Source organism: Empidonax traillii, unplaced genomic scaffold (assembly GCF_003031625.1).
Source record: "Empidonax traillii isolate 1590-97213 ecotype Southwest subspecies unplaced genomic scaffold, ASM303162v1 scaffold212:size762246, whole genome shotgun sequence".
Classification (NCBI taxonomy): domain Eukaryota; kingdom Metazoa; phylum Chordata; class Aves; order Passeriformes; family Tyrannidae; genus Empidonax; species Empidonax traillii.
This window is the reverse complement of record NW_020955405.1, coordinates 472,152-544,240: the sequence shown is the minus strand read 5'-3', so window position 1 is coordinate 544,240 and position 72,089 is coordinate 472,152. Positions and strand designations below refer to the sequence as shown.

The 72,089-nt window shown below is 39.5% G+C and overlaps 1 long non-coding RNA gene across 1 annotated transcript; it reads left to right on the top strand.

Moving 5' to 3' along the window:
• The first annotated feature begins 20,687 nt into the window (after positions 1-20,687).
• Positions 20,688-57,954, top strand: LOC114059261. Its single transcript, XR_003571629.1, has 3 exons — positions 20,688-20,899; positions 52,615-52,725; positions 57,944-57,954. It is a non-coding gene; the product is annotated as an uncharacterized LOC114059261 (long non-coding RNA).
• Positions 57,955-72,089: the final 14,135 nt, after the last annotated feature.

Genomic DNA, 72,089 nt, shown 5'->3' with positions numbered 1-72,089 from the left:
AGAGATTAGTCAGCTTAATCTAATTTAACATTTTTATTCCTTTTTGTTCCTGCTTTGTATAAGTGAGGATACTTACAAGGCCATACAAGGTGGAGGCATGTATCATTTAATAACATGATTTGGAAAAGCATTTAATCCCCTTGGTTAGTGTAAGAAAATTTTCTAGATCACAAAGACAGTGAATGATGGTAAGCATGCTGGAAGGTTAAGTTAATGAGGCATGAATAAGCGTTGTCTATCCACCAAGAAATGAATAAAGTGATTGTATTTACTGTGGCTGAATAATGTATTTAAGAATATCTAGACTGCTATTCAAAATGCTCTTTTAATAACCTTTTTGTGCAGATAACTGTAGGCCCATGTGACTGTCACAGTGAAAAGTAAGGAATCCTTTCTGCATAGACTTGCCTGGTTTTAGAGCTGAGTTTGAAACTGCAAGTCTTCTCCAACAGAAATGGAAAGATAATGGTTCTTTTGTCAGGAAGAGTGAAAACTGTAGGCCTTGAAACATGGAATGAGATCTAGTGGGTTGTGCTACAACAATTTTACTGACCTACATGGTCAGTTGAAAAGACTAAATGGATTTTGGGATAGATACCTATCTTAAAAATGTATGTTTTCATACTTGTGTTCCAGAAATGTCCTTATTCTGGGCTAAAAAATGTTTTAAAAAGTTGAAACCTGTTACAATTTTCTGTCAAAGCTAAATATTGGCAGGTTTCCCTCTAGGGAAATCAAGGCCTATTGATATGTAAACATTTAAATTTAGTAAAAGTTTTTGAAGCAGACTCTATCTCAAACCTCACACATGGCCTCATATAAGATGGCAAGAAACGGTGGTATAATTGTGCTCTAGAGTCTGCTTTTCAAAAAATTATTTGAAGTACTCTCATAGCAAAACAATGCTGTCTTTCTTATTGATTGTACTCTGGGGCATTATTGGTTCTTTGCATCTTAGAGACTAAGATGAATATTCAGCAAGGATAAGAAGTAAAACCCAGATAAGGCGTAAAACCTTGACCAAACTGAAGTCAGCGATTTCAAGCTGAGGTCGTATATACAGTCTAGAATTTTTTGGTTGATTGTTTGTTTGGTTTGGTTTGGGGTTTTTTTGGTGTCATAAAGAGTTGTTACAGTCCTTCCCAGGTGGTTTAAGTTGAACTGAGCTGGAAGAGAATTTGTTGGCATAGAATGAATATTTTTGAAGATGTTTCTCCCATCTAAACTTCCTGGCCAAACTGTAAGGATCTGGCAGGGCAGGGAGAGGGCTGAGGCATGCCACGAGCCACTGTAAGCTGTTGGAGGCAAACGCTGTGCTTCCTGTGGTGCTCAAGTACTGCAAGTTTTGCAGCCATGGGATATACGGAATGACTTGTGAAATCTTCCTGATACTGGAAGAGTTCAACATTATGTGGGTCAGATTTGCATGAGACCATGGTTTATGCATAGGGCCTGTTTGTTTTAAAGAGGGGTGTAATGACTTACCCATTGCCTGCCTGAGCACTTCTTTTTAATGTTAAACACCCATGGAACTACTGTGGAAGCAGCCTCAGTTGGCCACATTTCTGAGAAGTGCATCACAATAGCACATTAGTCATCCTCACTTGATAAAAACAAGAAGGATGAATGGAAAAGCATAGCACAATGTAGAGATCTCAAGAGCGGCTTGTATAGAAAGAACTAGGGGTTTTTTTGTTGTTTTTGAAGTATGTGTGAAGACACTGCTGCTCCTTGAAAGCCTCTGGGTTTTAGGTTTGAAAAACTACAGAATCCTTGGGATTGCAGGACCTTTACCAGTGGTTGATTCAACCCTTTTACCCTTTGGAAGAAGAGAAACAAAATTCTGGCTTCTGCCGTGGCATGAGGCCATCTGACGTGTCCTTGGAAACAACCAAGTAGAAAGGTCTGCCCGCTCTGTGTAAACATTCAAGAGCACACAGCATTTTCTGGGTGAGCTGGGGTTTTGTCCTGAGTCACTACATTCTTTCTCCACAACTGTGCAGTTAGCTGCTGCCTTTCAGCATGTTGCACAGTGCGGTTGCATTGCATGTGAACAGTGTTTGGGGAACATGAAAGTCTCTTTAAATAAGTAGTAGTGACCAATTGCACGATATTGAATAAACACTGATAGTCTTTCCCTATTCCAGTGTGCAGTAAAGGGCAATTTTCCAGGACTGATTAAATGTTGCAGGGCCAGATGTGAGGATCTGGTGAGCTGTATGTAGATCTCAGGGGAAAAAAAAACAAACCAGTTTTGATGACTTATGGAAAGACTTTTGCTTGTAGAAGAGAAGCATAGAAATGGTCTCTTAGTTGCCAGCAGAAAATAATAGAAGGAACTCTAGATGCAAAAGAATGACTTGAGCAGGGGTTATGTTAGCAATCTCTCAGGATGAGAATTACTTAGATATCTCCTTGTAAAATAACATATCAGTCAGATATTAGTAATCATTGCAGGAGAGTGGCAAAAATGCAGCAAAGAGACCCCAATATATCTACCAGATGATGCCCAAACTGCCCAGAGCACCAAGCTCTCATCTGTAAGTTCAAAGACTTAACAACTTGATCCTTTCTTCCCACATTTATTCATCCAGCTGCTGCGGTTCTGTGAGCAAAATTTCATTGTCACTTAAAACTGGCTTATGAGTTCACTGGCATATGAGGAATACTTTAAAAATATGAAGCATTTTGACATGTAATGTGATTTATAAGTTTGGTTCTTTCTGTATGACTGATTTCATTGTAATTTCAAGCTGTGATGTTACACAACAGAGAGAATCACCCTCTGCTGTTATAGTCCCTTTTATTCTTTGCCTCTTATTTGGTTTGCCATTGAAACATTGGGACAAATGCCTCAAGAAATGGTGCAACAGTCTCTCCAAGGCTTTGAAGGCCTGGAAAAAGCAATGGAAGGAACATGCAATGTACAAGTTATGCACTAGGGAATCATGAAGACATTCAGTTATTGTTTTTTGTTCTCTGAGTAAAATTACATTTGTAATTTCATTAAAATACAAAATTCAGGCTTGCAAGGTGTTCAGTGTCCTCTGCTCATTCTGACAACAGTAGGTCTGAAGAGTGACAGATTTTTTTTTTCTCCATTCCTATGGCTCTATACCTACAGTGACATTTGTTCCAATCCTGAAATTAATCATTAGATTAAACATTTGGAATCTAAGTTTCTGACTTAGCTTAAAAAACTAACTCCAAGGCAGATAATAATACTATGAGGATAAGCTGCTACTTCAGATGAGTGGAAATAATGTTTAAAATATGTTTAAGTGTGTATTTGTCATAGGAATCCAAGACTAGATTTGGGGATTTTCTAAACTTCCTTTTAATAATGTTGGGTTATTATTGGACATAGCCTATGTTTGTGTTAAACTAAAATATAATTGACTATAAACCAGTCTTGACACGTTGTGCTTTTTAGAAGGTCACTAGTCATTGAATAAAGATTTTCTTTAAAAAGTTACAAGTGATGTGTCCTAAAATATAAATTTCCAAATATGGATTAGATGTTACAATATAAAATAACTTTGCCCAAGCAAATAATAAGCTCACTTGTCTGGTATTAGGCCTTAAAGTAGGATTAACTGAAAGTTTCTTAAAAAATAAGAAAAAAGAAAGCAAGAGTCCTTGAATACAATTTTAGAAGGGCAAAGCGTTCTACTTTGTGTCCACTTCCTATAGATTTGACTTGGGACAGAATGCCAGTGCAAGATTGGATTTTGAGAATGTAAAGGGGAAAACACCAAAATTCCGTTAAGATTTAGGAGATGTGAATCTCAGCTGCATGTCTTCAGTATGTCAAAGTTAAAATGCAGTTGGCTCTGGAATGAAGTTGGCAACAAAGAGAGCCATTAGGCAGTGTCAGTGACCAATTATTTATGCATCTCACCTTAAAAGTCTACAAGTTCTAATACTGTCCTCACCAAGAGTCTGGGCTGAACCACCACTTACAAGAAATGCCATCAGTACAATTTGTCTTTCAGAGGAGTGGAAGGTGAGATAAAATCTGTTGGTAACCGCATAGTTCCGTAGGTGTGTATATCCTACATTGCTTTCAGTGTCACTGGACAAATCTTATTGCTGCTTTTTATGCCTCTATCATTGAAAGCAAAAAAGGAGAGAGTGGATCAGGGAGGAAATAAAGGTTCGTCTTCACTGCTTGCACTGCTCTTTAAATTCTGATGCCCAGGCAGTTTCAGAGTAACAATATTTCTCAAAACTACAACTACTATTCCTTCTCCTAAAAATTAGTAAAATTGAGTTAATTGTGGATGTAGGCAAAACTACAGAAATACTTAATGGAATGCATATGAGTTTCCACATCTTGTGCCAAAGTGAGTAACCAAGAAAAAAATGTCGATGTCAAGTTAAAGTGATCTGAATGTTGGAAATTCATTTCAGAGAATGAATGAAGAGACTGGCATTTTTGAGGAGGGAAGATTTTTATTGCCTTTTTTTTTCTTCTTTTAATCTGAATTAAATATGAGTACGCTCACAAAGTGAGCTTAAATGTAATGAAACAAAATGTGAGGCCAAAATGTGATAGTCAGCAATGAAAATAAAAATAACTTGTGACACAAACACTTTCCATTAAAAACCTCAGGGTAGTAAATGGATCTTCTCATGTTTGAAAATGTAAGGTCTTGTATGTCTCTGCAAAATGCACAAAATCTGGCATCTAGAATTTCACTACTTTGACAAAGCCTTAAAAAGAGATGAAAATGAGGGAGTCCTCACTCTAAACGTCAGCGACTTGGCAAGGCTATGGACAGTTGGCATTAACATCAATGCTAGTATTCAGCTGACATCCTTGTTCAATGTATCTTTCTTACTGCAACTGGCAAGGGACAAGAGCTATTGTGACTGCAACTTTGAAAGCAATATTTAATTAAGTAAATTGATGTGCTCATTGGGAAACTGCAAATCATTTTTATGTGGCCTCTTTTCCCTTTATTAAAGGCTCTTGAAGGGATGCTCTTTGCATTCAATAAAGCTTTATCTTTACAATAAGTACTTAGTGGTTTGCATTCTTCAGCTCACTGCTCAGTGAGTTTCAGAGCTGGAGTTTTTCCTGTAAATATCTGCATTCAGGAAAAAATACAACATTTGACTTGTGCTGACATTAAAAATCATCCTTTTTATTTAAGTATGAAATGTTGTTCAGTTCTGCTAAAGGAGAGGGATAAGGAAAAAAACTAACATTTCAGTGAGTTACTTCCCCCTGCTTCCAAAAATAATTTTACATAGACTGTACTCACAGAAGTGAAAAGGAGAAATATGCTTATGTTTTGGAGGTTGTGCAGGAGATGTAATCATTATTCTCTGCTTGGGCCTCCCGAAGAAGTAGGAAAAACCAAAATGTGAACACTAAAGGGTTAACCACAACATTCAGAGCAATTTGTCTATTGTTTCTCTATTAATATCTTTCACCAGCTTACCACTCATCACCTTTTCCAAGTAGTCTCCCTATAGCAAGAAGTGGCGCCATAGACAGACCAGATGCAATCTTGTCTCTGTTTTCTTTTCATAAGCATTTGCAAATTTGTTAAAACAAAAAGTAAGGGAAGTGGGAGAAAAATGTTTATTTTGTAGAAGCTGCCCCAAGGAGTGTTGAGAACAGGGGACTCTTTTTGCTGTAACCTCCTGTGCTGCCTGATGGGCCTCCACAGTTCTGTGGTGTGATTTGACTTCCTTAAAGGAGTGGTTCTATGTCATTGAAATGAACCTAGGTTCCCTTCACAGCAGTCTTCATAATCCTGAGCTTGTATTTTGAATATTTAGAACCTGTTGTCAGAACTCTGGGTCCAAAACTAGATTCTGTTACACCCCACCTTTAGTTTGCTGTTAATTTTCATCTCTCTGCTTAATTCCGTAAAACAATTTTCCTCAATGACATATCTGCACATAATTGCTACATGCATGTTTTTCTGTCTGCAGCATGATGGCATGAATACACAGACTGAGGTTTTTTTCCAGCAATGTTGCTCAAAGTCCTTAAATTTAAAACTGTCCTTTACTAGGTAAGTCCATCACTTTTCCTTAAAAAGAAATCTATTGCTTTTCTTTTTTTTTGGTCTCTAAGCTTCTTTCAGTTGCAGCTGACTTTAAAAGATGGAAAGCATGTATCTTACTTCATATGGAAAACAACCATATGCTTTATTAGAGTACAGCTTATTTCGGTTTTAAAAAAGCCCATCCCAAAACCCAAACTCATGAAAACAAAAAGTCTCTGCGAAAGTAGATAGTTTGTATATCTTTTCTTGCAGTTGAAGGTAAGATAAACATAAAATTCCAACTGTCATTGTAATAGCAGATTTATATGTTTTTACAAGCATAATCAATCGTTATATTTATAAGAGTTACATTTCTTTAATGCATCTCTTTTATAACTTTTCAATGAGATGCACAAAGTAGGCTCTCATATTGTGGCTGAGTGCTTGTCAGCAGCCCAGGTAGAACCTCTGGAGACTGGTCACATGAAGAGGTCATCCTCCATCTTTCAACTTCTGAACAGTAGGAAAGGCTAACCAAAATGGATTTATAACAACTGTTCTTTTGCAGCAGCAATTATTTAGTTGTTACAGGGAAGTTAGATGATCCCAAATGGGAGGAAGATCAGTTCAAAAATTGTAAATCCTTGCTGCCACTCATTTCTGAGTATTGAATGAATGAAGTCAACTTCTACTTCTTTAGAAAATACAGCTGATGTAGAGTTTTACATTTGCCATCCTGATGCAGAAAATCTTGTTGGTAACAAGAAAATCAACCTTAATTCCTTCCTGTCAATTGCACAATTATATTCCAAGTTTTTCCCATTTCATTTGAGAATTTGCATATATGTATGTGTGTACAAGCTGGTTGGCCTATTTAAACAGTAATGGCAAGACCTGGAAAGTTTATTGCCTTATATGTAAGATTTTTTGAGAAATTCTGCTACCTCTTTGGCCAGCAGTGAGCTTTGCCATGTGATGGTAGTGGTCCAAGACTTTGCTCAGTGTTGCTAGCCCCTAACATAGGAAATATGCTGCAAAAAGCCAGCCTGAATTTCTGCCTGAAGTTACGTTTTTGGTATCTGTGGCTCTTGGTGTTGAACAGGAGAAAAAAACCTTGCACTCAGATAGACTTTCCTGCCTTTTGAAGAGCATCTTGTCTCCTTATCTTTTGCAGCCTGTGCTGTAAACACTTCTTTAACTACTTCCAGAGCTCATTTCCACAAGCACAACATTTGGCTATGCCATTCGATTACCACCAGAACAGAGGAAAGCAGTCTTATAGGGTCACTTTGTTGCCTGTGTTATACTCTATCATCGTCCAGCCAGTGTTTACAGAATGCCACAGTTAACGTTGCCCAGATGCTCTATCTGTGGGAAACCTAGAAACCAGGCAGCACGGACCGCCAGTGTTTTCCAAATTCGACCGTCTTATCCGAGGTCTGGGCTGTTTGTGTGAGGGGGGTCACGCCGTGGCCTGGGTGTGCTGTCAGTTAGCCCTGACAGGAGATAGCACCCATGAAGATGTTGAAGTTTGTGTTGTTTAGGCCACTTATGGCTTTTCAGCAGACATTTTAGAACAAAGTGATGTGGTTTCTCTGGCAGCCTGTGGACCTGAAAGCATTTTTTAACGTGAGACTACAGCAGAAATACTGCCTCTAACTACAAGAACATTTTATGTAGTAGCTAGCAAAGCACATGGACGTTGCAGGAGTTGCATGGTTTCTAGAAGCTAGAGTATAACTGCTATTTAGCCTGTATTTTGCTTTGGTCATCACTTTTTTGGGTGTACATTTTTTCCATTTTTTCGCTTCCCACACATGCTGATGATTACTCAAGTCAGTTATTTCAGCTTATAGACAATCAGCTTTCTTAGAGTAGCTTGCTCTTAATGGAACACATGAAATAAGATTTTTTTTTTGGTGGCAGATTTTTTTGAGTGTGTATGTCACACACATATACCAACTAATCCTAAGAACTGAAGAAGTAAGACTATTTTCAGCCATGCTGAGGGGATATTTGAAGTAAAATATACAATCTAACTGCATAGTGTCATTATTGAATCATGCCAATAATATTTTACTGAAAAGAGCTAATATTTTTCATAAAATAAACACTTCAGAAATGGTCACATTCCACCATGCACACACTTGGAATGTATAAAAAAATATTAATAGTTTGTAGCAGCTCTATCTGTTTTCTACAAACCATGTAAAAGGCACAGAATCGTCTGGCCTACACAGCCTTTAAAATTATATATCTATTTTTATGAGGTTTTAAAAAGTATTTAAATTTCCTAATCTCTTTCTTGAAACTTTACTTTTAAATGGGAAATGGGTCCTTTGATGTGCATTACTATTTAAGAATATTTTTTGTTGGCTGTTTCTTTCTTGAGGAATTAATATATTGTTTCCTGTATATTTTGACCTTCTTATACAAAAAACTTTCTTGTGTAACACACAAATAACCCTGTTATTAACCTGAAGTTCTATGCTTTTAAATGTTTTAGGTTTTTTCCTTTAAGGGCTGGAGGTAGGGTTCTTTTAACTGCTTCATATCCACATTCCAAAACCTATTTAAAAACCTGAGTCTAAAGTCCAGCTGACAATGAACTCTATTTTCAGCTAAAACTCCCTCCTCCCCCACTTAGCCACACACTGTTTCTGCTGCTGGTCCACTTGTGATAAAGACCAAAACTGTTGTTTGGCTGACATGCAGAAGGAGTTGTTTATCAAAAGGAGGCTATTCTAGGAGGATATGCTCTTTAAACAGAACAATGGGGATTTTGAAGATAACCAAATCAGTACTACATAGGTGTTAGATCTGTTTTAAATTGTTTCTGTGTTGGAAAGTGTGTGTGTGGGGGGCTGGTATTTGGCTTTGAATCCCTGACTTGCAAGTGTGAAATGGCTAAATCCAAATTAGCTGCAACTGTGCTTTGTACTGCTGTTTATGCTTATCTGTCGGGCCTGAGCACAGCACCTGAGGAGCACAGACTGGGGGTGCAGGGAATGGGGCCCCAGAAAATCCAATTTCATTTTGTGACTCAGATGTACTTTGCACTTTACCCACGATATCTTTCTTTCTTTCTTTCTTTTTTTTTTTTTTTTTTTTTTTTTTTTTTTTTTTTTTTTTTTTTTTCCTTTTCTTTTTAAAATTCATCCTTGGTGCTGCCTAGTTAAAGCAGCAGTACATAAAAGCAAATGTACAGGCAGAGTCGTCTTTGACCAGTTAGGTCGGGTTATAGACACGTCCCTGTTCTGCTGATATAAATTAACTGGTTTCTGGACATGCAGAGAAGTATCAATAGCTGATAAACGAGAGGAGAAACCAAGGAACCTCGTGGGAAACTTAAAAGATCAGCAGATGCGTGTGAGGTGTTTTTGTTTGTTAATGCCTTCTGCAGAGAGAGAATCTCACCAAGAATAAAAGTGATCTTCAAAGACAAGGGAGAGGAACATTACATGTTCTGTCAAGCTCTTAGATGACTGTTTATGTTCTTTCCGAGCTATGACAATCCCTAATTTTCTTTAATGAAAGCTTTTTGTCAAATATTTTCTCAGAAATTTGTGTTAGTTTGCAATATACCTATACACCTGTCACCACGTTCAGCTGAAAATTCCTCTCTCTCCATTACTTGCTGAGCTCTTTTGTGGTACATCTAAAAATTTCTTTTCAAAACTAAGAAAGTGAAAATTCCCTATAAATAAAGCAGCAGCGATTCACTTCCCCCACTCTGCACTTCCCCCTGCAAGGCTAACAGCCAATAATGCCTCTCTAGATGAGAAGGAGCAGAAAAATTTCTTCTTCTCTAGTGCTGATCATATGTAAGTGATTTATTTAAGGCCACACGGTGAATTGTTTGCAAGAGGGGGATGATTATTTCTGCTGGCCATTTGATTAAAGCTTAGCCTAAATATATTTGGAAAATTGCAGGTGGTTTAGGAGAACATCTGGAGGTACTCTCTTTTCCTGAAATGTCTGTTTTGATTGATTATGGAAGGGGAGAGGTCTTTTTGTTGACCTGGTAGACATCTCCTGGCCCCAAAATTCAGGAAAAAACTCTTTTTTCAGCTGTAAGCTTCCTATCTTCTCCCTCCTTCAATACAAATGCAAGCTCAAATTCTTTTAAGTGTGGAAAGGGCACTTCGGTGACCCCTGCCTAATATCATTGACGCTGTTCTGCATCCTCACCTGAAGCCTGGATTTATTTTCTTAACGAGTCCCACTAGGTAAACCCCATGGAAAAACTAACCCTTGACAGCTCTTGCTGTTTTAACCATCACCTTTCAGAGCCAAGTGTGATGATGTGGAGATGAGGAAGAGCAGTTTGTTTATGCGAAGAACAGCCTTGCTGTTTGTTTTTTATTCTGTCCTGAAGTGATGCATTTTCAGAAGCTCTATCACAACCAGGAAGAAAAAGTCACTCAGTGGTTGTTCAGACAGATGTGGGGATGTGCTTTGTGCAGCAAGGTAAGCGGTAGCCTTATTATTGCAGTAAGTTTTGCCAGAGACAGAGCCCTCCAGCGTGGCAAATAATGAAGCTTTTTCTGTACTGAGTAACTGTTCAGAGTAACTGCATCAAAAGGGGACACAAGAACATCTCAGCCAACAGTGACAACCCAGTAGTTTCTTCTGTTGGACAGTCCCAGCACAATTTGCAGTGCTCTGCTGTTAAGTTTGAAGAGTGCTTCATAGGAATGTTGCCTGGGATTTAACCAAACTGGGGCTTATTAAACCAAAATGGTCCTCTTTAACTGAAATATATTCCTACAGAGGCTTGGAGTTTTACTTAGTCCAGATTTAGGGACCTACTGTTTACCCTTATGTTTGAAAATGCTGCCCTTGACTTTTTTTTTTTTTTTTTAAATCTTATCTAAGTCAAGAAACCATACTTCCATTTGGCTGTGTGGTTTTTTTTTTTGCTTCATTCTAATAACTCTTGACCTACCCATGTAGATTTGACTGACTGGGAATAAGGGTTGTCCTTAGTTATCGCAGTAGCTCAAATATGTTGACAGAGGTGTTGGAAATCAGGTTTTATGGCAATGTAAAGGCTAGAAACCCTACTTAAAGGGAAATACATTCCCATATTTCAAATACCAAACAATTTAGTGGAGGAAACGATTATAACTTGCAGTGCTCCTGGAGTCCAGCGAACAATTCTCTGCTTTGCATGTACCCACACCTGAAAGTTTGTTAGTGTTGAGCTCGGCGCATTGATTGCTGCTGCTTGAACTCTGGACTTGGTGTAATGATTGGTTCTTTGCTCTCACCGCTGTGCTGGATGGAGCCTTTGGAGACTGTCACAATGTAAATAAATACAGTCTGTTTGTTTCTGGAGCATTAAAAAAAAAAGTAAGTTGTATGTGTCAAAGAAGGGGTAAAAGCTGTGAAGGATTCATTTGCATGCCTTTGAGATGCAGGAGGTACAGGAAGCAACGGGTTTGGGGGAGGGCTAGCAAAGTCATTCCATACGGGTATAACAATAGGGAAACATGGAGAGTGGTTAGATGCTGTTAGATTAGATTAGCGCAGATTTATTTGGCAAGTGGTGTTTATTTTGCTGTTAATCATACAGAGGTACTTAAAGCTTTCAGAAAAAGTCTTATTCCCTGAATCATCATGAAGAATGGTTAGTTTCATGGGTGGGTGGTGTGTTTTTATTTTTGTTGTTGTTGGGTTTTTTAAGAAGAAGTTCAAATTTTTTTTTCTATAGAAATGCTGAACTACAACTAGAAAATGAAAGGTGGCAGTAAGATAGTTCAGGTTTACTGAATTTCTCTGCTGCCATGATTGTCCCTAGGCTGGCTTTTTGTTCCTCTTTTGCATTAGTGATATTATTTTCATGCCTTTGCCCTTGTTATAATTTTAAATGTGGGAAAATATGCTGACTAGTACTAAGTTTTATGTTTCAGTAAAGCAGAGACTGCAAAAAGAAAGAACAAACGAATTCACAGTTGGCTAGAGCTAATTTTGTGTAGTTACCAGCTTACATCATGGATTTCTCTGCCAGTTAGCTGTTTGAAAGTAAACTAGGTGGCATAGCATTGCCTGAAATCCAGGAAAAGGTTGGAGTTTCAAAGGAACGGCCTCTTCACACCGTTGCCAAATCACCTTTTATTTACTTTGCATTTGTAGGTAAAAAATAGGACACAGGTCTGATGGCTGCTGACAACCCTCCTCACTAGCTGTGGTTTCCCTTCAAAAGCTGTATTTGCTGTGAGCATTTTCTCCTTGAAATTTGCTGTGAGGGAGAAAGCTGGTGTAAGACATGGCTGTGGAGCATCACGGAGTTGGACAAAAGGGCCTGTGATGAGGCTCCCCACCTCTGCAGTGCACCTACCACTGCTCCTGCTTGCAGGGCACCCCAGAAGAGCCTGCCTCAAAGGAACCACCCTGCCTGTACACAGATGGCAATGCTCGCAGCCAGAGGCACGTTCCTGGACTAGGCAACCCCTGCTCCACATCCTTGGCCCTCTTCCCCTACTCCCTTCTGGTACCATCTTACCCTTCTTTTCTTCTGGTTTAGCTCCTTTTTTTTTTTTCTCTGAAGACTATGCAGATGCACAATTCCCTCTTGTTTACAATCTCTGTTAATCCTGCTGTGAGGGAGGCTTCTTCCATTGCTTTTCTCCCTTGTAATGCAACTAAGTCACCATCAGCCTTATCTAAAGGAGGGAGATGGTTTATCGCTGAAACTTCTCCTGACCTCCAGCCCCCTCCTGCCCTTATTCTCTGTCAGCTACCGTTCTTAACATGCACCTTTAGTGGATAAACAGTTAGCATGTTCCTATATTTCTCAAATTTCAGGGAAAGGGACATGTATGATTTGTGGCAAGTACGTGTGTTTGCCACTGTATTATTAGCACAGCCTTTTCCTGAGTCCCAAATGCTGGCCTATTTGCCCTTATTGGGCTACTGTTCTACTTTCTCTTTAATTTCTAAAGCAAATTTGAACTATACTTTAATTTCTACAATAACTGTTGTACACTAGTGCTTTCTGACTTCAGTGAAACTGTAGAACGGATTTGTATTTTTCAGCATTTCCTTTGACCCACTTTGCTGAATTAGTTTCCAGTTTCCCTGAAAAAGACTGTCTTGCCTCCCTTCTGGTTTTGCTATTTCCTTTTGTTTGCTGTAATATTTAATAAAAAGTTGCAGCAAGTAAAAACCATGGACAAAAGCGTAAGTGGAGGAAATTTCATTGGCTGAACAATACAGAAGATCAGATTTGGTGACCTTCATTTTTAGACATATTTTCCTTAATTCTTAACTGAAGGCAATTGTCAAGATGTTTTTTTCTTTGCTTGATTGAACTATTTACTTTAGGCTAGCTGAAGATAAATCCTTCTCTTTTTCAGTTTTTAGTTTCTTGATGCTTGTGATTTATGTCATCATATTTCTTTTTTTCGTCATTCACAGAGTGTTCCATAATAGAAGTGTTGCCTGGTAATAAAACTAGTGGACTCCTTCTCTCTGTATTGATTTTTTGAGAGCGGAGATGGCATCTTTCACATCTTCATGGTGTTATTTTAAATAAAGTTATTTTAAACAAAGAAGAAAGGAAAATGAGATTAATGCTCTCCCTATCCCTTCATAATCATCTCTTAAACATGCGGTACAGTGTTGGAAATAGTGAGTAATTCTCACCTTCGCAGCTCCACCAGCCAGAGTGTTTCATGTGAGAAATGTTGTTTTGCTGATGCAGGGCCCTGCTTACTCCATTGGGTTTCTCTTTGTGCCTTTTGAGATGCCAGAAAATCTAGTGCATAGGTCATGCAGAGGGAAATTAATTCGGTGCCATCTCGTTTCAGCTCCTGCTTATCCTTATCATGTGCCTGTGCCCTCCTCCAGGGGCTGGCAGGGGCTCTGCAGAGTGGTCTGTGACAGGAATAGCCTGGAAAGTTGCTTCAGGCGCAAGCAGGGCTGCCTCCCCTACCCTTAGGAGCTGGCTGGCTCCATGCCTGCCCTTGCCACGTGTGCCCAAGCCAGCCGTGTCATACTCCCTCTTCTCGTACTCACAGTGTTCCTGGATCATTCAAATAACAGCCTTGAAAATGCAGCATGGAAGTTTTAGAGGATGACTTCGGGCAGAGTTTACATGTTAGACACCAGAACCTGCTTGCCTCTGTACCTGCTCTGAGTTTACCTTAGCTTCAGGGAAGTGCCTGCAAGTACAAATGTGACCAAGAGGAACAGGGCTGGCTTGTATTGTTTGGAAGACTGGCATGAGAAGGGTGCACAGGATGGTTGTGTCAGGGTTGGAAGTCTTGGGGTAGCTGGAGCCATGTCAGTGCAAACCATATGTAGGAGGTTGGGACAAGTGTGGTGAAAGCCACAATAGAAGATCCTCTCGTCTCAGCACAATGCACCTATACCAGGACTTTGTGGTATTGCAGCTACGTAAGTGTGGTTCAAGCATTGTAAAACAAACCCCTTCCAGATAGCACAAATCATTCTCCTTTTGAAAGTTCTTCATTGTTTCAGTCTTCCCACACCTCCCAGCCTCAAATGCTTTGCCTCACACTCTAGTCTAAGCATAATAAATCTTGCCCTCATTTTTTCAATCTTCTCTTGCACTCAATCCCTGCACTATGGAGACCATGGCCAGCCTTTTGTATTATTTTCCTGCTTTCAAGGTATGCTTACTGTTTAGCACTCTCCTCATTCACACTGTTACTCAAAACCGACATCTTTCTTCATTTTGTGTGAATTTGACAGTGTGAAATCTGTGCACCAGAAACTGAACTGTAACTGCCGGCTGTTTTCTCTACAGTTACCAGTAAGCAAGTCCTCTCTAAGTATGCATGTCTCCACTTTGAATGCCAAAAAGACATTGATAGCTTCTAAGCCAATCATCTCTTGGTCTGGCGTGAAAAAAAACACCCTCACTTGTGTAGAAACCTTGTCCTTCTCTTCTCTGTCTACTGTTTGAGATTTCATGCCGTATCTGTGGTAGTTTGGATATTGCAACAGTGTTGGGGCCATACGGAGATAACCAAATTTGTCCTAGTCCTAAATTTAAAAATAGCTTACTTTCATAGCTTACTTTCATAGTTTTGAAAATGTTTAAAGTCTACACATACCTGGATAGACTTTAGAGGACCTCTCTTAGCTCTCTTATTTTAGGTGTGTTTCAATGGTTATGCTAGTGACCTTTTTCAGCACAAGAATTCATGTTAATTCATGCAAGCCAGAGCATTATTATAAACCTCTTGACTGTTCCGTTTTTTAGGGCTTTGAAATGTAATCAAAGTGGATTTATCTGATACTGAGAGATGAAACAGTTATCAGCCTTAGGTTTCCTCCCTTTTATTTTTCTAGGAGGTTACTGCCAGAGTAAACTGAAATTGGAGGTGGTTTATATTCATGCCGCAGCCTGTACACTGCACTTGCTCAGGAGTTTATCCAGGAGGATCAGCTGATCCTGCTGCAGGATGGTGACCTCTGGCAGAGACACAGGACAGAAACAGCTGCTTCAGCTCTCCCAGCTAAACCTGCTTACGGCGATGGGTGGGAGTTGTTAATACCATTATTTGTTTAATTGTAGGGCTAATAGATTTGTGTGTGTGTGCTTTATTACAATAGAATACATTAAACAGAAGCAGAGGAAAAATTGAGTGTGTTACTTGGGAGCTGTTTCCCAATTATTATTCCTTTTTATTAAGAAGAGACTAAAATGAAAAGCATACTCTGCTTTAAACTTTCCAGTAAAAAGGCAGCCCACCCTGAAATGTCTGGTGCTATGGGGGTGTGTAGTGCTTTTATGAATGCATGGCAAGGGTGAATTTTAATTAGCCTAGTCTTCCTATTTTCCTCCAAATATAGATAGGCTTAGCTTTCTCAGCTTTAGTACTTGAGAATATGCAGCCAAGTGTGCTCTGGGAACTATTTGCTAGGAGTCTGTTAGAAAAATGGGAATCCAAAAGTTATTTCTATTTTAATAAAGTCAGGATAAAGTTTTTAATGATGATAGCCTTATGGAAGTGCAACCCCACCCCCCTCCATGATACCCTTTATAAACAAAACAGAGATAAAACGAATACTTGCTTTGCAAGCTACTGCAGGGATCACAGTGGTATTTTGCGCTGGCTTGTGAAGTGCTGTGGGAGCCACCTCCTATGCTCGGGCCCACTGTGGATCTGCAAGGGATGGTCCTCTCAGGAAAGAAGCTGAGGGCACTTGGCACTGGAAAGTATCTTACCCATACTGGAGATGGTGAGAGAATTGGCAATGAGGAGGTGACTAGTCATTCTGCAAGGCCTGGTCTGGGGCCAGTTTTCATTTTCATCTTGTTCTCTTTCTGTTTTTCTTTCTCTCTCGCTTTTGTTATTTATACCAATGAGCAAATGTTGCTTATTTTTAGCAGCCTTTCCATTCTGATCCTAAGTAATGGAATGCCTGTGGCCCTCCCTCAGGCACCGTTCTACCTCTAATAAGACCAGACAAATGCAAGCTTTGGTGTAGGGAGTTATTGATTTGCTCCCATGCAAGTAGGTGTGTGTGATACATATAAAAGGTGCCCATGCATACCATGTATTAGCACTCCAACATCTTATCAAATGGCCTTGCATGATCTGCCTTGGACTCTTTGTGAGAAAATATTATGTTGTGTATCTCCATAAAGGAAGCAGCCTTGCAACTTGCTTATTTTAGAGGATATAAACCCAACCCTTAAAGCCCAAACCCAACCAAATATGCACACCCATTTCCACAAACAGAGGTAGAGCAAAGTCCTCCCTTGAGTGCAGACAGTTTCAGTTCTGGGAAGCAGGTGGATCAGGTAATAGAAGCAGAAGTAAGAGGTACATAGATAGGGCTAAATGCTGTAAGCCCCATTTTTATCCTTTTCTATTTTAGATCTTATATCACCAGTTTATTGCAGAGATGCTATAGTGATAATAGAGTCCCGAGGGAAGCAGTTAGGGGAGGGCATCCACTGAGGTGTGGATGTCTGGGGAGTCCCTGCCTCACAGATTAGCAGCTGGCAAGCCACATCTTCCACCGAGCATCCTAGCAGCTTTGTGTCTGCTTTCCAATTTCCTTAGACACTACCCCTCTTCTATACTCCTTTAGGCTGAAAAAAAAAAAAAGGTAAGGGAGGGTGTATCCAACTTGAGACAGCAAAGTTTATCCTTCCCTATCCTTACGCAATGCATATCCGAAAGAACTTCAGAACCAAGAAGGAGTAGCTACATACTTGAACTGCAAGGAGAGAGATGCAGACTTTTAGGTCTTGCCCATCTTACCCCTCAGGTATAAGGGATTTGCTGGGAGAGCAAGTGCCCTTGGTCACTGTTGCCTACTTTGCATCAGCAGTGCTTCTTTCGTAGACGTATTTGTATATGGTAGTGAGGTCCCTTCTGGCTCATGCCTATTTCAGTTCCACCTTGAAGGAAAGCAGGTGGGGAGATTGTCCCACACTGGCAGTATCACTGGTATCCCACCCAGCCTACAGGTATAGTTGCATAACTGCTTGGTCCTTTCAGTCGGGTCTTAGTTTTAACACTTTCTGTAAGTTTTTGTCTTCCTTATTTTCAGGCCTGACTCATTTTGATAGGGTTAAGAATCTACTTACATGCATGCTTACGCTAGCAGAGGAAACTAATTTTCTGCTAATGGAAGGAGAAGAGAGGCTAGGGGGACATTAGTCAGGCGCAGCCAGAGCAACCAATGGCCTTGTGCTTAACTGGCTAATGCCGTGTCTATCCACTTTTGCCACTGCTGTGAAATTATCGTTGATTGCAACTGAAATATATTGGAGATGGGGAGGAGAAGAAACCTTGTTTAGGAAGCAAAGCTATGTTGCCTTGGAGAGGGACCTAAGTACCTTTTCTACTACAGATCTTTATAATCTTTCCACATTTTCCCCTGTTCCAGATGCTGATGATTTTATCTGTACTCTGGTGATCCTCTCAGTTGAAGCGAGTCTCCTCTTTGCCAAGTCCCTGTTTTGGTACTGTCATTCAAGATACAGCTCTTACTAACTATCCTGAACCTGGTGGAAGGGGGGAAGGTGTCTATTCTGAAGCTACTCTTAAATTTAGCCCTATTTGTGTACTATGATCTGCATGCCTCTGCCCCCAAATTGCTAAAATTGCAGCACAGTTGTCCAGGGCTTACTTTTCAGTAAATGACTCTTATAGCTGGTATTCCCATTAATGACTATCTTAGTCTGAAATGCAGCAAGACATTTAACATGAGTGGGATATGATACTCACCACAAATAAATACAACACTGCATGTTTTCATATTTTCAGGTAAGCAGGCTGGTGTTAGGGAAAAAGGTTAGTCTATTAACACCTCCGCTCAAAAGCAAGCCGACTTCCTTTCTACATGGAATAATTATTTTTTCACAGAAGCTCTTAGTGCCTCTGCTATGCTTGCACTTGTAAGTCTCAAACATTGCAATACAGATAGCTCTTTATGAGTGGAATCTGAGGTCATGTGTCTGCATTTAAAATTTGAAATCACTGTGCGTGGACTACCATGCACTGGCTTGTGAATGCTGTAAGTGTAGGGGCTATGGGCCCCTATTTCAGGTGTGAAGAAAGCAGGGCCTTTTTTAGCACTTAAAGCTCATGTGTGCAACTCACAGTTATGAGCACCTTTGGCAGAGCTTTATAGATTCTGTTGATTCATAGCTGGCATCTCACCATCCGTATGGTCAGGACTACATATAAATATGTATCTGTCTATACATAACAGAACCATTTAGAGCATCCCTACAGTATAAAGATGAAGTGAACTTGTGCACAAAATTTATTATACCTTTGTGGAAGGCTTGGTGGGGAGAATACTGAAAGGCCTTTTATCTGCCACAGTCCAGGGTTCACCAGACATGTTAGGTGTCTGGCAATCCATGTGTCTGTTTATACAGTTCCAGCAAGGATTAAGGATCTTTGACCAAAGACAGCTCAGATACAGGTGATGGTGGGAGCGGTGATTGTAACCAGCATGACAAGGAAATACCAGAGATAGGAAGGCTTCTATCCTGGATCTTGAATCCTGGGACTTTCATGGATAAAAGGTTGCAGCTGGAGCTGGAGAGGTTGTAATGACACACAAATCTTTGGTTTAATCATCTTCTAAAGTTGTGCCCAGGGTTGGCTTACAGAAGATGAAAAAAGCTAATGAACCCTGAGGAGGACTGATCTGCAGCTGTCCTCAATAGCTTCCTTGAAGGAGGTCTTTTTTCATTGCATATATAACCACTGCATGTTGCTGTTTTGAGCAGCTGTGTCTTGGCTACTCTGATATGCTCATTGCTGGAACTATATCTTAAAACTCTAGCCAGCACCTGAAAAAATATTATTTAAGGTGGCATTAACATCTAGGTTCCAGCCACAATTCTGAGCTGAGCACACTACAGTTGAAATAGGAGAGCCTGTCCGTGCCTTAGAAAGCTTATTTTTCTATCTGCAGACATTTAACTTTGAAAGAGGAAATGGGTGAAGGCGATCTAGCTTGTTTCATCCAATGTGAGCTGGCTAGACGAGTCAGGGAGATTCTTAACAGGTGTGAGATTGCAGTAAGATTGGAGCAACCTGGCAGAACTGCAAAAAATCTGATTAAAAACCCCAAACTTTTGTCAATCCACACTCAGAAGCAGTGGAGAAGGACCTCAGGAATGGAGCATAAGACTGAATTTCTACTTCTCTTGCTGCCCTTGCCACAAATTCATGCGTGCTTATATATGCTGTATCCCTATATTTCATTGCTCTGCTAGACCCAGAATTTCTGTGTTGTGCTGCTGTATGACAGGAACTGTTAGTCTTGTACCAATAGCTCAATTTACAAAGGACATGCACAAGTGATCTAGAGTGACTGTAACCATGCTGGTGGAAAAATTTGAATTCAGAAATTGAAAGGGCACGTTCACAAAGAAAAAAGTTGCATTACCAACATTTGTTAACCAAAATACCATAACTGGCTTGAGGTAAGAGTTTAAGTCTGTCCTTTGTGCTAACAGGCCTATGTAGAAAAACTGAGAGAGTCCTGGGGTGAAAACTGCAAGCTGTTTGAACACAAAGTTCAATATTATGGCTATGTTTTTAAATTACTTCAAGTAAGGAGCCTTTTTGTCCTAGCAAGTATAAAGTATTAAATGAAATGTTTTGCAAATATTAAATATATGCTTGTGTTAATGTTATTGGCTAGTTAGTATTTTGAATAAAGTTGATAATTGTGAAAGCTTTGAAAATTAACTCTTTGCAACTTATCATTTATGTATAATTGAAGGCAGTGAAGGAAATCTGAAACATTCAGTAATTTCAGCAGTACAACTGAGGAGGTTATCTTCTGTAACTCTCTAATATTTCTGATGCAAGATCAGAAAAAAGGAATTTATCTTAAGCAATTGCTTTTGGAAAAACACCCTTGCTGGTAATTTCTTTTTTATTCACAGAATACATAAAAGAAGGGAGAAATTTGTGAAGAAAAAAAATTAATATTGCAACACACCGCTTAAAGGCGTTAATATGACACTAATGAACCATAGCCTTTCCAACTCGTAGCTGGCAACATTATCACCCATCTGTGCCGAGTGGGATGTGCAAGCAGAAGTCAGGGCTGAAAACCCTCCACCTGTTTTCAGAAAGTAAGTGAGCACACAGTGAAGTTACTCAGCGTATTCGTTCCGTCTTCAGCAGTCCCGGTGATGTTGTTACTGCTGCTTTTCTGCTGTCTCATATCTCCCACCGCCATGTGCCAGCTGATAGGGGAGCTGTGACATACCACACCCCCGCGGCCGGGAAGGGGGTCACATGGAACTGGTCTCATCCAGAGCACTTTAAAGAAACTGATAAGCTCTATCTCATTTAACTTGGCCTTTGGAAGACGCTTGTGGAAATTTCTGCAAAGGAGGTGACATCAGTTGTTGTCACAGCTGCTGTGTAAGTCTGCAAGGCTGTGTCTGTTCAGTATCTGCCTGGGGTGTGTATGTGTGTGAAAATAGATATTGTTAATAGATTGCATTTAAATCAAAAACAGTTCATATGAAGCTGGCAAGGAGGTTTCATCGCTCAGAATAGGTGCATTATCGTTGAGACTTGGGGCAATGATGGAGTAAGTAAATTTAATAAAGCACAAAGACGTCCAGCTTTGGAGGGCCAGTGTTACATTTGAAACAAACCTTCTCCCCGGGGAATTCCAAGTGTTAGCATGTGGGACATACTCCAGCTGCTAGCTGCTCAGACTTAAAATAAACCAGGCAAAATCCCATATTCAGGCTCTACCAACTGAGGCAAACTACTATTGCAAACATTTCATCTTCCTTTTTCTTCCAGTTGTGTCAAAATGACAACGAATATTTTTGAAAGGGCATTTAAACCTTAGTATTTCACAGAGCTTTCCTTGTGCTTCTCTGTAGTGACGTGATTCTCAACACAGTTATAAATTTAGCAAAGAATCTGATTTGTACAGATTGGAACACTGTTCCAGGAAGGTTGGAATTACAAAAAGGGTTAGAAGGAGTATTTCTAGCTTGTGTGACAGTGACACTGCTACCAATACTACTGCTTTCCTAATCCTAGATACTTTAAAAATCTCAGCATGACTTCTTTTACAGAAGACTATTTGCCTTGTTGAACTGTGGAGACCCTTTTTCTTAAAGAGAAACACGTGTGACTTAAGGGTGATTTGCTTTTTTCTTCTTTCTTAACATATTGAAGAGGAAATAATTTAATGTAGAAGACACCAGAGCAGGATTTCTGGGAAAAGAAGATGTCTGGGAGATGTACGATTGTTTGACAACTAGGATATGAATAACTCTGAGGAGATCTGAAAATAGACTACAGTACTGTTTGCTTTGTCTTGTGGTTTAAAATTTGCTTCAGTTTTTTTTTTATTTTTTAGATTTTAATAACCCTCTGACTATAATTTATTTCTAAGGTACTGAGATGCTTGGGAGGGGTGGGAAACAATGACTTTAATGCAATCTATGCAAATAATATCTAATTTTTTTCAACATTATTCTATGTGAGACTTCATTCATCCAGACTACTCAGTTTTTCTGTGATAAAACCTGTTGAGCAACGTAATTCACAATTTAGGAATTCAGGGCTGTTATTACTGTCAAAGCGCAGATATTATGCGCTTGAAAAGTGTACAAGTGAGTGACATGACTAACCTTCCTGTTTCTTCTCTTCTTCCTTTAGACACAGACACACAAATTCTTGTTCAAACCAACAAGCTTATCCAGGATATATTTATAAGGGTGAACTCTGACAAGCTTTGGTTAATCATATACAGTGCTTGGGATATCTTGTGAAGGTATCCTGAACACTGTGACAGAAGTATTTGTCACTCAAACTATTTATAATTCCAGGAGTTTGGAGGGCAGATAGATGCTTATGCTTTTTCATATGAAATGACAGCTCTTCCTTTATACAAAAGGAGTTGGGTATGCCTGTATGGATACATCAGGTAGATCTGGACCATACTGTTTTTGTGAAATGCCATGTTTACACCCTGGACACACTTCCGGTCACTTGATTAACCTTTCTGTCTCACAGATGACTTTGTAGCTCTGTGAATGTCAGCTTGTTGTCTGCTGGACCTCTTGTTTCTGTGGATGGTTGGAAGAGGTCGGTGCAGGATAACTCAAGAAACATGAAACTGTTGACCGTATAGTACCTCCATTAGGAAATCTTTAAGGGCTCTCAAACTGAATAAAACTATGAGCTCTACTGTTAACCTCTTTTTTTTTTTTTTTTTTTTTTTGTTTTGTGATGTGCAAAACTATACTAAGGCCAGTCAGCCTTTGAGAAGTAACACTGATAAGCATCACAGGTTTTTTTCTTTATTTTCCTAACCACCTCAAGTGGTTAGTTTTGAAGACTTCTTGGCAAAGTTTACATGCAGGTTATCTTTCTCTGCTATTCCTTCTTATGTCTCTTGAATTATTCTTAACTCTGTGTTTCTGGGAAACGAAGGCAATGTATAGACACAGTGCCTGCAGCAGGCATTCAAGGAATGTTATGAGGGTAGCAAGCTTCCCATTTCCCTGGTCACTCAGAAGATTTATGTGCCAGTATAATGAGAATGAATGATGAGCTGTTGTTCACTGACAGGGAACTTATGGGTCTGTCTATGCACAAGAGGTTTTGAAAGCTGATAACCTTTGTGCTGCAGGTTTTGTTTTGAATAGATGGGAGAGGAGAAAATAGTTATTGGTAGATGTAAAACTGGACAAACAAACTGAAGGGTATTAGCCGAGCTCTGGCAGTAAAGCTGAAAATCAGAGCTATTTATACAGTTGGAAACAGAGTTGGGATATTTTCATTATTTTGGGACACAGCATGGACTTTTATAGAGTTACAGGATGCTCCTGCCTAGAATTTCAGTGTATTCTATTTTTTAGGTCTCTATGAGACGATGTGATGTATTGAAGCTTTGGTCTGAGCATTGGCCAAGTATAAACAAAGGGGCTGATTTTGAACTCTGAAATTGAGAAGTCTGTAGGTCGCTCTAAAGTTGCCCAGACACAAAGCTTGTTAAAGTTTTTTTTTTTTGCCATTCAAGAGCAAGATAAAATGTCCATAGACAGAACCACTATTGCTACTATATAAGTTATTCACTTCAACACCTTTCTCATATCATATCAAGTTAATGACCATTTTGTGTGTCTGGTATACATCCAGAACCCCTGTTGTAAAGTCAAGGTTGTGTGAGATATCCCAGTTTGCATTAGTAAATGCTATAGGACACTATATTATTTTGACAAGTATCATAAAGCTACATAAACAGAAACCATACTTTAAAGATTTTTTTTTTCTAAAGGATACAAAGTAAAGATTAAATACCGAACTATGATTTTCAGATATATTACATAACCACCACCACCACCCCTTTTTTGTCATAATCATAAATTCTTGGGCACCTGAAAGATAAGAGCCTGAAGTTTTTTGCTTTTATATACCTAAAATGTAGCAAGCTTTAGAAAAAACCTAAGTATTATGTCTACTGGAACCACATTAATTCCAGAAGAAACCTCTGTCTTCTCTGGTATTTATGATTTCCTAATATCCACTCCTTAAAAGTTTTGGTATTCTCAAATGTTCCAGCAGCCCCATGTTATAAGCTTTTGAGGCTGATTTAAAATTTCACCACGCATTTTTACAGTTTGATAAGGAACTCAACCCAGGACTTAAGGGCTTAGGTCCTATTCAGAAGTTGCCCATGTGCAATAACTTTTTCTGAAACATATGGGAAAGAACTGGGTGCTCTTACACACATGCCTGGAAGATAATTGGAAATCACTGTGTTCCATTTTTCAAAAATCAGATCCATAAAACCCCCTCCTGGAATGACACAAAGCACACACATTTTTTCTTTGAAAGGCATTAACTTGGCGTTTTTATGTATACCTACAATATGGTGGTTGGAAAGGCATTTGGAAGCGTTCCCTCAATAACAGTCTCATCAACATTCTCGTAGCTGTGTTGGCTACACATTGGATACAGACTGTTATTTACCCCTGTGCCGTTGTATAGCAACCCGTGAAAGTTAGAGACAGAACTGTGTAGGTGCTTAGTGATGGCAGCCAGGCCAGAGAGTGGCAGCCCTGTGGAGATTCTTGTGTCTGCTGTGCACAGTCATGGACAGTGACACTTGGCCGGGGGGTCTGGTGGGGAGAGGAGGCAAGAGGTCCAGCCAGAACAGCCCTGTTCTAATGCACAGTGCAACTGGGGGAGAAGGAAAGAGGACAAAACTGCTCTCTCGGGTGCTCCATCTTTCTTAGGTGTGTGCCTGTGCCTAAATTATTTCATTCAGCCCTGAACTTGTAATGGAAAATCTTGCATGATTACAGCTTAATATACCATAGTCTGTATTTATGACTGAGTTGGCTCGAGTTAACAGTACCTTTAGAGATACACTGCTTGCAAAACATGCACCCCTAGCCAAAATATGCCTTTTATCAAGATGGGTTAGGAGTATCCAGTGTTTCCCTACAGGCATGCTGCTACCTGTAGGTGAATTTAATAACACTAGATCATTGTAGTGTGGTTTTTACTGGCTTTTTTTCTTCTTTCTTTTGAATGTATTTACTTAATTTTCCTACTGTCAAGAGAAAAACACAACTACGAATGCAAAAGCAGGGTCAGATGGTGAGACTGGGTTGAAAGAAGGTATTTAGATTCTTAGGATGGTGCTCAAAAGAGCTGTGGGCTCAGCTATGCTACACAGCCAAGTACACTATAGAGATCCCTGAGCTAATGCCGCGATCGGAAGCTCTGTTAGTGTTGTTCTGTTCTCCCTGGGCTAATTAACAAAGGTGCCTCTCAGCATACCTAATTAGCTCCGTTCCTGCAGCATCCTCGGGGGCAGGGCTAATTAGCGTGGGTGCTTTGCTATAGAGAGACGGGCTATATTGCCTCTGGGATCTCAGCTACCATCCGTGCACGGCATTGCAATGTACCGTGCAGACAAGCCAGTTTCCTCAAAGCTACCTCAGGATCTCTAACAGCCCTTTGCTGTGTAGACTTGCCCGGTGCATTAATGAGACCCTGAAAGCTTATGCAGGGAGAAGGATAGCAGCTTGGGATGTGGGCTAGAGGGTAACATTTTGGGAGACAGATGTTGCAGGATGAGTCCCAGATTCACTTGCGTTTACTTTACCTCTGCATCTACTTCTTACCTTTGGATTAAAAGTGTTGTTAAAAGTCTTTGCCAGCTATGATGAAAGGCAAAAAATAGGCCTATATCGAGGCACGTGAAATCTGAACCTGCTGCCTTGCAGCTTGCTGGTTTTTTGCTTTTAGGTTCTCAGCTAAACTTGTAGCTACTAAAAGATAGTTATGAACTAATGAACTGAAGCATTTTTAAAGCATATTTCCCTATTGCTGTGGTCAAGTAATAATGATAACAAAGTATTCTTTATGGTTTAATAGACAGTGCTCTCTCTGATCTTTAAATGCTTTGCAAGCTTGAGTAAGCACAGCTTCATATGAGCTCTGTGATTAAGCAATACGATTTCCATAGTACGAGTAGTAAATCTGAGATGTGAAGACCAGCCAAAAGTAACCTGCATTTATTAGAAAGAACGTGTACTCCCTGGTTTAACTTATTCTTGCACTGTGCTCTTCAGAATTTTCTTGTACCAACATTTTTCTTATCAGCGCTATTTTAACTCACTGATATCAGGTGATTGCAGGTTCAGTTTAGCTGAGCTGACTTGAAAATGTTGCATTGCACTGTACAAGGGCTGCAGAAAGGTGGCTTATTATTCACAAAGGGGCTGTACACTGTAGAGGGCTGATAAACAAAAGATCCACTGTTTCTGTCCTCTGCTTACAGTATCAGTAGCAACAGGCTGCACCGATACCTGCCCTGATAGCTCAGCCTTGCACAGAAAAACAGTGTCATTTGTGGCTGCAAACTCTAGCCTCTGCATGGAGTCCTCAGGGGCTGAGCACCTCCCAAAAGCTCAGTGGGAAACTCTTCCTGACGAGTAGGAAAGATCTGTCAGAGACAGCCTAATATGCCTCTTAATCTTACTTCACTTTATTCTCGTCTTTCTAACAACCTCAAAGATACATAACATACAGCTATCCAATTTTCTCTCCTTCCCACAGGGAAAGCCTGTGGCTACACCTGCATCATATCTGAACTGATCTTGGGAGTGGTTTGAAGCCTGCAGTGCTCATTGTGTCTTGCTGCGCAGAGTTCATGTTGTCTATGAGCGCTACCTCCTTTGGGTGCTGCCTATTTGTGAAAGACCCATTTTTTACTGGGACAACCCAGTGGAAGACATGGAAGTTACCTGGTCAGACAAAGGGAGGTGACTGCTGGAGTTCCACTGCAGCCCTGTATGCTTTACATTCACAGATTGACCAATGCATACCAGCAAATAAAAAGAAATCTAGATTTCCTAGCCAGGTTCTTAAATTCAGCCTCAAGAACGAACACTGCCTGAAAGAGAGAGCAGAGGTGGCCTCTGCTTCTCTCACTTCCAGCAGGAAGAAGTCCCATGAGAGATGCCTGAGCCTTTGAAGCATTTCTCTAGAAATGCAGGCAGGAGAGGTGTCTCTTGCAGCCAGATTGCCCTGTGGCTGGTTCTACATCCACCTACCAAACCCTGCTGTTGTGCAAGAGAGGCCAATCTTCCTGACGTTCCTTCTTGGATCAATTGTCCTTAGGTGCAACAGGTGAGTTTTCAAACAAGAGGTGACCAAGACCTCCTAGTTAGAGGTGTTTACAACATCCTTATCATAGAAATGACTTCTGGCCTTAATGGATGGTTGTGTGCCATCAGAGAACAGAATTATTTACATATATGGATCCTCCTTTGTGGATATTGCAGAAACATTTCTGCTTGAGCTATGTGCAAAAGAAATCTGGGATTAAAAAAACAGCCCCTCATGAGCAGAGAGGATCAAGAGACAATGAGATCTGTGTCTCAGCAAGACTTCCACAGAGAAGCCTCAACATGTGTGCCAGGTGAAAAAGAATAACAGGATGACTTCAGCGTTGGCTTGCGATGGGCAAGGGAGGGCCCTCTTCATCGCAGTCTGGCAGAGAAACATACACCTTCAGCAGAGCAAGGAAGTATAGACCCTTACTTTATATCAGAAATATAAATCCTTTTTTAATAAGCAGCTGAAACTGCATGAGGAAAGAAGTCTTTTCTAAAGAAAGATCTCTTTCCTAAAGAAAGACTCCTCTCCCGATCCTCATATCTTTAACTCTTTCCCTGCCTGATGGAATGTTGCTATTGCTTTCACTTTCCTGCTTTGCTCAATCTCCTGAGCATTTTGTGGAAAGAGAGAGCAAGCTGTGTTATTTAAGACAAAGAGGTCTCCAAAAGGTCAAAAATCATGCCAAGACCTACACCAGAAATAACTGCAAGACAGGGCAGTTGCAGAATGTCCAGTGGCCACATGATCCTACAGGAGCCACAGAGAAGGGCTTTTAAAGGAAAAGGCATCCATGTTCTTCTTATGGAAGGTGATTTTTTTCATTCTTATTTTTTGTCTCCCTGAGGTTTAGGTTCCAGTAACATATTCATCTTGCCTAGTTTGAGCAATGCGTCTAGTCACCTAAGCCCTGTCTGTAGTCAATGAGGCCAAATAAGCATGTCTAGAGGACAATGCATCCCATGTGTGTTAATTTGGAGAGGTGGGGGTGGTGATGGTGGAAATGAGTGCCCTTGGGAAGGGTCTGTCTGCTCCTGATGACCACACAGGGAGGCCAGGCAACTTTCTGGGGCTGTTTTTTGTCTCTGGCAAAAAATCTATGTAATGCAGTGCTGCCTATGGTTTTGTTTTGGCTGAAGCAAGGAAGTACTGGAAAATACAAGGAAGAGGCTGAAGCCCTAAATATTAACTAGGCATCACAAAGGCGTAGGTAAGGGTCCATGCCTCTGAATAAAGGATAGAGATAAGGAAAACACTCTTAAGTTGGCTTCTATTTGAACAGTTACTAGCAGGCTCTGAACACAAGGTAGGAAGTCAGTATTTGCATACTGGTTTTGGTCTGTTCCTGTTGAAGTTGTGATCAGGTTTAGATGCTATTACAACTTACAGAGAATACAATACCCTTGAGAGTGATTTGGTAGCACAGATAAAACATAATGAATCACTTAGTGCCGTAGTGCAAAATTTTCCACTCCCCTGCTTCTGTTTTGTTCTGATATCTGCAATTCACCACTTTAAACAAAACGAATGTTTTTTGATTTGCTCTGCGCAACAAAAGTCAATGCTAATTTTCATAGGAATATTTAATTTAAGTACTGAGATAAGAGTGACCAACTGAGATTCTGACAATTTTATCAGTGCAGTCTAACATGTAAATCTTGTTACAACAACACTTGCCTTGAATAAAAAGCAGGTATGCTAGCAAAGACAAGAGATTTCCCAGTCTAATGCATCCCAGATGATTCCAGTCTAGGCATATTTGTGTAATCTGAATGAGACTGGCCTTGCTCTCTGCTGCTTTTGTTGGACCCAGTGGCCAGGCGAGGTGCTCAGCACCAGGCAAGGCTGAATCTGCTGGGCTTTCAAATGCTGGGGAACTTTGCTGAAAAGGGAAAAACTCATGAGAACAACTTGATTCTGTGCTTTTCCACCAGTGGCTAATTTTAGCAAAACTGTCCTTAGCACATGTGTGTGGGAGGGCAGACATTTCCTTTTTACATGACCTTACTTTGTGTACAACCAAATCCAGAGCAGTGATTTCCCTTTCCCTTCCCTCTTTTCAAATTTGCCTCACTGATGGCAAAAAAAAAAAAAAAAAAAAAAAGAAAAAAAACACCTTAGAGAAATCCAAGGTTTGAGTGAAGGAGCAAATTTAAGTAGGAAGCAAGTTAGCAGAAAGTTTCTTGCTGAAACTTGAAACTAAACCAGAACATTTGGTCTAATGTCTCAGAGCTGTTTTCCTTCTGCTGCTCTCTTCATGACTTGATTTATGAGTTTATATGTGCCTAACAGGTAGAACTCTGGGCTGGGACATATATTTTTTGTTCAGGCTGCAAATCCTTCCTGTGCCCCCACTCTGCTTTTCCTACTCCCCATGGCAGCAGAAAATTAGGGCATGTTTATAAAGGTGCTGTTTTCTTCCTTGGCCATTCGTGCTGGTTGAATGACTCATAAACCAAACACTGATAATATCAGCTGACAGTTATTTAAACCTGAGGTTTCAGGTTAAGGAGTAACAATGAATGCAAATATAGCTGGTGAGAGGCTGTTTGTAATGCACACGTGTGTGTTAGATCTTGAGAATTTTTAAGGATTGTCACCACAAAGCTCTATAAAACAAAATTAGAAGAAGATATAGGGAGTTCATTCTTGGGTATATGTCTATTTTGATGATATGGAGGTGTACTTGCTTCTCAGCTAACCCCCAAAAACCCTGAAGCTGATTCCTGAGCTCAATGGAGTGAACACCTCTAGGTTTCCTTGCAAACACCTCTTGTTAGTAACAGGATTGCTGGTCACTTGTGACTGCCTCCTGAGAGAGGAAGGTATATTATGGTAGTTTAAAAAGACCGTAGTGTTGTGTAAGTGCCAGTAATTAAGCTGTGCCTGGAAATGCCTCCATTCGGGGCATGGTCTTCTCTGCCCCAGCCCACTCGTGCATTCCAAGGAGCTAGGTCATTGCAGAGACCACTCCAACAGGCAGGTTGCACACAGCCACCCACTTCCACCATCTGAAAGAGGGAGCTGACACAGGCATGGGCGCTTTGCAGGAGGGTTCTCAGAAATGGCAACAGGCAGATTTCGTGGTCTCGTTCTTTCAGTGCAGCTATATCAACTATGGTGCTGTCACAAGGGTTTCAGTTTAGAAAATCTCCCACTTATTCTGTTAGGGGAAAAAGTGTCCACTTGCCCCTCACACAGAATTTCTTGCTCTGGATTTACAGGTGGCTTGAATTTTTTTTTTTTTTTTTTTGACACCTCATTATATTCCTCATCTTCTCTCCCATAGAGAGAAGAGAGCTGCCTTGCTGCTGATGAACTACTTCTTTCTGGTCTTAGTGCTAATAACTGATATAAACGCCTGGGTGAGAAAACTCTCGCTGAGCCTGAGACTGAAGCAGTGAAACATCAGGGAATATACAAAGCCAGCCAGCAGCAGACAGGAACTGCCTCAATTCTTGTCCTTTCCTATAGTGGTGACAGGAAATAGAAGAGCCTCTGGGATACATCCTCACTTTTCCTCTTCTTACCTCTAGGTCAGTGTATCTGTTTCTAACATTTGTTTACCCCTAAGTGCTTCTTTCCCCCCAGAAGTTTAAGTGTGCACATTTTTTCTAGGGAAACCTGAGAGATTATAGTCTAGATTAAAATAATATAGGAAGCAAGACTGCTTAGTTTAAATATGGAAATACTTTTCTTTGGCATTTACTTTCTGCTTAGCGTTTCCTCCCCCCTTTCCCCCCCAAGAAAATCAATCTATAATGGTTTTGCTAAAAATGCTGCTCTGGACAACAGAAAGAAGTGAGATTCGTCTTAGACAGTCTGGTAGGTGTGTTAATGATAGATGAATTACTGCATTCATGTCATCCTCTCATAGTGATTCTTGATTAAATTTTGTTGTTTTGGGTGAAAGGGGGATTGGGGATTTTTTTTTTTTTTTTTTTGGAAACGCTAGTCAAAAGTGTGGGATGGCATTGAAAGGAATAGTTGGGTTTGGGCCTTCTACCTATAAACCTTCTCCCTAGTTTGTGATTTGTTGTCCTATATCACTTGACAGAACTGATTTCATTGTGTTAGCGACATTGCACTGAATTGTATATTCGTTAAGAAACAGAGAGACTGATCACATCAACATATATTACCTTTAGCATTAGTCTTGACTGGGGTTATTAAATTAAACTACTTAAAATCCTGGAAACATTTGTGAACAAGGCATATAAACACACTGAAATGTCCTAGAACAATTTACAAATTGTATAATTAGTGTTTAGAGTAGCATACTTTTAGTACATTTAATAGCCAATTCAGTGTTTGAAACCAAGCTAATTAAGTTCCATATTGGACACAGGAATTAATTTCAATCACCCAGTCTCCCATTACATGTTCACAGTTCATCAGAGGATTCATTAAGGATTCATAGTTTCCAGGAATAGGAAATTCTTAGAAAAAGCTGCAGATGAATATTGTGAATTGTAGGACAAAGCTTAAACTTTATCAGGTCTTGTTTATCCAAGTCCAGTTCAGCTGACTCAATTACAAACTGTTCATTCCTGTTGTGTGAGCATGACCCAACTGAGATATGAAACTGGGGTTATTTTTCTGAAATATCCAACTATATTTCACAACTGTATATTTTTATCTTCTAGTGTGAATTTGGACAACAATATAATAGAAACCAATACAGACCTCTATCTCTGGTTGCTAGTTGTAACATACTAAGGTCTATGTAGTGGTGCAGAATCCTGTGCTGTAGGCAGCTCGATTGTCCTACTTGCTCCATGTTTCCTACTTTGTATTATGCATTCACAGCATTTTTAGCTGTTTTTCCAGAAACTGATCGTGCCAGCATCACCTTGTAGAAAAAAAGCCACAACACTTGAAAGCAGACAAAGTCTTGATGCAAGTTCACTGTACCTTCTTTGAAAAATTAAACACTTTGGCTTTTTTAAAAACTTGTGAGGAAAACCATTTCCCAGGGACTTCATAAAACTTTATACTCCTCAGTCTGCATAATGACAGATAGAAGGGGGAAACACTTTAGTGACCTGGAGGTCATCAAAGCTACTTATCCAAATAAAGATCAGTTGGATGAGGTTTGTTACATGGAATAAGTGATAAGAAGGAGGTGTTCACTACAAGTGCTTTGAACAAGTTAAGTTATGCCGCCTTATCCCTGCGGCACCAAAGAGTTATGCTGTAACTGTTGCTTCCTCCTCCAAAGTGTTTTGTTCTGGTTTTGTGCACTGTGAGTTTTGTAGGGCATTCTCTCTCAATGGGGGGAAGGGAATTCTTTGTGTAACTTATGCTTACTCCATAGGAGTTAAAATTGTGTGCAAAATTAGTTTCAGTCTGCTTTGCGAGGCAGAGGCAGCAGCTTAAAGTGTAAGTACCATATTCACACTGGATTGTAATGGTGACCTGTAAATGTGTCCAGATAAAAAGATTTCTCCAAATTGGGAAACACTTTTTCCCAAGACCTGTAAAAATATAGTAATACTTTTCTATTCATGTACAACCTAGCATTCAAATACAGAAAAAGGGGAGAAGGAGACAAGATGCAGTGGGAGTATTCGGTGCTTATATCTGGCTTGACAGATACTCCGTGTTCTTGTAAGCCTAAATTCTGAACCAAAGGAAACTGCAGACATACAGATAAACAAGTGATTATATCTAAATTTTCATTAATCTTGTTCATGAATCTCTATTTCTGTGCCTCTGTTGCAACTACCTTTGCACGCTCTTCTAAAACTCTTCTAAACTGTCTCCCGTTCAAGGGCTCCTTCTAACAGAAATGCCATTAAGTGAGTCAGTGAAATATCTACCAAAAGTTCCCTAAATACCCACCATCTCATGGTGGGTAAATACCACTGCTCAGGGTACATGCAATGTGACTGATGATAACTTGCTGTATTTCATTATTTTAAACCTTTGGAATCAGATTATAAAACATTCCTGGCAAGCTCCTCATGTGAGTTTCCTGTGCAATCAGTAGTTAACAATGATGATATCTGAAGCAAATCTTTCAAATCATTTAGTGTTTTCTAGTCATACTTAATACTAAATTTTTCATCTGGTATTTCCTGCAGGTAAGATGCTGACGTTTCTTGTGTATACTGCTACACTTGGCAAATCACACAGACCTTGGATCCATTCACGAGCAAATAAAATCATCATAAGGACTTTTCCATCATTCCAGTTCTTGGATGGGAAGACCCTTTCTCTGTGGCTTAAAGTCTCTTTAGTCAGTTTTGGTTTTTTGTTGAAGGCCACTCCTGGAAAGCCTTCTGTTTGTTCTCCTGCCTTGGTTTGGAGGGATGCTAAAACAGGGGTGCAGCTGTTCATATGTATAAGTGGGCAAAAATATTGCATTTTGAATACAGCTAAATCCCTTCAAAGACTGCTACTTCTTTCCTGAGCCAATGTGTTATGTGAGCAGTAGGCTTTCCCCAGAAATGGTTAGGACTTCTAAGTTAGTGCTAGGGTTATTTTGATAGTGTGGGACCAGATTTGGAGCATTCTGTGGACAGGCTCTGGCTGTCCTCAGCTCCTTTTTCTGCTATGGGAGGTGGGATGGTTGAGGAGAAGAAGGAAAGAGCATGTGATCAAGGAGAAAACAGGAGGAGATGAGTAATGCATGACAACTAACTTGGCACAGTAACAGAAATGTGAACCAGAAGAATCTCCTAAACATTCTACCAATGTTGCTTACATGGGTGGGAGCTCAGGTGGAGGTGCAGTGTCCATTCTCTACAAAGGGCTGATATACAATTGACTATAATAGTTAAAACAGAAAGGGAAGTGTAGCTTGCTCAAGTGCCAAAAGGACTCTGTAAGCAAGGAGTCAGGTGGGCAAGATAACCAGGATGGAAAATGGGCTTTTACTGATCCAAACATACATATGGGACACTAGAAAAGCAGCATGTTACATGGAAAATGAATGCCGTGGAAAACATTGGGAAAAGTGCAGTTTTAATAACAGAATATAACTGTATTATGTTTAGCAGATGTCTGATAAAGTATTTATCTGACCACCTGCAAGATTTGCCACCAACATAAAATCTGAGAAGAGATGAAGGGGTGGTACTCTTTTAAGGAAAGTAAAACAAATACTGATTTATCTCTACTTAATGTGGTGTCCAAAATGTATTTGGTGACTTGCAAGAAGATCTGAGACAAAATAATAAATGCAGCCATTGACCCTAAGAGATTAAAATTTTGTTGCTTCTGACATTTCCTCTCTCTTTTTTACACCACTGAACACCAAATCCTATTCACATCAGTGGGATGACTTCTGTTGGTTTGAGTCGGGTTTTGTAGGAACGCACCTTGTCTCTTATAACATTTAATGTTAGCTTTCAAGGCCAGCTTCAGTACCATTTATTGACAAATGTCAGGAATCAAGTCCTTACCCACCAATTTTTAAATATTCAGGTATCAGCACTGAATTTTGACCATTGGTCCTATCCTCTTGTATGACCTAAAGGAATGCCAAGTGACTTTATGCTGTCTGCAAATGCTGTAGTTTGCTCCTAATGGTTCTTCTAGGCTGTGAAATGATTTATTAAGACACGATCTATATCAGAGAGATTACAGATCAGAAGTAGTCTGATTAAAATATTTGGCAGTTAATGTTTGCTTTAAGATATGTCAAGAGACTAAAAGAATGATCTAGAAAAAAAAGTTACCGTAATGAGTAAAATATTTTTCTTTTTAAGTGTTTCTAAGAACTTTTTCTAAATTATTCATTTCACCTCTTCAAAGAACTGAGGAATTACATTAATTCCTGGATATTTTCCCTTGCAGAAAATCCTACAATATTGCCAAATGAATTCCAAATAAATCCTGCCTGTTTTTCTGTCTCGTTGTATATCAAGGTGATAGCTAGCATGCTATCCAGATCATTGCTTCACCTGGATCGTTTGTTCTCTGGCTAGCTTAACTCTAAGAGACATGTTGGCATGAAATTAAAACTGTAGCAAAAATATATAAGCTGGATGTAAATTACTGGTCTTTGAAAAATTATTGAATTTGCTCCTAACTTAGTATGCATTGTTTTTTCAGGTCTCGCAAACCCACCTACATTTAGGTGTCATGAAGGCCACCTAAATTTATAAAGTGCTCTGAGTTATCTCAAGGTATTTACACAAGTGTAGCTGAACTTGTGTTGCCTAGATTCAATGCAACAAACTTTGGAGCATGTGGTCACACTATAGGACTTCTGCAGTTCATCAAGAAGCCAAGGCTTTGGCCATGTGTCCTAAGGTGACTGGTTGGGTAATGTTTTTATACCTCTACAGAAAAATAATAGGTTTGTATAGAGATGTGTGTAAATAATAGGTATTATGGTTATCTTTTTGCAATTGACATAATCTGTTAAATTGTTAAACTCGCTGTTTAGTAGGCATTAAATCTATACTTATGTGGTCTCCTCTTCTGCAGTGTTTGAGGACTTCACATTTCCTTAAAAGATCCTGGGAAGCAGGAACTCTATACTGTCCTCATTTAATGGGAAGGACTCGATGCTGTGCTGGGATTTCTCTCCTCACCCCTCATGAGCAAGTGTGCTGACCCTTGCTAAAGAGTGCCATGCTGTGCCATAGCCTGCAGGATGGGTGCCTGGAGTCATCTTGGGGTCTCCATACTGTGCCCACCTATGTAGCATGGCTGGGTGGTGAACAAATTGCCCATGGTCTCATGGGGGGCACTGGGTTTGCTAATGCTTGTAGGGAAGCTTTGGCCCATCCATCTTCTCTCCTAAAGTGCTGAATAGAGTGAACTCAGAATTAATCTGGGTATCTACCATACCTGGGGAAGAGTCTGCCATGCCATGCAAGACTTAACAAAATTGGGTTTTGTTCAGGTTGCAGCAAGATTGGGACAGTGCAGGGCTTTGCAGGCTGCCTGCTCCTGTGGGCTGAGAAGGGCAGGGGTATTTGCTGGCCAGCATGCCTCTTCCACAGCTGCTGGTGGCTTTCCAGGGAGTGACACTTCTGCTAGTACCCCTCACACCCTCGCCTTGTCCTGCGCTGGCTTCCTCTGGAAGGCAGAACTGGGCTGACTGCAGCCATTGGGCTGCCTTCTGAAATGAGGCATTTCTCCTCCATCTCAACAGTCCTTAGTTTAATTTGGGTGGCGATTGTTTACAGATTATACCCTCTACTTAATAATACTTCTGTGACAGCTGCTTTATCCAGCTATCATCATGATGTAAATGTTTTCAACCAAAGATCCTTGGATACCTACTAATATGGTACACTTTCTCGTGTGTTTGCCAATTTGCTCTTTATTTGCCCAAGAGACTAGCTGAATTCATAATGTATATTTTTTTCCACTCTACTTCTGTTTCAGGGTAAAGTTTAATCCACTACTTGAAACAGCTTTTTCATTCTCTTCTCTATAATAAATTACTAAACTGAAAGAAATGGAACCAAGATCCTTTAGCTTAAATTCACTGAGCTTTTGTTTTCAGGTTGAACAGTGAATCTTAGAAAGCTTGTTTTTCATTTGTCCTGAAACCTTGCCCCTCCTGCCTCCCTCTTTTCATGCCAATGAAAGGTAACCAGAGACAGCTGGGGGCTCTCTTTCTACCTCCCTTGAATGGGAGTGTCTTCTGAATGCCTCTTTCATGTACCTGCAAAGACCCTGCTCTTCTAACCGCTATGGCCGAGGTTCTCAAAGGCTGAATAGGTTTTCATTGCCTGCATTTCTGGTCTGAAGCAGACTGAGAGAAATGAGTGTTAAGTAAACGCAGTGGCAGGCCTGCCAGCGTCAGCATTCCAGCCGGCAGTGTTGCTCTGGACCCGGACACCGCCAGCACAGAATTCTGTACCTCCAGCTGTCAGGGGGTTGTTTTACTTGTTAGCAGTTGAAAAGAAGAGGGATGCGAGGCAAAGCAAAGAGTGGCAAGTCTAGTTTTTATGAGGCTGTTTATTTTTTTCTATAACAAGTGTGTGGTGCCTTATAGATGTTGAATGGAAATTTAATACAGTGATAAAGTAAAACTGTAAACTTACCAAGTCTGTTTTCAGCTGCCTTTGTTCTGCACCTCTAAGCATCTGCAGAAAACATGTTCAACAGCACTCAGACACTTCTGTGAATTTATATTTGGTCTTACTCAGCACCTTCTGCAGAGAACTGATCACCTCGCTGCAGCTGATTGAAGTTAATAGAAAATAAAGGTGTTGGTCTGTCTTTCCATACCATACCATGTCTGCCTTTTGTGTGTGATTGCAAGTTTTTAAGTGAAAGCAGAGGTTTATTTTCAGCTTTCCATCATGAGCATTTTACAAATCCTATGTTGTAGTTTAAAGATCAAGATTTAGGAAACACATTTGATAACACAGGGGTGTGGATCTGGTGATTTTATTAGTAAGGGCAAGTTCTAAACACCCTAATGCCCAGCTAAGAGTGGAAGTTACACATGGAAGGATTGTGCATTCATAACTTACTAATAACAACATAAGCGTATTGTCTGTTGCAGGAGGTGAAAGAACCCGAACTGCGTGAATTAGGACTTTGTTTGTACAAACACCTAGGCATTGTATAGACAGGAAAATTTCCCCCTTCTACGAAAATAACCCTATTCCTTTACCACATGTAGGCACTCTTATACCAATTCAAGACCTTCCTTTTATTCAGGAGCGTGAATGTGCGCTCAAGGACTGATCTTGCAGTAAATATAGGATGGGTTATGGAGATTCTTCCACCTTACTTTCTTCCAGTTGCTGCTTCATGACCCAGAGAGGTTACTCTTGTCACAGCTGCTTGTTCAATATCTTTTCCTGGGAAATATCCTTCCCACAGCTCTGTCATGTAGCTGACTTGGATGGTATTGCCCTTCCTGTTTCTCTTCTACTGAGCTGGTGGTTATAGCTGCAATGAGGGCATCTTGAGACATGTCAGGATTATCTAGTTAAGGTACCTACCATGGATATACTAATGACGGCCAGAGTAGTGCAGTAGTGATGCAGTAGTGATTTGACTTAGCCTAATATGTGTTATATTAGGAAGAAAATGACAAGTAAAAGGGCTTGGCTGTATCATCAGTGCAGATGTAACCATAGAAGTGGAAGCTAGGAATAAGTACCAATGCAATGCATACATTGCTCAGGACCAGTCTTGTGTCACCCATGACCTGTGGCAGACACAGTGGCAGGCACTTCAGAGAGGTCCTGCAGTGGAGGTGGGCAGAAAGGCTGCTTGAGCAGAGAGACAGCGCAGGTGTGTGGCACAGCCTCACCAAACCCATCCAGGCTTCTCCATCATGCCCTGCAGCACCATGTCTTCTGTGACTCAACTCCACCTGCATGTTGGTGGGATTCTGGATGCTCAGAAAGATAATCTAGAGTAGCTCACCCTAATAATTTTCAGTGAATACTCACAGCGTTTGAAGTCATGTTTACAAAACTGTGTGTAGAGCTGCTAGTCTTCAACTGTGTGGTCCCAGAGGAAAATTCACAGACTTCAGAGTGACCACTGGTGAAGAATGCATTGGCTTCTTCGAAATGGGATGTAAAATAACTTTAGAAGGCCAACTTCTCTGAATGCTCAGAATCAGACGCAATATATCTTGCATTTGAGGTAATGGCTGCCATAAGTTCCTAAAAATGATGATCCTTTTCCCCTCTCTCTCCCCACCCCCCCTTTTTTTTTTCTTGCAAATTTATTTTACCACATTATTAGGATTTTTTTTTTTTATTCCTGATCGATAGTGCCGTGTGATTTGAATAGTCATTATTATCAGTGTTGTATGTAGCTGTTTGTCACTTTATTGAAATGAACTGCCATCCAGGCACCCTGATCAAAGCAAAAAGCATGAAATCCCACGTGTTGCACTTTTGATAGCAACAACAATGAAGCTAACCTTTCACCCTTGACTTTCTTTTAACCCGAATTTTGAAAGACAGTAGCAAACAATTCAGCTAACTTCTTAAGTAAAAGAATATTCAAACTAGCTCGATTGTAATGCAGTGTCCTTTTCAAGTGAATGAAAGGTCTCAGAGTAATGCATAGGAATACAGAGGCTGGGTAAGTTCATTACTTTGGAGTTTCTGGTGTGGTAATAGCAGTGAAATGGTTAAAAGGCTGACTTTAAAGTGGTCACAATTAGGCTTCAAAGTTAACACTCCACCCCACTGAGATGAATGGAAGCAGTTGACATTTCGTAGTGCTATTGTTTCAGTCTGACTTGCTGTAGCTTCTAAAATAAGACAACAGTACATCTGTTTACATTCTGCTTCCGCAAACCCAGATGGGCTAGAAACTTCATTGTTTTTTAAGTGGAAGCTTAGATTCTGGAGAATACAGCAATATCCACGGGGTATCTGTAGGAAGAAGAGCTGAACTAGCCTTAATCACAGACATCTCCCCCATCTCTGTAAACTTCTATTGTCCCGGGACAAATCCGTGAACCACTTGGGAAAAATAAAGTAATATATATTTGAAGTACTTTCTACTTACTACATGTTATGCACACAATAACTTCTCAATAAGTTCCTAGAATACAAATTTTCATAAATGGATGTGGCGTTTTGAACTTTTTCTCTTTTAGTAAGCGGTGTGTAGAAGGTAAAGTTCTTGCTTCTATTGAGTGTGGTAGCTTCTCTTAAACTGTTCTTACAGAAAAAGTTACTCCTGTCTCTAGAGAAGCCAGACTTTCACCCAGGAGAGTTTGAGACCAGGTGTTACTTTCTCTGTTCACGTGAGTAGAATCCTTCAATTTACCTCAATGAGAGCAATGTAAAAAGAATTAAGATCATAAGAGCTGTATCTTACATTTTTCTGATGCTTTCATAGGGCAACCACACTAGCTGCAGTAAGATTTTAGGAGCTGGACTGGTTTAATAAAGGTGCAAGTAGGGCCAGAATTTGTAGCAGATGGTCTCTATTACCCCATGCCTCAGTTCGTGTAGGGAGTACACAGTGTCCTCTCTGACTTTTGTTGAGGGGTCTGCACAGTGGCAAACTGCCCTCAGTAGCAGCCAGAACCCTATGAGAGCTTCTCTGATAAAAGCGTCCCATTAGATATGCTTAGGCTGTAGATTGAAACCAGCTGTGAATCTGTCGGAAAGATTTTCCTCATTGTGCTTTCATCAGGGTGGAAAGTCTGTGTCTTGTTCTGCATATATATGTATTTTGGGCTTCGTTGCTCTGACTTTGCAAGTCCTAGAGCCTGCCAGTGATAAGAGCTCTCATGCATACAGGCTCCTTTTGTACCCTGGCACCCAGAGACCCTGCTTTCCTTTTGCCTGTGGACAACACAGCTTGTGCTTTGGAAGTGACACTGTGGCCTCTCCCAAATGGTGTCTCACAGATTTCAACCCCGGGTGTATCGTATGGTAAAGGCAAGCGTGCAATCTGTGGTTTGGGCTCGTGAAACTTGTTTCTTGCCCAGATTCAAGTAGCATTTTTTGTCTGGATATAAAAGGCAGTGGCCCTGAGCCTAGACAGGCCTCCAGGTTGTGTGAGACAACCATGGACATTTGGGAGTGTAAGCTGTCTCCTCTCTTGTTCTCCTCAGTTCCTGTGTTATGTGGAGTACAGCATCTGGTCTGTATGAAGAAAATACCTAAGAAACCCAACAGGAATATTTATTTTGAAGACTTCTCTCATGAGATTGTTTTAACTTTCTATTGAGAAAAATGCTTTAAAAATAAAATAATGTTAAGTCATGCTGGAGAAAAGCAATTCCAATGTGATAAAACTCCTACAGCGTGGAGCAAGAACCACTCAATTCAGCTGCAAGAGGAAGGGTATGTTATTTAATCAAACAGAGGGTTAGAGAATAGCACCAAATATGCATTTGTTATATTTGTTTCCCTTCTCAATTTTCCTAGTCCATTTCTGACTGTGGATTTCTATAGTATTACATAGGCTTGAGTTACATCTTTGACATCTCATGCAAGAAAATACATATCCTATTAGACCTTTCAAATTTAGTCAAAATGATTTCTCCAAGGCTACAGTAGGTCAGTGGCAAAACTTGGAGAAGAAGTTAGGGGATGTTTTGGCCAGTTCTGTTTATTTTAACTAGCAAACTGACCTGTTTCACTGTGTTGCAACAGCATTGTGATACCTAAATTTTCAGAAGACTGAGCATCGTATATTAACCCTAACACAGACAGTTTCCTGAAGCGATCTGAAGAAAATACTGCTCTAACTTCTTTACCATTTGTGCCCTAACCTGCTTTTTACCCTATAGTTGAAGGTAATTTTGATGACAGAATTATCTTTTAGGGAATATCAAATACCAGGGATTGAAAGGGACAAATCTGGACAGGGCAGGAATCTGCCATCATGATGACATTATAAAGCAACTTCTGAAAAATTAACATGTTATGAGAAGAAAAAATATTTTTTTTTAACATTGTGCTCTTTAATTTTTCTTTCAGGAAGGAAAATAGAGCCTTCCATTTTAAGACTGTTTAGTTGTGAGTAAATTGTGTATTTCCCTTTTGTGGTGCATTTCTTTAGTCAATTTATAGTTATCATGCCTACTGCTTCTCATCTCTTTGCTGGTCTGAGATTACTTGCCAACTGGTATTTGCCACTAAGCAGCAGAATCATAGTTCTCATTGAGCAGCTTTGGTACATTATGGCAGTCGTTATCCCATAGAAGAGGAGGAAGGATGCAGATGGTCACTCTTGTAGGTCTGATGAGAAATGCAACAGGAAAAGAGCCCAGCAAATTGAAACAACATTTTTCAGTTCATGAATACTGAAAACTGGAATGTCTTCCCAAAATAATCCCAGAGTTTTATTTCTTATTGGAAATTCTTTTAAAATACCCCTACAAAACAAAACAGTTGATATTTACTTAATCATCTCAGGTAAGGAAAAAAATGTTGAATACCAAAGTATTTTATAGGATTAAATTCCTATATTTTTCAGCTCTAATTATGATAATGCTTTACAAGGATTAGTTTTTTTTCTTTCTTTCTTTCTTTCATCCTTTTTCCACCCTAGACAATGAAAATAGTTTAATCTAACAGCTTTTCCATTGTGGTCTGTTCACCAGAGCTGGCTTGTAAAACTTTTTCTTTCAGTGGTTTTATTGTTCAAGAACTGATGCTTCCTGTTACTTCTGGCCATGCATTTTGATTTTGTGAATAAGTATGCTTAGACAAAAGAATAGTACTAATCAAGTATATACCTTTTGAACAGCTTTATGTTCTGTTTAAATAAAAAATGACACCAGAACTGCAGAGGTAACACCTCCTCTGAAAGACTGAGTTGCAAATGGCAGCAGAGAATAAGCGAAATCTGGGTCTGCTTCACTCCAGGCATTCAGTAAGGTAAAACATAACACAGAGTTTTGCTCTGACTGCACATATTTTAAACTTGATGCTTTAAGAACTGTGTTTTGGGTTGTTTTTCAAGGAGCAGAAAGCCAGTGGGATTCTGGTCATGGAAGGGACTAACAAACCAAGTAGGGATCGATTACAATTTAAATGGATAAGCGAGAAGTACATGTTCTTAGCTGCTGCGTCATGCTGAGTTTTTTGTGTCCGTATTGCCTCTTGCAGTTTTATTGTTCTAATGCTTCATATTTGTGTAGTTTGAAGGTTGTTGTATACGTGACTAGATTCACTCCCTTCTGGGATATAGGCCAAGACATGCAAAGTGATTGTTTATTTTGAGCACCTCCATTTTTTAAGGGTCCAAACCTGAGGAGTTTTGGTATAGGGTGCCTTGAAAGCAGAACGTGTGTCCTCTAAAACTAAGTTGTCTGTTTGGTGTGTCAACATGACACAGGAAAACAAAAGAAGAAAAAATGGATGCAGTCAAAATCCTTGTTCACTCTTCATCATCTCAGAGTCTGATCTTTGGTTTGTTGAATTGAGGTGAGCAGATTTTGGTAGTGCTGTGCTGGAACCTGGAATGTGTACCTGGCTGTGGTCCAGATAAAGGAAGCAAAGTTTAACAGTGACATCACCCTGTCTCTCTACCTCTCTTCATTAACCTCCTAACTACCCTAGAGCTTTACCTAAGGTTTAGATGTGGTCTTCTTCCAAGATGCTGGTGAGATCACTGCCGACTGTACCATATGTGGAAGAGGTGTAATAGCTACAGAATATATATTATAAAGCATGTATAACCATTTCGGTCTACTGTGTGGGTGAATCTACTCAATGCAAGAGCAGCAAGAGGACGTGCTTTTTAAAAGCACAGTATGAGCATGGGTGATGTCAGGATAGTTGGCTTAGAGTTAACTCTCCCCTCAAATTTTTCATGCTAGTACAAAGAAGTACAGTTTGTGCTGCTGAAGAAACTTAATGTAAAAGAAATACTTGAGTTGAATTACAAAAAGGTCCTGGAATCTTTTGTAGAGGTTCTGGTTTTTAGAATGAGATGTCAGCTGATACAGCTTCTTTAAAAATGCACTTTGGATTCAAGGAAAAATAAAGAAGAGTAAGCTGTGAAGTCTTAATTGTTAGAAGTAAGACAATAGCTTAAAAACAGACTGCAAAGCTTTGTCTGACAGCTGGAGGGAGGGATACTTTATTAATAGTTGCAAGGAATGGGTGTATAGGGCCTGAAAAAGGCAGTAGAGGATATAAAAAGAAGCCTTGTAAGATGAAACTATTGCCAAAACCCCTCACTGAACAATTTATGAAAGAGCCTGCATCGTATAAACATCAAGATACAACACAGTGAACACGATAAACAGTCTCTGATGAATATGCCTCACTTAAAGCAAAGGGACACCAGTGCTGCAGCCCAGCTCTGCTGTGGCAGACAGTTTGGCTGGAGATGAGCACATGTGGCTCACTGGTAAGCAGCCTCTGATTTCATGACTCGAAGTTTCTGTCTGGCAAGTCACAGATGATGGCTGTGGTGACTGGAGAGGGCACTTGTTGAAAAACTATCACACTTAAGTGTTTTATAATATGATAAGTCCCCCCAAATGTCCTTGCAACTGGTAGCCAAGCTGCTCTGTTATTGTGACTTGGGACATATAACTTCAAACACTCATTTCCTGGAGGAGGTGGCAGGGAAGATCCCTCTCTACAGAGATTTCACATAATTGCAATCTCCCCAAAGCAAATCCCTAGTTAAAGCACAACTGCGTGTTTTTTGTGGCCAGGAGCTGACTGCATGGGAAATAATGGGACTGCAAAATCCCCCTTGTTGCTCCAGCCCCAGCTGCAGAACCAGTCTGAGACTGCCTGGGTGCCAAACAGTGCACTGTCCCATTTTAGACTATGACTGGTTGTTTATGACATATCCAGACCATTCCAGTTATTTCATAAAATAAGTCCTTAACTGTCAATAATACCCAGAAGCTGGGAAAGCCTTGGGAACAGAAGGGCTGCAGTACTAGGGAAGTTTTTGTTTCATTTGAAAGCATATATCCATAAAATCATTTTAGCTCAGACTCTCTGTCTCATGCCCATCTGACATTGTTCTTCACTCTTTAATCACAAGAGCTCAGGAGACTGAGGAGAGCAGAAGTAAAAGCAAAAATCTAAGCCTGATTTTTAGCATCATACAAATTGAACCCAAGTTCCAGGTGCAAATTATAATCCCTCCTTTCAGGTTTGTCCTTTCCATGTGGGCCAATGGCAACTCAATGACTGGTACATCAAATCCAGAAACTTGCTGAGACTGTCAGTATGCCTGGCAGCATCACATGGTGCAGATGACACTTATTTTGACCATAGCCCATGGCAAATGTATTCTCAGGATCAGTCTTTTCTGTGAGCATGGTATGGGAGCGGCTTCCCTTCTCTACAGCTTCCCTCAGTTGCAAGTGTGTTGCACTAATATTGTCTTCACCTTAGTTTTAAGCATGTTATTAGGTTTGCTTGTGTGTTGTTTTGCTTTTTCTAAAAGATTGTTTTTCTTTTTCAGCAGTGGTCTTAGCCAGCTTCACTGGGGTTGAAGGGAATCTTTCCTCCTGGTACTTTGCAGCAGGTGTCCTTTCTAAAGTGTTTCTTTTCTTCCTGTATACCATACAAAGCAGGTTTTGCCTTTAATAGCTATTGTTTGTTTGCAAGGGGAACTGGCAAGGTAGGTATTTTCTTGCAGCTTTTCCTGCACAACCTTTTTTCTTGCCTTCTTTGGGTGGCACCTGTAACGGGAGCAGTGTAGCTGCCAGATGTGTTGTTCAGCTTTACTTTGGATGGCATAAGCAATTAGCTAGTTAGAAGACCAGCCTTGCATTCATATGGTATTTCTGAGGTTATAAGTGAAGTAAAAATGCAAAGGTTGCTTGTGGCACTGATGAGCAGAATTGGTATTGCTAAGATGGGAGAGAAATTGCATTTCTATGAGATGGTTGGGATTTTGGCTGCTGGATTCTTTCCTTTGCCGTGCAAGAGAAATGTCTACAGGGCTACCCTTTTATATACAGTGTAGGAACTTATCCAGCCTAATCATAAAAAGAGGTTGATTGCATCTGCATTCATCAATAACTTCCAGGTTTAAAATCCATTATGGTAGACTTTGTAGAATGTGATCAGAAGGAAAGGAAAAGACAAATTCTCTTTGTTGCAACCACTGATGAGATATATACCCACAATTTTCTTATCAAAGCCATGCTGGCATGTGACACAAGGAGGTATGACACCCCTCCTAATTGTGTGCAATTATTTCTGTTGGCACAGCCTGAAATCTGGTTGGATTGGCTCCCTCTGCTTAGATATGCTTTTAGCGATAGAGGGTTTGCTTTCTTTCATACATCCTACCCACGAAGGTATTCATGATTTGATTCCACGTTTCAGCTGCTCCATGCTGAAATATGCCCATCAGAATTTCCAGTTTGATCCAAGAGAGGCCCTCCTTACAGTTTTCTATATGATGAAAAGTTGATGTTAGAAATGTTGCTAGCCATGCATCTGATCCACAGAAAATATCAGGTACACTAAAGGAAACAATTCAACAGTCTTTGTTCTTTTTACTCAGTTTAGGTTTAAAGTGTGTTGATCAGCCTAACTATATGAGAACATGCTATTGCTGCTGTGCATTGTTATTGTTATAATCCAGGAGGAACACATCCTTTCAGGGCCCACTCCTTATTTAGTAGATTATCCTTATTTAGTAGACTGGAAAAAAAATTAAAATATAAGAGGTCACATGAGGCTGAAACTGTATTTCAGTATTTGAGGGCCAACACCCTGTTTTTTTTGAGGTAGGTAACTCTTAAAATAAAGATACCTCCCCGTCTTTCTTTTCCAGGCCTTTTTAGTGCTTTTAGACATCAGTTGCCTTTGTGAGTCTCATTTATGGTTATAGTTACTAAAAAATGCAACTGGTTTGGGTACCCCACCTAAATAGCTTAACTGAGAACCTACAATACTTGCTGTTCTCCCTCTTCTTCAAAGCTTCAAGTAATGAAAACTTCCAAGCAGTTTGTTTAATATGTGGTGGGTTTTTTTGTTGTTGTTGTTGTTTTTTTTTTTTTTTTCCTCTTCTCTCTCTCAGTATTGCAACCTATGCAGCTTATTTGGACTTTGTTTCTTTAAAAATTATGCCGGATAAAAAATAATTTTGCTCCTTACTTAGACTTTGAACTCTGAAATGAAATCAAGTGAGTTTGCCTGTACTGAACTGGTTAGAATCTTTAGATTTTCTACTGTTTTCTTGTGTAGGGAGTGCCATAGCTGATTAAAATAGATTTGATCTTTGTCTAGTTCTCTAGATTAGCAGGTTAATTTGTAATTTTGGATCTATAACAGTATCACAAAGTTGTAAGGTATCAGTGCATGCTTCCACAGGAAAAAAAGTGTAATTATGCTGGATTTAGCCAGGGTTTGTAAATCCTAGTTATTAATTTAGAATATTGAGAAGTGAGGGTCTATGAATGCAGCTAGGCTATTGACCCTCCTCAAATCTACAGAGAAGACAGAAAAATACAAAGTACCAACAGGACCAAATATGATGACATAAATGCAAATACGTATAAATATATATGTATATTTGTAATTCTGTACACGTTCTCCATCAACTCTGACCTCAGTTTTTTAAGTTACTAATATGCATGCCCTGTCCTACATACCTACACATGTGATAAACATATGATAAAAATTAGACACAGACCAAAACGTCTTAGAGAATGTGTTGTCTGAATGACAAGATTTATCCCATATGAATGCCTACAGTGTGGTAACTTAAGTTAATTCTCATCGGATAAATTAAGTTCATTCATGTCCTAATAAGTGGTGGCTGCCTAGGAAGCCCTCTAAGCTTTCCATAACCAGACGTGCCACTAGTAATCTTTCCAAAATGTGATGTCAATGGAGCTGCAGCTGGTTAAAGGGCTACGCAGGGCAAAAAGTGGTATTAGTGGCTAATAAAGGCTAATTCTTTTGCAAGCAAAATTAGCTCGCTTCACTAGCTTGTTATGACTTGAAGTGTCTGGCCGTTGAACTATGCATCTGGCTCATTTGTTGCTCTCAAAGAGATCACACCCTGACTGACAGCTGTACTGGACTGGAAAAAAGTAGCCCAAATGAGTGAGAACAAGAGGACTTCAGTTTGTGTGACTTTAGGACAGTAGCAATCCGTGCAAACAACCTTAATAAGAAAAAGGGATGAACCCAACAAAGAATGTGTGTGGCTCAGGGCACTAATTTTCCTTGAATAACTGGTTCCTAATGCAGAACCTTTTTGCTCACAGATGCTGCCTTCCACTCACGTTACGTGCAACTTAATTTAAAAGACACAAATGTCCAGTAACTGGTTGCAGCAACCCTAAATAATCACTAGAAATTTAACTTCCAGCACATCCCAGATGCTGGGATACTCGAAAGAGATTTTAACAGCACCAGAATAGCCAAAGCCCCGTGAATGTGTATTTATTTTTACTCACTGATGTTTTGGGGTAAATGCCACATCAGAGTGTTTTTATTATCAAGTTCCTGTTCCTGCACAATGCAGCTGTACCTATTCTAACTCCTTCATCAAAGGCGACCATTTCCTTTTTTTCTTAATCTCAGATCAGTTTACTGAGAGCATTTGTCCCTGACTTCCTTAAGCTTGCCCTCCATAAAAGCCTTCTTAAAATCTTCCTTACATCCTTTCTTTCCTTAGCACATACTTAGAAATATGTGTGTACATATAAGCTCGGACAGGCACACGTGCCCATGCATGTTTTAATCAGTTTCTGCTTCAGTCCTGCAGCCTTGTGAATGGTCAGACTGGGAAAGAACTCATGGAAAATGTTACTGCCAAAGAGTAGTGAAACTCTCACTTCCTTGTGTATTTCCAAATGATTTTAATGCCTTCTTTATTTATGAGATGTTTCAAATTTCTTAACTCGGTGATAATACTACACATACAAATGTGGACTAAGGTCAAGGCTGATTGTTTTTTCACTGTGATATTGTTTTTGCTTGAATGTTGTTCCTGGATTGAGAGTTCATAGAAACCGCATGGAAATATTGGTTTATGTAGTTAGGTAAATTCTGAGTCCTGAACTTTTTTTTCACTGTGAAACAGCATTTGAGTTAAAAGAAGACTTTGGACTAATGAATGAGTTTGACTTCTGTAGGATGCCTGACATTGCTTTTGTTGCATCAGAGACCCCTGTGAAGTTCTGCCTCCAGTGTTTTGGTAGAGGGTGGAACTGGAAAGGCAAATCTCTCAAGAAAAGACCTATAGGTCCAACTCATCACTGCAAAAATGACAAAGGAGGACTTACATAGAAATATGATGCTTGAAGTTGGGCTTTTGCAGCTGTATTGTTTTGTTCCTTGTGGAAGTTTTTTTGGATTAGCCATAGTTAGATGGATGCCCAGCCCTGTGAGAGGCAGTAATATGAATTATCTTTGCCTACTGAGGATCTTAGGAAATCATGCAAGATGAAACTCCCAGTATTTTCTTTTCACACCAAAAGGGTTTTTTTTTCCCATGGAGAGGAAAAAAAAAAAAAAAGGCTTGTTAGACATAAGATATAAAGATATACTGGACATAAGATATAAAGATATACTTGACATAAAGATATTCTCAGGAATTGTGTACAGTCTAACTTATGGTAACCTTTCACATTGAAAAGATAATGAGAAATTATAGAAGAGAAATCTGGTAACAACCAGGATGGTAGGGAGGGGAAGTGGAGCTCATGTTGGACCCAGAACAGAACTACCCAGTCAGGAATGCGTTTGCAGAAATAAGTTGCTTGACAGGGTACACGAGAGGTTGGTGCTGAAGAGTTCCCCTCTGCTTAGGTGCCACCACTGCTGGAATGGCAGGAGTACATCAATGCTGCTGACCATGCTCTGGCTGCAGTGACAGTCACTTTTCCTCTGAATCTCAATTATAGAAATGTTAGTACCACATATTACCAGCAAAGACCAAGTAGAAAAGCTGAACGGAAAGTCAAAATAGTCTGTTTCTTGGTGGACAATTTCTCTGTAGGGAAATAATACTGAAATACTGAAATAATGTAGGACATGACAACTTCTTGCTCCTATTAACTTTTAACAGGATTCTCTCAATTTGTAACCCATAGTAGAATAAATCTCAATACTGAGTCCAATACAGGGAGTGGTAGGCTGAGATGCTTCTCATCTTTTTCACATTGTGGTCTACTCTGTGGCCAGAGTTGTTACTTGTCCCTCTCCTTTGCCTGCTGAGGAAATTCAGCTCTATATGAATCTTCTTGATTGTGTTTTACCGTTATCACTCTAACCTTCATGGTTTCAGTTCTTCTTGGTACCTCTTATCAAAAGCTAAAGTGCTGCTCAAACATTTTTTTACTTTTTCAATCTGTCTGGTTTCTTCTGCTGTAAATGAACTACATTTACAACAAATAAATCTGAAAAATGAACTGCAAATAAATCTGAATTTTTTGCTTATGCTTTTCTGTCTTTAAGGTTTGTAAAGCTGGTTTTGTGCAAAAAATAACACCATGCTACAGCAACAGCCAGCAGTGGTGCAGTTGCCGCGGTGCTCAGTTAGTAACACAGGCAGAGCTGAAGTATTTCTACTTCTGTGCTTCTGTACTTTCAGCTTTCTCAGCGCTTGTTTCCTGATTTGTCTTGTTAGCAGTGGTTTGCTTTGCACTCTGAGTGCAATTGCTCTGTTGGTAAGAGTTAGAGCAACTAGATCTCCATTTTTCCCTAGCATGGGCAAATCAGCAGTAATGGCCTCCTCTCCCTGGTTTTCGCTTGGCAAACTTCCCAGAAAGATGTGTACTTAATTGTAATTTGCTTTCTGTGGTCAGCAGCAATAGCTCATCTTTTAGTAGCTCAACAGCTTCTCTGTATTTAACTCTGTGTGTGTCTAAGGCCTCACTTGATCTCATACAGACTAACTCTGCATTTCAATTAAGTTGAATATATGCAGCAGAGATGATCACATTTATTGTATATACAGTTAATTCCTCTTTCATTCGCTGCTTCATCTGCTTGTTGGGACTTCAAAGTAAACAAGCAAAAAAACCCCCTGCCACTTCCTTTTGCAAAAATAATATAATTTTTCTGGGGAAGGCTTCCTCTGTGCATCTAGTACATCTTACTAAAGCTGTTTTTGAATTTTAGGCAGATGAGAAATTGTCTGTCAAAATGCTTTGAAAGAAACCATGAAATGAGCAGGCCATGAATCCAGGAACGTCACAAGAGTGGGAATATCAGACCTGTAATTTGTAATATGAGTCTTTTAGTCTAACCTCCCCTATTTCCACCCTGGTGCTAAATATACTGTTGACATCCTTGCAAGAAAACAAATGCACTGAGCTTGGAAGGGCAATGGGCACCGTTAGTTTTGGGTTAGTTTCATTTCTGTAAAATTCCTGGATAATACATGAAAAAGAAACACCAAATTTTTGCATTGTATTTGGGACGATGGTGGTGAATTTTGGCAAATAGCAGATAATCTTAATAAAAAGTTTAATCTTAAATCTACCATTTCAATTAAAAATATATTTTTAATATAAGTAAAACTGATAACTTTCAATGCTAGTACATATCATGTTCTCCAGGAGCTCTTGTTCTGGCTTAAGAAAAATCAAATTTGCATCTGAAGTGCATTAATAACTGCTGTCAAGTAAGAAGGTTGTATCAAAATGTCTATCTTGCCTGTAGCATTTGCATCAGATAACTCAGCAATACTTTGTTAGCCATCGTTCTAATGTATTTTATGCGGGAGACAGATAACCAACCCTCTGTGTCCTGGAATGAGTCTTTCCCTACTGTTGGTCAGGTGGATTTTTTTCCTACCTGTAATCTCAGGGAATGTAAGGAAAAGTGATATTGTTGAAAAAAGCCAAGAAAATAGAGTTGAAATTAAATTAAAAACTCAAGTCAGCCAGGTGTTTTTTTTTTTTGTTTGTTTGTTTGGTTTTTTTGTTTGTTTTTTGTTTTGTGTGTGTGTGTGTAAAAATAGGATGTTGATGTTGAAATATTATCCAGCTTTTCCAGATTTTATGTCTTTCACCCATCACCATTTTTCCTGTCCAGTTTTACAATCATGTTTAGTCATCCCCAAACTGAATTTTTTGGGAAGTATGTGATTTGCCCCTTGGTACTCTTAGCACTGTCGGAGGACAGAAAACCCATCCAGTTTTGCAAATGGCATCTCTTAAGGAATTTGCAGCTCCTTCTGAAATATTCTGTGTTAATGACAGGAATTGAACTTCTATATGTAGCTGGTTTTGAAGTTTCATATGTAGCTATGCTTTCTTTTGTAATAGCCAACTAAGAATGGTTTCTGATAAAAACACTGACTTAGCTTTGCAGTAAGCTTTTCAAGATCTCTTTCAGAATCTCTTGCTGTTGCCATTCAATGAATAGTTCAGGTCTCTTTTTCTAGCTTTTATCTCAATGTTCTAGTTACTCCATTGTTAAATGAAGAGTTTAATGAGTTTTAAAATGTTAAATATTGGATGCATGGTGCTTATGAAACCATGTAACTTTTTAAAATATGATTTATTTTAACAGGTTTTGTATAAACAGTAAGTTCCATTAAATAAATATGAATGTCTCACAAATGAGTAAAACCTTTTTTAGTTTCTTTTTATAAGAGTTAACATGCCGCCCCAATGCATGTGCATTCCTAACATCTGCATCTGGTGCAAATCACAAGGCTATGGGCTGGCATGTTCCACGTCTCAGACATGGTGGGCCATGGCTTGTGCGTGGCAGCACCCACATCAGATTTAGCATTGCTGTGCCCCTTTCTCCCCAGGGGCACAGTCTCCAGTGACAGTGAAGGGACCACAGCATCAGCTTTCCAGGGGAGCGTTGTTCTCCCTGACCTCTCTGGGGGACAGTTGTCCCTGTTCAGAATCCCCCCAGGAGGCTGTCACTTCTAAGGGGATTACAGAGCTGTGTAATCTTGACTGTCTGTCGAGATCCAAACTTCAGGGTGAGGAAGTAATGGTGCCCTAGAGATGCATGTGAGCAGCATGACTGTGGTGTAAATCATGGGGAGGTGATGGCAACTTCTAATTCTAAGTCTTCCGTGTGTGACACCAGGTGGGCTCTATAAAGTTTGTGAAGTGCTGCTTTTTGCTGATTTTTCCATTCTAGGCCCTACAGTGACCTTATTGGTGGCTGAGTCTAGAGAGACACCTCATGATTCTGAATTAAGAGTTTTTCCATCTCCAAAATCAGGGGTATTTTGAGATACTGGGATGAAAAGTACCATGGTTATTATGATTATACTGCTTGCTGTTAATATCAGAAAGGAAGATACTCTGTTCTTACATTCAGAAAGAACCAAATGCCATGAAGCTAATGGAATTGTAACAATAGCATGAGGAATGCTGTTAAAATACCAGCATGACATGGCTTGAGTTAGAAGTATTATATTTTTTGCCACATGTTAGGAACCACTAACCCTGGTGGCTACTGTAACTGATTAAAAATTGTATGGGAATCTGTTTTCAATATCTGTGATTTAAAAATATCTTGGAATGTTACACTGGAAAAGAAAATATATTTCCTGAAGTCTGCCTCCATGCCATTTCTTCACTGTCTAATTTTTGCTGTTCTTCTGGATTTTTTTTGGGTGTGTTTTCTTCTTTGTTTTTCTCTACTTTTTAAAAAATTATTATTATATACAGTGTTTCATCATTTCCCCAAGAACTGACATTTATCAGATGTCACATGCTGAAAATCATCCGTGTAGTTATAAATGTTTTGTTTATTTTCAGAGAGAATATTAAGCATTTCAAGGAGAAGAATCTATTTGTCTTTCTGATTTCTGTAGTATAAAATAGTAAGGAAACTTGAAGTGTTTTCTCTGTGCTTCTGTTATGGCTATTGATTGTTTTTCCTTAAATAGTTGAGCATTACAGCTGAAAGGATCTGATTAAACAAGTTAGGTTCTTTAAAGTTTCTATGATCTCACTTAAAGTGCATTAAACACTTAAAATTCAGCCTAACTAAGCTGGAATGGACACCTTAAAATAAGAATTCTCTTCCATTTTGTAATAAGGAAAACTGTAGAGAACAAGTATCATCATAGCCACTTCTTTATAAATAAGTCAAGCAGCTTTAACTCATAGATAGTAACATTTCTGTCCTGTGGCCTTGAAAACTCAGTGAGAGGATTTTCCCATGCCACAGAGAAGGATAAGATATCAGTTCTGAGTCCAATTTTTAGCTCAGACACAGATTTCTTCTGTGACTTAGAACAAGTTATTTCTTCATCATATGTTTTAGGTTTACCAGATATATAAAACCTCTGAGGTGGATGTGCTTGCAAAGTGCTTTAAAGCAGTGAAATGAAAGTTTAAAAATTCTTTAAAAGAAGTTTCTGTGAGGTTGCAGCCTGCTTCTGCAGTTGTCAGTGAAAGTTTTACCATAAACTTAAATGGTCAGAGTTAGGTTCTCTTAAAATCCTGTCTATGAAGTTCTTTATGAATTGAAAGTATTGTTGTTGGCAATTTATTTCATTTACATTAGTGTCTTTAGGTAGGTATTTGTATTAATAAGACTTCTAGTCTCTCTGACACTTCATTCAAATTAGAATTTGGTTCTCCTGAGCTGTACTAGGCAGCATTCAGGAAATTAATTAATTGGCCTAATTCTTTTTCTTTCACCCACCTAAAGACATACATTCTGTCATCCTCCAATCATATCACAAAAACTGCTCATACCTGAAATGTCACCATATTTAATTGTCTTGGTCTAGAAGTGGCAAGGTCCTGTGTTCCTGAACCTCAGCAATCACTGACAACATTCCCTTTGCTTAGTAAGGGATTCTGGCCTTAGAACTGTCATTGCCCTTAAATATGATATCAAAGTAGGAGCGAGTCTGTAGGCTGTGACTCAGTAGGACTTGGAAGTTTGGCTATCCCATCTCAAGAGCAATTTAAGCCTCCCAGCAAGGTGTCCTGCTCAGAAAGTGAGGAAGAGCATGGTGTACTAGCATCCATGTATGCTCCTGCAATGGACACTGACAGATTGTCCCAGGACCTGACAGGTTCAGCATTTACATATCTGTTTATATACCAGTGGTGAGCTGATTATCTTCTGCTGCTATTTGATCCTGGATCTCCCATATGTCTGTTGGCTTTCTAAGGTGAGTAGTGCATATGTTGTTGCTTTGCAGGGCTCAGGGGGATAGCTTGTACTGCCAGAGGTTTGGCCACGTCCATGCAGATAGTCCCTAGTTGCTTCCTCAAGGTCATTGTGACTTTTGTTTTCATTGAGTTTACTATGGCCTGTGCTTCAATGTTCTGGTACTGGCTGAAGCAGATACTACCTAAATGGTAACAGGCGGCAGCAGCAGCAGCGCAGAAGCATGATGCCTCCTGCTGCAGTGCTAGATGTTATAATGGCCATGCAAGTATTTTATGTAGGAATGATTTCAAAGTGGCATTCCTCTAGACTGCACATTAATGCAGTTATGCCTGGAAGGATGGTTTAATCAGAGAGCAGGCTTTTCTGTCTACTTCTTTCGAGGACTGCAGTTACATGTTCCAGGTAGCAAACAGGTATGTGGCATCCTACAGTTGTGATCCACTGGGAGGTGCACATCTAAATGCAAAAATAGGTATCCCAGCAAGTTCAAACTTTTCTCAATGTCAGATGGTATCTAGTGGCTCTTCAACATGGAAGCAATGTTGCCAAGTGGTTTGTAGTAATGCTTAGCAGCAAATTATTGAGTAAACAGATGGAGGCACAACAAATTGTTGTTTTTTCAAGAAAACTTGCAAGTATAGTATTCTGATTTGGGAAATTTTGTCCTCAGTGTCAGGAAAGCAATTCTCCTAGATGGACATGACAGCTTAAAATCGCTATCATTTTAGTAATGTTATTCTGGACAACAGAACTTCAAAACCTGAAATGATGTAAGGTGTTGGAATAAGTGTGTATGTGGAGTGTGGTCTTTGTGGCTTCACAGAATTACTCAGACTTCCTTTATTTAAAAAAGGAACCACATTTCTCAAGTTCTAAAAGTGACAGTCCTACAATGAAAAGAAGAACTAAGTGTTCCTTGAACACACTGATCCAGATGCACATGCAGGGGTTAAAGGGTTCACAGCTTAGAGGAAATGGCAAAAGTGGCTAAAAGGCAAACAAGGTCAGCTCTGAGGTAGTTGTTAGTTTTCTACTTAGTGGCCATAACAATCCTACTCTAAAACAACTTATTTAATTGTCGCTACAAGGGATGAATGGCCAGATGAAGCAGTTCTTTTATAATTGGATTTGGCTGAGTTACTTTACATGGTTGGAACTGAACTAGAGAAATGGTCAAAAATATTTGACCTGGTCTTGGCACATTTGGTACTGTGTAACTACTGACAAAATGTAAATGATTACATGGTAACTAGAAAGATGCGTGCCAGGTTAGTAGTGTGAGAATGCCTTGGCAAATTAGATTAATGTCTGCACGGAACAGACTCTGGTACAGCTCCCACTAGTCATACGAGAATGTGATGTGTCCGGAAGCTTGAGCAAACACAGTCTGAACCAACTGCTCATCCTGTTAATAGAAAAGACTCCCAGAGGCATACTATCCTGATCCATCTTTCTGTGTGTGTTCATGCATCCTGTTGTCTGACCCATGAAGCTGCAATGACCAGTCACTTGCAATCAGTTGTTCAAAGACAGGATAAACAGGTGTTTAGAGGAATTGCCAAAAGCTATCAGGTACTTACTACTTTTGATTTATAGATGATTTTGTGAAAATCCAACCCACAGCTATGTCTACCAAAAGGTGTTCTAATGCACCTAATGGAGTTTATCCAGAAAAGATGTACTATACTGCGCCAAGGACTGTGACTGGGCACTTTGGGAGGGAATGTACAAAACTCTGCATATAGCCTTAGCTCTTAGCAGGTGGGAATTGTTTGGAGGAAAGATAGGACTTAGATCACCTTCCTCTGCATTCAGGATGTAGTTCAGCCTCCTTTATCTCAGGGTCCTCAGCCATGAACTGTTACCAAGTGATGCAGCTTGGAGCTGCTTGGCTAACATAATCTGCTGTAGTTTTCCAATGTAGAAAAGCTTCCCAAAACATTTAAGCCAATTTTAGGCCCCCCATCAGTTCCTAAAAGCATCTCCTTTTCAAAAGTGGTAATTCACAGCTTGGTGTCTTTTTCTTACATTGTCTTTACTCTCTCTAAAATAAATCTCTCCATCCTTGACTTTACTGTAGTGGTTACAGAGACACCAGCTACCCAGTTCAGTGGGATTAACACTGATGCTGATCTACTGTTTAATTTCTTGGCTGATTAGAATTAGTCTCTCTAAGTGTTGTCTCAAAAATCAATGTCATTCTCTTTGCAGCAATGATATTTTTCAGCTCTGCAACTCTTACATTTTCTAGCATGATGAAAGGTCCACATAATCAGCTAGTGTAACAATTTATACAACGCAATCCTTGGAAACATACATAATGAGAAGGGAAAACTTTAGTCTTTTTTATGGTCATTTATGGTCATGTCCTGAAGTACAGTAACTGGTTTTAGATATGTTTTTAAAAAGTTGTCTAAATCTTGAGCTATGCAAGAAAAGTGATGGCAGGCTTGCAAAATAAGGCCCACGGTAAAATGTTGAATTGAGATTATTTCAATCGTGTTAATTCCAGGAAGTTTAAAGTGACCCCTTATTGTCTGCAATAAGAAGTAAATGAAAAAGAGAAAATACTGGATTATTCTCATTACTTAAGAATGCAAGCAAGCAAGCAAGCAAACAAGAAAGAAGTTGCTCTAAGCATTGTGAGGGAAAAATTAGAATTATATATATCAGGGGAAAGTTTATAAACATAAGAACTCATAGCCAAGGAAACCAGCCACCGAATGAAGCTTTGGAATCAGCACCACTGAATATATTCACAGCTCGGCTAGACATCCATCTATCAGAAAAGGATAAAGAAATCAGTCCAGCCACACTGTAGAGATTATACAACAGAGTTGCCTGCCAAATTTCTACCCCAAATAATGTATGATTTAGTTGGAATGGAAAAAGAAAATATTTTTGCTTGCTAGATCTGATATAATCTTAAATGTACAAATTCGTCTGCCTTTAAAAAAAGTATTGCTGGCAAATTTTTTTAAATGTTGTTTATTTTAACCAGAGTGTGTAGGTTTTGCTGTAGTTTGAAACACATTGACCCTAGCTCAGATGTTGTTACTTTTTAAACTAAGAAAAAAATATATATTTACAATTAAAAAAAAATCTTTAAATGAAAAATTGTTTCACAACATCTTTTTTCATAGGAATATTCTGGATGTTGTCAGGTCACTCATACCAAGCCTGAGGAGGGACTGTCAGTATGATATTTATTTTTCGCATGCTTAATTAGAGGTATGAAGGATGGTAAGACTGGAGGGCTAGGATAGTAAGGTTATAAAGGTATGGTTAGCTTTTCACTTCTATGTCACAACAACAACAACAAAAACAGGCCAAGAGGGATATTTCCCATTCATTACTTCCGAGTTACTGTTCAGATCAGTGGTAATGACCTACTTCTAGTGGGTTGGCAGCAACACTCATACAGTAGAGAGTTCAAGACTGAATTGAGCTGGCAGGCTAAGACTACTGATCATCAGGGCCTGGGGCTCAGATTTTTAAGGGTATTGTAACATTCAAGTAGTTGCCTATTGCAGTTTTGAGGAGTCTGAAAGCAGTCACCTTGAGCTGAAGTAAGTGGAGTTAAGGCACCTAAGCTCTTTACAGAAAGCTATGTATACATTTATCTGCAACACTGAACGCCTTTAAAATTGCAGCCTAGCAACCTCAACAAGTTTTCAGTGAAACTCTGATTCACCTCTTTTCCATGAAGCCTCCATAAGCCTCTGATTTCCCGATTGTTTATCCCAGCACATGCTGTAAAGGAGAAGATGGATGACCATTAGCTTTTAAGTACACTGCTGCAAGCGTAGTCTCCTTTCACGGCAATGCTTTCCAAAGCATCAGTCATATCAGAGAGACCAGGCTAGCACAGAGATGAAGCAGATACAATTTTAAAGAGGCCATTTCAGAAATAGAATTACCCTTAAATAACAAATGAATTTTCAGACTGAGTACTGAATTTTTACGAAAATTTAACACATAGAATTTAGTATTGTCAAGCCATCCATACCTTGAATTCCCTAATTCGTACTGTAAAAATTAGTGCTAGTTTCTAAGACATGGTAGAGAGTAGATCAAGGCTAATTCTTTGCAAAAATAAGTCTGCCACATTATCACTCTGCGTTATGAAAATGTGTCACATGATGGAAGGGAAGTATAAATATCTTCTATCTGATGTATACAATTGAAAAGGGAAAACACAGAGTGAAATCATCAAGCCACATTAGCCAAAGAGAACAGATAAGTAAGGGTATAGCACTGGAATGGTAAACAATCAAGCAGAGATTACATCTCTGTGTGGAACTGTGTGTGCTTTTTAGATGTGAAAACTAAAATGCTGACAGTAGAAAATTAAAATATCTAACACTCTTTATCACAGAAAATGTTCAAAATACTGTATGGATAGAGTAATAAACATCAATGTAATAAACATTAAACCCATTATAAAAAATGCTGCTCTGCAAATGACCCAATTTAGAAGGAAGGAAAGTAATTGCCACTGGACTCCGATTGGCCACATTTACATGTGTGCATTTTGTGCCCTTGCACCCAGCTCTTGCCACAGCTCTGATAGTGTCACCAACTGTGTGCCACAACTCTCACTGCTGCCCTACCAGCCTGGCCTGGCACTCAGCACACCCTTCTCAATAAACACAGGAAGCAGGTCATGCATGTGCTGCTTATTGCCTCTATCTTCCCTTTTGAGCATTTCTGTGAAACCATACGTGTAAATATCAGATAAAATGTGTGAAAGTCCCACCATCAGAAGATCTTTACTTTGAACATGTCTCTATTTTCCTTGTTCCTTCCCCCTCCACCATGACACAGGAAGAGTGCACCATTTCCTCTGAAGAGACTCATTGCTGCTCTCAGTAGCTCACATTTACCCAGATTTTCAGGGTGCATGCACTTTCAGCTGCACAAAATGTGGGACTTACCTGTGTATTTTAAGTCACTGAAATAGGACATTTTGGTAGAGGAAACAGTCAAATCAGGTTACCGCAAAATGGGAACTTTTATAGTTGACTGTTCAGGCATTGCTGCTGATTGCTGAGCTAGCTGTTAGTGTTGTGCTCAAGTTGTGCTACTCGTCTAGTACTGGAGTTGTTTGAAATAATTTCTTTTTCTTGCATATACAGGTATATATCTAGCAACAAGAATTTAGATGAATTTTCTGTAGTTAATAGAATTCTCATAAGACTTCCACTGAGGAGGAAAGAGAGAAAACCTTGCTGAAGGAAGCTTTGAATGGACTCTAGAAAAAGGTCCAAATGCATTCCCCTCAAAATACATCTTTGCCTGTGAAAAGCAACCTTCATTACCTTTGACATGCCACTTCATGACTTCTTATTAACTTTTTGTACTTTACCCACTCATCGAATTCAGAGGGTTTTATTCCCTGTTTTTCAGCCACTATCCTTCCCCAGATTTCACTCTTTGCAGTTTGCACACAGACACCATCTGGCTTCATCCCCCAGGTTGCCTAGACAAGGGCAATCTAGTTAGCCTTGTGAAATCCAAACCCCAGGCAAAAAACAAACAAACAAACAAAAAAACCCCCAACAAAACAAAAACACAAAACAGACAACAAAACAACCTGTACAAAACTTCTACAAGACAGGCTTTGTCACTCTTCTGTGAGGGGCAACTACATTACCCATAGCAACTGTTAGAACAAAAATCACATCTAAAGCAGTAAGTTATCTCCTCAACCAACCTACTCTTTTCCCCAAACTTTTCCTTTCAATTTACTAGAATTACTGCAAGTCTTTTCTGGTCAAGAGAAAGTTTGACCAGTGTGTGTGTAATTACAGAACTTAAGAGTAGAACATCATGTAAGAAACTGTCTATAAAATGCTTGGAATAAAGTAGATTAACAACAGATTTGCCAAAGAAATTAGGAAGTCATTCCAATGTTCTGTTCTAAATAACATAATGAAAATAAATCTCTGAGGCAAGATTCTGGACAAAGACATTCTTTTGAAAAGAGACCACAAGATTCCTGGTCTTCTTAATGAAGAAAACAGAAAATTGGTCTTGGTTTGGGACTCTCAAAATGTGGATCCTTTTGAGCAGTGTGGACAAGTACAGAATATTGTCCAATGTACTCATCCTTGAGCAGAAATAAAACAATTTTCTGTGTGCTCTGATTGTCTCATAGGAGCTGGAAAAAAAGAAAAAAAAAAGAAAAAAAAAAAGAAAGAAACCATCTCCCTTTGCTTTTTATGTTTGCTCTCACAAAGTTTCTAAAGGAATTTATTTGGATGAGGAATTTTGATCTGTATATCTATCTTCCCCTGAGAAATTGTGATCTAGTTGCACAGTTCAGTGGTTTTGAACCAGATATTCTTTTATTTCAGATTTGGGAATCTAAAGTCAGGATGAAACTACATAGGTGCAGTTCCTTAATACTGGCCACAGAGTGAGGACTGAGGTGAGTTCTTGGCAACAACACAGCCACCCCAACTTCTAAACTATAAAGCCTTGATTTCTAGTTCTCGTTGTTTGTTGTATTCTGTTGTCTCTCCTAATTTAACTTGTCTTCACAGGAAGAATGCTTATCACAGTCCCTCTCTGACAGCGTAGGCTCAGTGAAATGAAGAAGACCAAGTTTTCTATTGTTGTACACCACGGAAAGGTAAAAATACAATCAACACCTTTCTGTGCTTGGCAGTCAGAGGTTTGGAAGGGAGTGGGTATGTAATAACGGGTACTAGTGATACAAGATTCTTTCAGTCTTGTTAAATGCCCTGTGAAAAGCAGCATATATTGCTATCTGCTCTCAATATGAAAGGTTATATGACACTTAGATGATACAAGACTGTCATGTTAGAACTAGGTAGCATATTAGGTGTCCTGTTTTTGTTTCACAATGGTCCCCAGTGAAAACCACAATTTCACTTTGGTTTGAGGAGCATGTCCTGGTGGCATTGGTAGGTTTACATTTTGACACGATCAGAAGAGTAGAACTAGACTGGCTACTGTTAGTAGGGAGCAGTGTCTGATATTAATTATTTAGAATTTTGCAGTCTAGAACTGTGTTTTGCTTTCTTCTAAAATGGCAGCTTTTTCAGTCCACACTGTGCAGAGGAAAGTCTTGCCAGTGGAAATTCTTGTGTTGGTTATTTATAAATACACTTAGAAGTGTCACTTTTAAAGGATGTAATATGTAAATCAGCAATCTCTTCTTAATCACAGTGGATGCACAGGTTCCTTTTGAGTTCTAATGAAGAAGTTTGGAACTGGAGTCTATGACATGTTTGAAGTAATTTTGATGTTACTTTTGCAAGTTTCCAAGATTTTGAAGATGTGGCTAATAATAATAGCAGGCGTTGTCTGTTTCTCTCAGCATGTGGCTTGAAAGTAGTGTGGTCACAGAGCTATGCATTATTTACATGGTGTCAACATGTCATCAAGTGGTATGGCAGAGAGCCAGCTTAAATCACTTCTGATTTTAAATACAGGACACTGAATAATAATGCCATGTCACACTTGAGGACAGTGGAATCTGGCAAATCAGCAGTAGCTCAGCATGTCAAGTTCATTTGAATAGCTTCCTCCCTGAATGATCATAGAATCAAAATCAAGGTACAAGGATATTGTATAAAGTTGGCATTTTTTTTTATTTACCCCCCTGAAGCAGAAGGTTGTACCCAGAAAAGAGACACTTTTTGATTGCGTACTACAAAGATGTGCCATGAGGCCACTGCCCTCATGCAGGAAGATCTTCTCCTGAGAATGGGCAACCACTGTATGGTGCATATTTGCCATTAATCTTTGTTGCCTCTGTAAGCGCAAAATTTGATTGGTAAGACTACTTTTATTCATTAATGTTTTGCAGAATCTATTGCAACAGGTCCACCCTCTCACATAGTAAGTGCATTTTTTAAGAAGCAATCCCATTATTTAGCATGGGTGCTTTAAAGTTTTGAGGTCTCCCAAGAAAATCTAGGAGTGCTGTTCTCAGCTGTTGTTCTGCACCCGCTCTAATTTCTGTATCACCTATAGAGATGGTTCACCTTGCTAGTTGGTAGAAAACCAGTTCAGCAAAATAAAAACATGAAAAGGTTTCTCTTGATTTAGGAATCCAGTTGGGTTTACCAAGGAGCCATGTGAGAATCAGAGAAAGTAGAAAGGAAAGAATAGGCCTCTCCTGTCAAGGCAAAAAGGATGCAGAGAAGTGAAGGGGGCAGAACTGTTAGATGAATTTAACCACACTGTGAAATCTCACCCTGGAATGGTTAATGGACAGGGAAGGAGCTGTTGGAAGATTAAAAGGAGCACCCAAAATAATGGGATTCATTTTGCCTCATCACCATAATACTCTTTTTATGAAACTAGAGCTATATATTCTCATAAAAACCTTTTGCCTTTTTTTTTTCTTTTTCTTTTAAAGGATAATGCAACCACTGGAGTCTGTGCTTTGAGTTCTTTCAAGTTAAATGCCTAGTTCAACATTCCACTTCCATTTCCTGGCCGAAAATGTTTTATATGAAAGCAACTTTAACCTTTGAGAAGGTTCATTTACTGTTACGTTTGGTATCAGCTTTCCAAAAAATGCAGTCTGTGTTTGCTGTATTGTGGGTTCTGGTTTTAATATTGTTTTAGAACAAAAAGTCTTATGGCATAATTCAGAAATAAAATATTGCAACAGAATTCTCTCTATATGTGAATTCACCTCACGGGCGAGTGGTTTAAAGTCAGTTTGATCACTTAAAGCTCAAGCTATCCATGAACCAGCTGGTAACAAATAACACATTCAACTCTCAGTCACAGGAAACTGTTAGATTGCCTTTTTATAGACAACTACAGCCCTACTGCTTCTGAAGCACAAGGGAATATCATACAGACTTGGAAAGAATTGAACACCTACCATATGCACATAAAGAAGGGTAATAAAGATGAAAGGCCAGAACTGAGCTTTAATTTCTATTTTTCTGCTTTTGATTTATCAGCTGCTTCTGCATCGCTGCAATTTTCTTTGGCCTAAAATTAGGGAGAAGATGCTTGAATTGCTTAGTTTATTCAAATCAATCAAACAGGCTTCCCATTCAGCGTAACAGACACTAAACGGAAAACTTGAAAGTACATTCTTGGTTTCTTTACAGCTTTATTGTACAATAATTTCTAAAGTGTTGACTGCTGTAACACTCCACTGCAGTGGGCAGTTCCTGGCCATGAGTCACTGTTATGGAGTTGCTGTAGTAATGGTGATATGGACATTGAATTGGTAGAGCAGTGTCAAGGTGATTCTGAACTAGTGCTAGGGCTGACTGGTTGGGTGCAAGGCCACAAAAACATAGTTGAGCCTCTTTTGGGATCTTAGTAGCTTCTATGCATAGTGCTGCAGGACTGTCTCAGCTGTCAGGTTTTCTCAGGAGTCACTGCACTGCGGTCCATTGCCATGTATGGATGTATTCTGGGAATTATCCTCCACAGGGCTTCTGCCTTCAATAGCCATCTCTTACAGAAGAAAAAGGACCTTCAGACAGGCCTGGCCATGAGTGAGACTATAAAGGCTAATCCTCTGTTCTGCTGAGCCTCAGCTTCTAATAAAGGACTCAGAACTTGTACGGGTAAAGCTTCAAAGTAAGTACAGATTTTCAGAGAGGGCAGATAAGAGAGTTGTAGCCCACCCATTAAGACCACCTGGTTTTAATATATGGTAGCAGTTGGCCTTTGTGCGACACACTCTTTCCACATCCTAACCCTTTTCCAGGGAGTAAGATTTCCAAGAATGCCGCTGGCAGTGTACTTGTCAAAGTCGGGTGCACTGCAGAGTCTGTCAGTCATACGTAACAGTTTTCATTGAACTGCAGCAGCTAAATCTGATGATCAAGCAGAGCCTTAGTAAAGTAGCTTTTATAATATTTAATATCTGATGGTGAATGCATGTCCAATGCTTTGAAAATGGAAAGGTCTGCAAAAATGCGGACTATTATTTTATCTGGAAATGTGTTCCTTTTTTTTGTGCAGGAGTTCTCATGCATTTTCAGCTGTGAGTCTGTAGAGGAATAGTTCGTTGTGAGAAGAAGGCTTCCATTCTATCCTGGAAAAGAGCTGCATGGAAATCACAGAAAGCTACAGAAGAAAGTATCAGTAATTGTTTGAAAGCATTGTGGCCTGTGGAGATGGAAACCAGAACATGGATTTGCCTTCAAATTTTATAAGCTTCTAGAAATACATATGATGAGAAACAAATGCAGAAAGTTCACAAAAGTAGTGGTTGCTTAAAAAAGAATAAAGTCATAAAACCTCGTTGCTTTTATGATGAACAGACCTGATGAGACTGATATCAATTGTTTCAAATATCATTGTTTAAACAGGTAGTGTTATCCCCAGTATTTTTTGGTTGCCACCTAGGTTAGTGTAACACTCTTCAGTGGCTAACAAATAAATTATCAGCCACTGGAACAAATTATGAAGAGCAACAACGAGCTTACCGTTTCTTGAAGTCTGCAAACTGAGAGTGGATGGTATGCTTCAGCAAACAATGGAGACACAGCTGGGTGGAATTATATGCTTGTACTACAGAGAAGAGAATACGAAATATTCTATATGGTTCTTTCTATCTTTAAGAGTTATAGTTTATAATATATATATATATACTATATATAGTTTATAATTTCATAAGTACCGTTACAAAGAACTCCTTAGAAGTGGTGATAACTATAGCACCGATCTGAATCCATCTCCTGATTTGGGGAATATCTCCTGATTTTGGGTAAATCCGTTTTTGAGGACCAAAGAGACCCTTCCTCTTCCTCGGAGAGCTCAGTGTACTTCACTTCATGATGGAGTGTATAGACAACTAAGCACAGATACTGCTTCTTCCCTACCTGATCTATTTCTGTAAAATCTGAAATTAATAAGGTAGATTCACTCAGTAGAATAAAAGGCAATCCATGAAGGAAGTTCTAGATACTTCTCATTATTGTAGGCCATTTGTAAGCTAAACTTTAGTGCTCTTCTCCTTGTAGTTGATATAGCACACTGCTTAAAATAAGATTTTTTTTTTCCTATAGCCATCCACCAGTTGAGAACAGCTAAACCATTTTTCCCCCTCCAGATTTCCAGTGTTTGGGATGCTGGGCACTGCAGAAACTTAAATCTAGTGGGACAGTTGAAAGCTTGGTAAATCTGTACCTGACTGAACATCTGGACATGAGAAGAAATAGTCCTTCAGTGTCAAGTAGGTTTGTCAGCATAGCTAGGACAGCATAGTTGGGATGTCCTAACTAATCCTAGAAGATCTGAACAAACTATTGCAGGAAAAATTGATGATTTTGTGTCTAGAATGGATATACATAATTCCAGAGGGAGATTTTTAAGGTTTTAGACTGTAGTCAATGGCTAGTTAGCCTTGTTTCTGTGTGTGCCTAAAGTCCTTTAGTGGCTAATTTCTTCTACATACATATGTTGTGCCTCAATAAATATCTCAACTGTCCCTCAGCTGGAGGGCTGCCTGGGAGACGTACTTTAGACAAACAGTGTGTCAGCCAGATACAATGATGGGAGTAACTTATAACTGTTCTAAGTGAATCCAGAGGAAATTTGATAGTTTATCATATGGACGCATTCAGATTGCTTTACCAAGCAGTCTTTCCTGGTCTTAAGTTTCATAAATTTATAACCTGCAGTGATTCAAATAAGTTCAGATTTCTCTTGCTACTGTATTTTGTGCTTTTTTGAAAAGATGATTCGAAAAGATGGATGCTGAAAAAGAAGAGTGGCCTCTGATTGTTCTTAGGCTTTTCAAATATATTATCCTTTAAACATCCCCCCACCCCCCAGTTTGCTGTCATAATTTCAGCATTAACAGTCACTAATCTATTTACCATGCAATGGCCATAGTAAAATATAGGTGTGCATATTTAATACTTTGATTTCACAAACCTACAAGAAAAATTTGGGGTTGTTTTGGTTGAAGGAACTCCTCCATTTTAGTTCCCTAGAGTCTAGCTGTGTAGCTCTCTTCTAAAAAGTGTAATAATATAAATGAAATTATGAAGTCTCTAAACATTTGAAAGGTTGGAGAACTAGACTGTGTTTCCATTCATCAGGGGGGTTCTCAAAAGTAATTTTTGAGCCACACAACAAGGAAACTGGGAAGAGCTTGAACTGTTCTCTTTGCTGTGTGGATATAGAGAAAATAGCTTTCTTATCCCACGAGGATTCTGTTGATTTTGAAATTTTAGGCCTGGCAAGGGACTCAGTGAATATATGAGTGACTTAAGAAACAAACAAATGTATTTCATTTTAATGCTGACCTCTTTTTTTCCTTTTTTAACCTTTTAATATAAACTAAATTAAGTTTCGATGGGAGGAGATGGTTTTAACCGCAAAGCCAAGACTTTTTGTTTTAAAAATGTTGAAATGGCATATTTCTAGAGTTTCAAAACCTGTTTTTTCCTTTTTTTTTTTTTTTTTTTTTTTTTTTTTTTTTTTTTTTTTTTTTTTTTTTTTTTTTTTTTTTTTTTTTTTTTTTTTTTTTTTTTTTTTTTTTAAGGAGAGGAAGCTGCTCTGGGAATAATTCCAGTTTTGATGAATTGTCAGTTATGACCATGTCTCCTCTAGGAAAGCCCTGTCCTCACTCCCAACTCTAAAACCAGGCTTCCAGTAGTTTCCAGAAGTCTAAGCTATGATTGCCTTAGTTACCTCGCTGATGCATTAGAATGAGACATAGATTTTGGGCAACTATCTTTATCCACTGATGCAATAAGGCAATAGTGATAGTGTTGTGATGGACTCAACTGGGATTCTTTCTCTATAAGTACTTGAGATTGTAATAATTCTGTGTTTTATGTTTCTGTGTTTCACATACATAGTGTTTCATGTCAATTTTTGGTTCACAATTTTTAAACAAGTAGGTATGAGTTACGTGTATGCTAGAAATGAATTTCATTAAATCACTGAGTGTTTTTTTCCCTTACATCTGCCAAAAGGAATTATCTTCCTATAACTAATGACCACGGTTGGTGAATGAACCTTGCTGTAATGTCTCTGGATGTCTCTTATATCTGGAGAGAAAGAGTGGATTTTTTTTCCCCCAGTTTTGATGGCAATATTAGTATATATTTGCATTACCCTAGAAATAAATTCCTATCATGATGAACCATTGGTTTTGCTGGGGAGAAACTAAGGCACCAATTGCCCTGCAGCCAGAGGAGATGCTCTGCAGCTAGAGAAAGCCCCACTGGTGGAATGGCTGGATAAGAACTGTACAAATGCTGTGGAAGTACTTATGCTTCTTTCCTACATGAGAAGAGAAGTCCAAGATGAGGTGTTCAGAGCTCTGAAAAGAGGGGCTGGTTCATAGGTGTTCAATAAGGAAGATATAAAACAAACCAAAGGGGTTTCTTCCTGGCCGGAACCACAAAACCCTTGCACTTGTCAGGCTCTTCCCTTTCCTTCTCCAACTGAGCACTGCTGTATCTAATTTTGCTCTTTGTTAATATTTTCAAGTGTTGTTAATATTGCTTAATTTACTCAGCTGTACTTCCATAGGCACCATTAATGAGCACAATTTTAGAGGCCTTGGAGAGGGGCACAGCAGGTCCCAGTGTCACTGCCCAGCCCCCAGGGCTCTCCCATCTAGCCCACAGCCCTGCCCCAAAGGTGATACAACAGGGCGGGGCTCCAGCTTCATCTGCAGACCCACAAACTGGCTTGGCCTTGGCCTCTCTCTGTTCCCAGGGAGATGCCAGTGCCTGGGGATACCCCAGTGCCCCCAAGCTGCCCACTCCTGGCTGGTGAGGCCCTGCCCTGCCAGACCCCTGGAGAGCTCTCCACCACTGCCAGTGCTCTTGCTGCAGGGAGCCACTGTCCTGCACGGCACCCTGACAGCTTGTGGGGAGGCCTCCCTATCCACCCTCCCTATCCACAGTTTGTAGAAATACCATCATTGTGTCTAATACAAGCCTTTTCTTGTGAGGCACCACTGACCTCCAGAAGGAAAGGACTCCTCATGGAAGATGTGCTGTCCTGTGTTCTCAGGGATAAATCACACTTCAGATGAAAGCAGGTATTGGATTCTGCCTATTCAAGTACAGGTATATAGCTTTTCAGGCTTGAAATAGCTCTAATCTTTTGTTTCAGGCTTAGATGAGAAAGAACTGAGAATTCCTAATGCAGGTATGATCTTTACGTAATAACATTTCACAAGTTTTCCATCAGAAATGGTGAGGGCATCGTGTAGGCATTCCTGGCTTCAGTGGGGCTTCCAGTGCGTTAGTCAGTCACATTAAGTTTCAGCACAACCCGTTCTGAAGCTTCTATGGTGTCGAGGATACACTTGTAGATACATTTGCATTCTCAGGTCTCTCTTTGCCCTTCCCCTTCCTGTTCTCCTTCCCTTCAAAGTTATAACAAGTAATCTAGGGCTCATCTGGGGACTGATTTACATTGTCTCTGGAATTAAGATGTCTTCATTGCTAGACAGCTGAAGAGAAATACATGGTCTGCATTGCAGTGTGTGTATCCTGAGGAGGATATCTTATGAGGATTGCTCTTCTGAATTGGAGGAGTTACCAGTGGTCTCTACAAAGCATCAGCATTTCTCTCTAGTCCCAGAGAGAAATGGTGCTTCATGATGAATCTTTTCTCAAGTAATAGCTTTGAAAGATGCATTCCATTATTCTTCCAGCCTTGGAAACCAGAGGTCTTTTCTATTTTCTGTGCCAAGAAACCTCCTTCCACCCATATTGCAAACTGGCAACTCACAAAGTGCAGCTAATGGAATGGCCCATTAGCCAAAATTATTACCGAAATTAAATGCCCTACTCCTATACTAGCCTTCATTTTAACAAAACATTCTGAATTTCATCCGTTGCTATCTGTGCTAATCAGTAGCACTCTTTTGCTAATCAGTTCATTTTGCATTGTTTCAAATCCCAAATTTGAAGCATAACACCAGTGTTATTTTTGGATTCACTGAGCACCAGTGCATTGTAGAAGATCAATGGAGAGATTTTGGCAGAGGTGTAGGGAACAAGAGGGGCTTGTGGTGCTGCCCTTTGTACTTGGAGTTGAGGCAGAAGTGGAGGCTTATGGCAGGGGGCAGATCTGTGCTCCACTTTCTCTTTGGTACAAGCAGCTTGTGCTTGAAGGCACAGGAGATTTCATTTTCCTGCACCTCTTGAGCACTGTGAAAATTACTAACTGCCCTTTCATTTTGAAGCTGAAAAGGAAGCACTTCAACTTGTGGTTCTGCTGCTAAAATTTGTTTCAAAGGCAATTCTTGTTTCTGAATCCTGATGATAATTTGATTTTTCTGATTATGTGTTTGGAGCATCTGCAGACTCAGGAAAATTTCAGCAGCTACTAGCTGACATCAGATTTACTGTCTTGTTTCACGACTATGGAATAAGTATTTATCTATAAAAAGAAGAATGCTTCTTGTGCACACTTATATGGCAATTAAAAAAGGCAATAATTTGAAGACTAATAATAATGGCATTTAACTACATTGTCTGCTTGGCCTGACTACAGCTAACTCCTGGCAGTGTCTTGACTCTACAGCTGCATAAAAAGAGTAATAGGTGTCCTAGAAACCATGTTGAAAATAATATTGTCTCTGAACATCAAATAACCTGTCATAAGCCTAGTCTTAGAACTAAACTTTATTCTGATCATATATATGTCTTGTATTCTCACTGTTGGTTTGGAAGTAGATTTGATTTGTTGCAACCATATCTTGTAACTGCCTTACTTAAATAGTATATTAAATGTTGTATAAATACTTATGCATGAATGTTGTCAATAGATAACATGCATCCTAAAAATTGGAATAAAGTCATCCAATGGCTTGGATTTGAAGGGACCTTAAAGATCAACTAGTTGTATTGTAGAATACAATTACATGATTTTATAAATTCAGAAGTCATATAATGTTTTGCAATGCTGATTTAAGTACCGGCCAGAAGAAGGGGCAGTGCTGATAAACAGTGTGACTAGTTAGGTTTAATTCTTTATTAGGATAAAACAGAAGCACTGGATTCCAAATAACTTTATACTGGCTACATTCACTAAGAAATTATGCTCCTGACTGTTTCGGACATTTGAGAAATCTTATATATAGTATGAGCGAATACAAGACCCTTCTGTTGTTAGGAAATCACATACTTAATACTTGAAGAAAGACCTAGTCTTTATGTTGGGACACTGTTTCCCCTACCCTCCTCCCCCCCGCCGCCTTTGGCAGCACGTCTTCTATACTTCCACACTTAGCTCTGTTGTTATCCAAACAAAGATACCTACTAGTATCTTAGATTGGTCCTAACCTGACTTCATCATACCTCAGCTCCTACCTTCTGCCTAAATTCTTGCAGGGCAGCTTAGCAGTTTGAGTGAAGAAACCTGTTGTTCGTAATGCAGCTATGAAGGGCAGCATTTCATACTGAGTGACAAGAAGAGAAGATTTATTATGTATTTAGGAGATGTCACTTCTACGCATATTTTGGAAAACTGAGGGGAAATAAGTAACCTTCCCCCTGAAGTAAAGAAATTTGACAGCCGTGAATGGAACAGGCTGAAGCCATTTTGGAGATGGATGTTGAAGTTGTACAGCATTGAAGGGATTGTTTAATAAGTATTCTCTCTTTTTCTTTCATTACATGAGGTTTTGCTTTTCTTGGATCACAAAGATTATTGTAAAAATGTAACAAGCTACTATTCTGAATATGCCAAATAAGAAACAGATGGATCTCTTTAAAGAATAGTCTATCAGTAATATTAATGGGATCTCACGTTGAGGAACCAGGCACCTCCCTTTCCTTATGCCAGCCTTCATGGCCCAGACAAAGAGGCTCTTCTAGCAATGACTTGCACATGGCAAAGAACAGGAAGGGAGTTTTGGTAGCTGCAAAATAAAGCATGGCATTTTTTCTCTCCTTGGAATGCATTTTTAATGTGCATGTGTACCCTTGGCTATTGTGCATAAGGTTTTCTGTGGTGGACTGATCTGAACACAAGACTTGACCCTGTTGTCAATGTCCCTTTTATACCACAATTCAAATGGTGTAACTCCATTGCCTCAGTGGAGATCCACTGACTTAAGTGTGATCCTCCCCAATTAACACCATATAGAGCTATTTGTGTAACTACGCAAGAACGTTCTGAGTGAAGAAAATTCAGGTTGGTGTAGCATAGAATAGTAGGTGCATAATACTCCTTAGACACCAGTTTATTCATTTTAGATTAGAGCTTTACTTCAGGTTTTGCATTAACTTTTGGCTTTAGCAAAAAATAGTCTCCTGTTCTCTTGCCTTGTGTCGCCTTTCTCAATAGAGAAGGCTTAGTGGTATTAATGACTGGGCACCTCTTCATCTTCACGAACAACAGCTTCTTATAACATATATATATATTTTTGTGCTATGTATGATCAAACCTGGCTTACCTGCTGTGCTTAAAGCCAGAATAGCAGCTTCACAAACAAGTATGCCCTTTTGAGCTTATTAGTATGATGAGTATACTTG